Source organism: Erythranthe guttata, chromosome 2 (assembly GCF_056151865.1).
Source record: "Erythranthe guttata isolate IM_541 chromosome 2, IM_541, whole genome shotgun sequence".
NCBI classification, from domain to species: Eukaryota; Viridiplantae; Streptophyta; class Magnoliopsida; order Lamiales; family Phrymaceae; genus Erythranthe; species Erythranthe guttata.
The window spans coordinates 13,715,015-13,787,103 of NC_142534.1; the positions used below are offsets into that span (position 1 = coordinate 13,715,015).

The following is a 72,089-nucleotide window of genomic DNA, read 5'->3' on the forward strand; positions in this document are numbered from 1 at the left end:
ACCCGAACCACCTAGACATTTACCCTATTGGTAAATGCTAGGTACCAACTCTCCTAATGAGGGTTGGTTAATAGTAGTGTTGATATTAATATTAGTATTAGACTATTAGTATTAATCATCGTATTAATATTAAGATTAGTATTAATATTAGTATTATAGTGTTGATTTTAGTATTAATATTAGTATTGGTATTAGTATTATCAATGTTGGTTTTAGTATTAGTATTAGTAGTTGTTGTTAGTGTAATATTAGTGTCAATATTAGGGTGGCATAGGCAATTGTACGCCGCAATGTCTAGAGTTAAAAGTAAATTTGAGATAAAGATATTTATCAATTCAAAATCGGGCGATATAACTAGCTTTACGAGCAATGTTGTGTACAAAAGATTTTCAGCGAATATGAAGGTAAATCACAAACAAGTGTATATTTTGATTTACTAAAACATTTTTTTTGGGTATTATCATGTATGTCAATTGTTCAAAGTTTTCGTTCGTTTTATTTCGTCCAAAATAATTTAAAAAAAAAAATTGATCTAACTTCCTTAATATTATCAATTCCACCCATTATGATCTAACTTCCTTAATATTACACATTGACCCCGGATTTAAACAAATATATCACATTAACCCCCAAAACTTTTTTTTTTTCAGAAAATAATTTTTTTTCTGAAATGTGCAGATTCCGGCCAGATTCCGACGTTGACCCCTGGAGACCGCCGGTCTCCGGCGTTGACTTTTTTTTTTTTTTTGAATTTTTTTTTCTTAGAAGAAAAAAATATTTTAATTAATATTACTGTTTTAGCTACTAAATTACTGTCTCAGACAGTAATATTACTGTTTGGGAAAGTAATATTATGAATATTATTTTTTCCGAACAGTAAAATTATGAATATTATTTTTTCGAACTGTAATATTATTAATATTATTGTCTAAGACAGTTAAATTACTGTTGAAGACAGTAATTTAGCATCTAAGGCAGTACTATTAATTAAAATATATTTTTTTAAGAAAAAAAATGAAAAAAAGCCAATTAACAGTTAAATTACTGTCTCCGACAGTTAAATAACTTCTGCAGACAGTAATTTAGCAAACGAATACAGTAATATTAATTAAAAATATTTTTTTAAGAATAAAAAAGTCAATTAACAGTTAAAGTACTGTCTCCGACAGTTAAATAACTGCTGGAGACAGTAATTTAACAAACGAATACAGTAATATTAATTAAAAATATTTTTTTAAGAATAAAAAAGTCAATTAACAGTTAAAATCACTGTCTCCAACAGTTAAATAACTGCCGGAGACAGTAATTTAGCAAACGAATACAGTAATATTAATTAAAATATTTTTGAAGAAAAAAATAAGTCAATTAACAGCTAAATTACTGTCTCCGGCAGTTATTTAACTGCCGGAGACAGTAATTTAGCAGCCAAGACAGTAATATTAATTAAAAAAAATTTTAAGAAAAAACAAAATTATAAAAAAAAAGAAAAAAAAAAGAAAGAAGTCAACGCCGGAGACCGGCGGTCATCTCCGGAATCTGGCCGGAAAAAAAAATATTTCAGAAAAAAAAAAGTATTTTCCGAAAAAAAAAAATTGGGGGGTTAATGTGATATATTTGTTTAAATCCGGGGTCAATGTGTAATATTAAGGAAGTTAGAGCATAATGGGTGGAATTGATAAGAATTAGGGTTAAAATTGGGGTCAAAATTGAAATTAGGGTTAAAATTGGTTAATTGATGAAATTGGGCTAAATTGGGGTATAAATCATGAAATTGGAGTTAAATTGGGTTTCAATGAATTGGGGGTAATTTTGGTATATATAAAGGGATTTTCCTTATTTGCAAATAACTTTGAATGGGTTGGATTTATGTGAAAGACAAAAAAATTGAATGTCCCTTTTTTAATTAAGTGCCCTTGTCATGAGCCTATTTGCCATTACCCCTTATATATAAGATAGGGCATATTACAAATAAGCCCATCAGTGGGAACTTATTCATAAAGAGATCCAGACAATATTCTCCTTTACCAATAAGTCCACACATGGTCCAGATTTATGTAAATGACTAAAATAACCCCTCTTACTTTAATATGCTCCAATTTCATCCTTAACTTACTTTAACTTCAATTTGACCCCAACTTTCACAAATTATTCAATTTTGACCCAAAACTTTTTTTTTTTCACAAATTTTTTTTTTTTCAAAAACTTTTTTTTCCCGCCGGATTCCGGCGTTGACCGGCGGTCAACGCCGGTCTCCGGCGTTGACTTTTTATTTTTTTTTTTAATTTTTTTTCCTTCCGGATTTTTTTTCCGGATTCCGGCGTTGACCGCCGGTCAACGCCGGTCTCCGGCGTTGACTTTTTAATTTTTTTTTTTTTTTTTTCCTTCCGGATTTTTTTTCCGGATTCCGGCGGTGACCGGCGGTCAACGCCGGTCTCCGGCGTTGACTTTTTAAATTTTTTTTTTTCCGTTTAAACAGCAATATTGCTGTGAATGACAGTAATATTAACTATATTACTGTTAAACACAGTAAAATTAACTAAACTATAGTTTAACACATTGATATTGCTATATTAATCTCTAGCACATTAATATTAACACAACAAAATTCATTATTATTGTATAATAAAGTAATATTACTATGTTGTCCGTTCAACAAATGTAAACAAAATAAAAAAAACCAAAAGAATTAATATTACTGTGAGTGACAGTAATATTACTATAGCAACAGTAATATTACAATAGTAGACAGTAATATTATTACGTTACTCCGTGAATAACTCGAACAAACAAAAAATCCAAACAAAATAATAATATTGATGTGGTTGACAGGAATATTACTATAACAACAGTAATATTACCGTCAACCACAGTAATATTATTGTGTTTACAGTAATATTACAATAATAGACAGTAATATTAATACGTTACTCCGTGAATAACTCAAACAAAACAAACACCCAAAAAAAATAATAATATTGATGTTGTTGACAGTAATATTATTGTGTTTACAATTATTTTACTGTCAACGACAGTAATATAATTACGTTGACTTGTCAACAAATCAAAAAAAAAAAAAAATAATAATAATAAATAAAAAAATATAATATTGCATTAATTTACTGTCAACGGCAGCACAATTACATAAATGTAATGTCAACGGCAGTACAATTACGTTAATTAACTATCATTGACAGTATAATTACGCTAAATTACTGTCAGTGACAGCACAATTACGGTCAACGTGTAGCGGCGGGCATGGAAAAACAAAACAAACCAAACAAAAAAAAAAAACTTAAAAAAACACTAAAGAAAGAGACCGCCGGAAACCGGCGAAAAAATCCGGAAGAAAAGAAAAGAAAAAAAAAAGAAAAAAGCAAAAAAAAAAAAAAAAAAAGTCAACGCCGGAGACCGGCGTTGACCGCCGGTCAACGCCGGAATCCGGCGGCAAAAAAAAGTTTTTGAAAAAAAAAAAAATTTTGGGTCAAAATTTAATAATTTGTGAAATTTGGGGTCAAATTGAGATTAAACTAAGTTAAGGATGAAATTGGAGCATATTAAATTATACTCCAAAAAAAAGTCAAAATTGAATTTTTGTGGTCAAAATTGAACTTTTATGGACAAAATTGATTAATTTGGATTACAATTAAGAATTGGGTATAAATGATTGAGGGTAATATTGGGATATACATGAATGTTTCCTTTAGTTATAATAAATATTAAAGGGATGGGCTTATTGGTGAAAGATATATGTCCCCTATACCTAGAATAATAAACATGCTTGGTTGGAGACTTTTGCATAAAAATCCCTATAAGATATCATCATTATGTAAATATAGAAATGGGCGCCAACTTTTTTCGCAATATTGTTATGTAGATTGATATATATTTTCTTATCCGTTATTGCATAATGATAAAATTTACCAACCCTCATTAGGAGAGTTGGTACCTAGCCTTACCAATAGGGTAAAAGGTCAAGGGTTCGAGTCCCCCCACCCCTACTTCCCCTTGTAATGACTTGAATTACTAAAAAAAATGATAAAATTTAATACTTTCATTAATTGTAATATATAAATATTGGGCATATGGCAAATAGGCCCATGAGAAGGGCACTTAATTAAATGAATTATTTGTCAAAAGCCCCCCTTATACAAGGCTAATTATAATAGGTTCAATTTTTTTTAGAACTTTTTGAGATAAATTCATTTCAGCATTAAATAATAAATAATAATAAATTATCACTATTGTACCCCTAACTTAAAAGTAACGTATGTTTTATGATTGGAAATAAAAAAAATAAAAAAAAAATTGTAATATCTTTTCCTATTATATCGTAACAACCATGGTTCGCCGGAACGGCGTCGGAACGGTCGGAACGGCCGTTCCGGAACGGGAACGGTGCCCTCCGTTCCAGAATCCGTAACCAGAACGGTGTTTGCACCGTAACTCGTCGGAACGCCGAGAAATCGGTGGGATGGGCGAGACGGAGCCACGGAACGGCCCCCACGCGGCCGGAACGGCACCGGAACGGTGCCGGAACAGGAAAAAAGATTTTGAAAAAAAAAAAAAACAAATTTGACTAAAAAAAATAAGGAAAAAAAAAACATAAAAAAATGAATAAATAAATAATATGATGGTGGTGGCCACGTTAGATAGTGAAGATTCCCCTGAATGATCTTTGGCCTCACTCTTCAATTATATCCTACACAATTCCAGTTCGGTATTCTACTTGGTATTAATATTGCTTGTATTTTCATAATATTCGTTGTAATATTTATTTTTGAAATTGTAATAATATTTTGCATATTATTGAATTGCAATATTGTTATTAAAAATATAGTTGAAATATATTGTATTTTTTTAATAATTTAATTAAAATGTGTCCGTTCCGGCCGCGACGCAGCCGCGACATTGCAACGGAATTGGAACGGCAGTGTCCGCGACAATACATTGTTCCGTTCCGGCGAACCATGGTAACAACACATCCTCATATAATCCCACGATTGCGCCTCTTGTCCGCATGGGTGTAGCTCAACTAGTTCCGGAGGTGGTAAGTTGGTGCAAGGTCCTAGGATCGAATCCTAGCAGCCGCAATGTTGGAATTTCAACTGCAATGAGGGTTGGTTCATTGTGGGCACCAGGTCCGGATCTGCTACCTTAACGGACCGTTCAGTTATCATGATTTACATTTCTCCATCAATCCTTGTCGGGCCAAGGGATGGGGTCCCTGGGGGCGAGTGATTTCGCCTTTTGGTGGAACGATTGCGCCCCTTAATTACAGAAAAACCGTTTCAAAGTAATCTGTATTATTTCCACACATTTACTCCTGATCAGATTGCTGGAGCAGAACGCTATAGCCGTCTCTCTGCCACACAACCCTCTTCCCATTAATCGTCACATCCAACAACAACAACTCCACCACCTTCCAGAACATTCTCGAATTCGCCATCAATCGAGCCGCCGGCCACATGAAGAACACCCAAACCTGTATCTCCGCCAATTTCAAAACCCAAGACCTCACCTCGCCGGAGAAGAACTCCCTCAAAGACTGCATGCAGATGCTCGATCAAACCCTGTACGAACTCGAACAAGCCTTAATCCAATTGGGCGGCGGTGCCTCTCCTCCTCCGATAATTGGCTACAATCTCCGCCGATCATACGATAACATCAAAACCCTCTTGAGCGCCAGGGCCGGCCCTGGGGTGGGGCGAGCAGGGCCCACGCCCAGGGCCCAATTTCATAAGGGGCCCAAAATTTTAAATTTTTAATATATGTATTATGTATTTTTATGTGTAAAAATTATTTTATGGTTTTAAAAAATTTAATTTTCTACTTTTATCAAACAAAAATTTACTCTTTTATTCTTTTTTCTTTTTATAAATTTATTTTAAAAATAAATGTGAATTTTTTTTACCCTTTTACTCTTTTTTACCCTCGAACTACTGAATATTTATACTCTCGCCCCGGGCCCCCGATTACGCCGGACCGGCCCTGTTGAGCGCCACCGTGAGGAATGAGAACACCTGCATTAATGGATTCTCTGATTTGGAAGAACTTTATTTGGTCGGTGGGGGTAGAAACCCCCCAAAAGGGCACTCCCAGAAAACACCTTCAGAATCTGCTCACCCCAATTTTACACATGATCAGCAATAATGGATTACGTTTTTTTATTTGTTATGGTTTGAGAGTGTGTGATTAGTGGATTACACTAATTAGACTGACAATTCGTTACCCTTTTCTCTTTTTGGCTCAGGTTCTTGAGCAACATAAGTGATGCCGAGTTTGTTTGTATACATTTGTTAATAGTGGTTTTGGATGAACATATACTGGATTACACTTATGTAACAGTGGATTACACTAATTTAATAGTGGATTACGTTATTTTTAATGTGGATTATGCTTATTTTATAGTAAATTTTACTTCAATTCCATAGTGGTTTTCGATAAATTTATGCTTATTTGACATTAATTTGTTCTATAATTTCAAAGTGATTTTCGATAAATTTAGTGGTTTTCATGTTATATAGTTGGTATACAGAGTGGTTTTCATGTTTATATAGCTGTGTTATACAGAGTGATTTTCATGTTTATATAGAGTGGTTTTTATTTAAAAAATCTCGAAAGTAAATAAAAAAAACCATTTAAAAAAAATTGAAATTAAGAAAAAAGAAAAACCATGAAAAACGAAAATAAAAATAAAAACATTTTTTAAAATTAAAATAAAAGGCATGGAAAAAATAAATAAGAAAAAAAATAATTTAAAATAAAAAACCGGAAATAATAAAAAATAAAAACTAAAATAATTACAAATTTTCTTTTGAATCGAAATAAAGAAAACCATTAAACAAAATAAAAAAGAAAAGGAAAAAATCTGAATTGGTGATAAGGGGAATAATTTTTGGAGAAGATTTAGGTGTAGATTATGGGTATAATGTTTTTTAAATTAAATAATTATACTAATTAATAGTTAGTGGGGGCATATATGGTTTTTCAGGCCCATTGGATTTATCTCAACTATCAATTATAAATAAATGATTTATTAAGAATTAAAATTCCAATGAAAGATGTTTGGCTTATAGCGTTCCCTTAATTAAAAGAGGGACATCCAATTTTTTTGTCTTTTAAATAAATCCAGCTCATTCAAACTTATTTACAAATAAGGAAAATCTTTTTATATATACCAAAATTACCCCAATTCAATGAAACCCAATTCAACTCCAATTCGATGATTTACACCCCAATTTAGACAAATTTCATCAATTAACCAATTTTAACCATAATTTTAATTTTGACCCCAATTTTGACCCGCCACCACCGGAGACCGTCGGTCAGCCGCCGATGACCGCCGATCTCGGATGTTGACTTTTTTTTTTGAAATCTTTTTCCGGTATGTCAACCGCCGTTGACCGCCGGATCTCCAACGTTGACTTTTTTTTTTAATTATAATTTTGTTTTTTCATAAAAAAAATATTTTAATTAATATTAATGTCTTGGCTGCTAAATTACTGTCTCCAACAGTTATTTAACTGTCGGATACAGTAATTTAACTGTTAATTGACTTTTTATTTTGTTCAAAAATATTTTAATTAATATTACTCTCTTGTGCTAAATTACTGTCTCCGACAATTATTTAACTGTCGGAGACAGTAATCTAACTGTTAATTGATTTTTTTTCCAATATTTTAATTAATATTATTGTATTCGTTGCTAAATTAATGTCTCCAGCAGTTATTTAACTGTCGGAGACAATAATTTAACAGTTAATTGACTTTTTTTTTCTGATTTTTTTTTTAATTACTATTACTGTCTTGGCTGCTAAATTACTGTCTCCAGTAGTTATTTAACTGTCGAAGATAGTAATTTAACTGTTAATTGACTTTTTTTTTTGATTTTTTTTTTCTTTAAAAAATTATTTTAATTAATATTAATGTCTTTGCTGCTAAATTAATGTCTCCAACAGTAATTTAACTGTCTCCTACAGTAATATTAATAATATTACTATTCGAGAAAATAATATTCATAATATTATTGTCCCAAACAGTAATATTACTGTCTGAGACAGTAATTTAGTAGCCAAGACAGTAATTTTAATTGAAATATTTTTTTCTATGAAAAAAAAAATTCGAAAAAAAAAGTCAACGCCGGAGACCGGCGGTCAATGGTGGTTGACAGACCGGAAAAAAAATTCAAAAAAAAAGTTTTCAAAAAAAAAGGTCAACACTGGAATCTGGCCAGAAAAAAAATTCAGAAAAAAAATTATTTTCTGAAAAAAAAATATTTTTTCTAAAAATTATTATTTTGGGGGTTAATATGATATATATTTATTTAAATCCGGGGTCAATGTGTAATATTAAGGAAGTTAGAGCATTATTGATGGAATATATAAGAATTATATTATAGACGGTATTTTAGACTAAAAACATGGAGATGAGTTTATTTGAATGACTGTTTTGTTTTTAACTAATGTGCATTTAAGTCTCTTGTAATGAACATTTTTGCCATTCGCCCATAAATATTTACTCATTTGACAAGTTTATTTGATATTCCTAAAAACAATGAAGGGGAACCCCGAAAATGTTTAATGTATATGTTGATCACATTACTTTTTTAGAAACTCGCACCTCATTTGATGTAGTCTTTGTATCTCGAGTCGAAGGGAATATGAAACAAGACTATATATATGGTACTTTGTAATTTATAATTTTTTCCACCCACAAATTAAAAAAAAAAGAAAATGGAGTAACTATTTATTTAAAAAGTTTAACCCTCTTTTCAGATATAATTTGATTATTACATTAAAAAGATTTGGCTGCTATAACAAAAAAAATCTTCACTAAAAAAATATATATATAAATTTATTTTTCAAATTCTTCTCCTACATTATATTTTGATTGTTACAATAAAAAGATTTGACTGCTATAGTAAAAAATATCTTCACTACAAAATAAATATACATTAATTTATTTTTTAAATTCTTCTCCTATAATATATTTTTCCAGTACATTGAAATTCAATTTGGTCACTACATTATATTTTGTCTCACATAAAATTATAAACAAACATAACTTTCACTATCAAATTAAAATGAAATGCAAATAACCAACCCTCAAATCGAATCCAAACATTACCTATGAAATTGATCAGTTAACCACAAATCGGTCAACTATGAACCGAACTGTATTAAATACGGGGAGATTACGACTTACTCTTTCTCGAACCGCAAACCGACTGTTTTGATTCGTGAACCAGAGTATTAACTTTTGTTATCCTATTTAAAAAAAAAGCCCATTTATCTTTATTTAAATTGTTAAAAAAGATAAATCTAGGGGCAAAAAGCCCTTATACCCCTTTGAAAATATCTAGCACCTTTTTCCCTACACAAAATTATATTTGGATGAGCTCAAATTTATGATGCAGATAGAATAGTTGACACATGTTGGATTCTTTTACAAGGTAATGTTTGGAATATTTTCTATTTACTTTTTTGGAAGTTGAGAAAATAAATTTAAAAAATTGATATGTTATGGTCTTATAATGTTATACTTGATAGAAAATATCGGCTGATTTTACACTACAGATTTAACAGTCATACAGATTTGAGCAAAGTAAATAATTATCAACACACGTGTATAGGGAGATGTTATTCGATAACGTTCTCCGAATATTCATCGAACAAACTAATTATTCATATTAACATTTAATTCATCTTTCCAAAAAGCTTTAATTTACTTCACCATTAGCCAAAAACTCTCTAAAAGCAATAATTTTGAATGACAATATATATGTAATATCTCTTCATCCATTAAGTTTAATTTGCAAAACCTAGACAACATACATATATATGTATATATTATCCAATATATATATTGTACACAAAACCACAAACACAAACACAAATACAAAGAAAATGGCTATTACCAATACCAATTTAAGGGTTGTGGCTGCAATAATGATAATTATTGCCATGAAAACTCAATTTACATTTGCTCAATTGGCTCCATCACCAACAACACCTATGAAACAACGTTGTAATGATATGTTCAATTTTGTCAAGACTTGTGCAATATACATGCATAGGTTCTCTCCTTGGTTTCACAAACCTAATGAAAAATGTTGCGAGAATGCTCGAAAAGTCAACATTTCACTCTTTTGCAAGATTTTTCTCATAAGCGAGGTCGAAAACGTATTCAATCCTCATAAAGTGGCCGTTATCGCACGTCACTGCAACAACCCGCTTCCTCGATTTTCAAGATGTGGAAGTAAGTCTCGGTTTTTTTTTTTTTTTCTTATTCCAGATATTCGAGTTGCATTCGACTAAGTTTTGAGATCTTCTAATTCGTTCCTGGTGCAAGTCATGATAAGTCGAACTATGATTAATTTATTTGAATGAACCTATTATAATATTTTTGACAATTTTCATAACATCATTAACATTTAAATTTTGACTTTGTTACATAGATCATTGTTATTAAATTGGATTGAAAAGTAAATTAAGTTATTGCTATTATTTGTACTGAAAGAAGAAAAAACCATGTTGAGTCGAAAATATATAATTCACGACAAATTAATTAAATTCGAATATTGTAAGTTTAGATAAATTCGATCGGTGAACAAATTGACTGAAATAATGTAATAGTATTGCTCTAAAACCAATATTCGAATTTTCTTAATCATATATTAACGCCCAAATTTATTACAATTTTGGAAGATCGGAGATTATAATATTCAATTTACTTGTGAAAATAATTCATTTTCATGGTACACAATTTTGTGTTTGATGACTGATTAATGTTCGTAAATGCAGGTTACTTTGTCCGAAGAATGGAGTTAACAACTCAGAACGACAACTCAGTTAACTTTCGTGCATTTAATATGACAAGTTCAGAAATAGATGCCGATAATAACACCTTCTGTCATTGAATATGTTGTATTTGGGTTTTTATATATGATGTAAACTTGTCATTCCTGGTCGTGTGGAATAACTTCAAAAAAAATTGACCATTTTTTTTTTCTTATTTGTGATTAGTCTTTTGACTTATTTGACATGTTTGATCAATTTTTATCCGTAATAAACAAATTTTTATTTTTATTTATTATTTTTTTAAATAGTTCAATGCACATTCAATTGATTTAACCTATCTTTATCATTTAGGCCCCTTTTGGTTGGAGGGATGGGGTGGGATGGGATTGGGGCTTAATTGGAAAATGACACTGTGTGGATTAGTAAAGTATGGATGGTATCTTGGGTTTGGTTGGTTGGATATGGATCTGTGGGATTGAATCCAAATGAGCCAATCTCAGGAATGGTTGGAAGGATTGGGTGGGATAATTTGGTTAATTACATTACCACCCCTTAGAAGGTATTTTTATTATTAGTTTATACATCTGAAATTTTTAAATTATTGCCAACTGCACTCATTATTTCCTCTCATTTTCCTGTAATTATAAAATCAGCCCTAACATTTTCGGATAATTACATTTCCACCCCTCATAATCCCTTTTTATTATTATATTACCCCAGTATTTTTTACAATATTACTTGTTGCACCCATTCTTTTCCTCCCATTCACTTTTAATTACAAAATCAGTCCTAACATTTTTGTATAATTACATTTTCATTCCTTTCTTAGGCACACACATTCGCTTTCGCATATCGGACATATGGGGATAGCGAATGGGAGGAACTAAAGACTATATTTGCACCTCGTGTCGTCGAACAAAAACCGGGCGATGAGGTGATTGTTTTGTCATCGGACGACGATGAAGCGGCTCCGCCGGTGCCGATTCCAAGCATGGTTGATCTTCGAGGCAACGACAACACTCTTGGTTTCGGTAACCCGATGCCACCAACAACGGTGGTCAATATTTCCTCGGATTCTAGTAGCACACACTTCAATGTGTGGGACTACCTCAATCACTTTTCGGATTCCGAGGGTTCGTTAAACACCGAGGGTAGCACCGCTAATTCGAGAGTTCGGCGTCCGGTTTCGGGCCCATCACCTTTGAAGCCGAAAGATAAATCAATGCCGAGGCCCCGCAATATTGCAAATTTGTTTGGATTGAGTTCGTCCGGGTCAAACCGTCCCTCGAATATGTGTAACGGCAAGGGGCCAATCGACGGGAAAACGATTACTAGGTCATACTTTGACGCATGTGTTGTACTGACTCCATTGATCAATGGAAGTTCAAATTTTCCAATCTCCATTATCTCGGCTAGTTTTTCCTAATATTTTCCGTATTATTATTATTGGTATTTCCCGTATTATTTTCCCACTTCCATGTAGTCGGCAAGATTTTCGGTATTAGTATTTGATTTTCCTGACTTTGTATTTTGGTTTGTAATTTTAATTTTCATGTTTCGTACCCATGGGCGATAATATATATTAATATTGTTTGTTTACATTTTGTTCACACTACTGTTTTTCTTAGTTAATACACATTTATATATTTAACATTGTTTGTTTAAATTTGTTGATACAGATGTTTGTTCATATAGAATTTAAAGTTATAATTGAATAATTGATCACACTATAACCAATGACCGAGCACAACGATACTTTCGCAATTGCATAAACCAATTACTATGAAATAAAAAAAAAACACGAAGACAATAAAACAATTACAACGATGAAAAATACGGTAAACGGAGAATAAAGTCATAAAAATATCAGAAATCACAATGACCAAGCTAGTTGACTCGCTGTCAACCATCTATACGCCCCGAGAACCCGTCGGTCTCGCCGGTATAGTAACCCACGGGCTCAACATCGTTCACACCCTCATACGGCACAATAGCGTATTCATCGTTCACACCCTCAACACCCGGTCGAGTTCCTTCGTCAATTGTGATTGGGTCATCTTTTACGAACCCTTGTTTATCACTAAACTCTATCGTCCCTGCTCCTTTCTCCACAAATACCAACTCAAAAGTGTCGTAGTAGGGAAACCCGTTAGCAGCGAAATAGTTGTGCAATGCATGTTCCGTTTTTTTCTAATTGTGAAAGGGAAAAGTATAGGGTCACACACAATTAAATGATTTGCATATTCATAGAATAAGACAACAAAAATTTTACCGTGCATTTTATGCAATAAAAATAGGTTTACATACTTTGTTCTTAGGACTCGTGACATACGTCCGGTCAACCGATACACGTTCGGTCCTACGGTTGTAGTTGACACCGGGTAGTCCAATGAATTTGACAAATGCATTGAAACGATTTTTTAGTAGGAAGGTCCGACGTTTAACAACGTCATTCGTAAAGGTCTCACCGTAGTGAGTCCGCATTTCGGCGGCGATTTCATCGAGGATAGAGTTAAAGACCGTTGGATCGCTGGCAACTAAATTTCACATTCCAGACCATGCAACCTCTCTCAAACACATTCACAACTAAATTTCACATTCCAGACCCTGTAACGATCTCTCAAACATATGAAACATATAAACCAACTCCTAGAGCAAGCAAAGATGAAATAACTATCGTAAACTATTACAAAAAAAACAACTTAATTGCATTCTTTATATACTGTTTATGCCAAACAATTTATACTGAGTAACACCATATATTATTTCACTAATTGACTTTAATATTAACTAATTCTAATTCACTAATTGGTTATTTTTTTCCAAATAATGGTTATTTTCCAACCAATACTGAGGTAATGTACTATTTTTTCCCAAAAAAAAAAGATACAATATTTTTTTCCAAATAAATGCTACCTTTCTCAATCCTTAATCTGTAATCTAAAAGACGAGCTTAAACCCATTGGAGAACTCACCTTAAATCGTCGTGTAGCAGAACCGGGATAATCGACAGCCAACTGTCAACCTTGTTATGATCTCTGATCCGACGGAAGCTTGAAACTTGAATATACCTGCGAATGTGGAGAGTGAAAGATAAGGTGAGCTGACGGCGGTGTTTAGGGTTAGGTGAAAGATTTTATCTACGAGAAACTACACTACTTTAACCTAAAGATTACCAAGAAACGGACAAGGAAAATGGCAGGCCTCCCCTTGTCTTTTATACTGCAAAAGTAGGTAGAGGCAGCAGAACCCGGCTATGCCTCTTTCATGCAAAGTTGGTGGTGGTCCAGAGGGAAACGGTGTCGTTTCCCTTTATTATTGCTGACTAATAAAAACGTGAAATAAATGAAAAACGCGTCCACGCTTCCTTGAGTTGAACGACGTCGTTTTATTCCTTTGGTAATTTGAATTACCGTTTATTCCGTTACACTTCCCCTCCCTTCAAGCAGCCATGACTCATGGCTGAAACGTGGGGAATTTCCTCCCCATTTCTTCGGCATTCTCCCAAGTGGCTTCCTTTGTAGGTAAATGAGCCCACTTGACTAGCCATTGAACCACTGCCGTATTGTTTTTCTTGATCATCTTTCGATCCAAAACCCCTTCTAGTATCAAGAGAAACTGGTTTTGCTCATCTAGCGGAGGAAGGGCTGCAACTACTCTTGCATGAGCTCCTACATGTTTCTTTAGCTGGGAGACATGGAACACTGGATGAACCTTGGAGTCTGAAGGTAGCTGGAGTTCATAAGCCACAGATCCGACCCTCTTTACTACTGAAAAAGGCCCACAGTACTTAGGAGTTAGCTTCCAAAGGTGGCTTTTCCTCAGACTTCTTTGCTTGTATGGTTTTAGCTTAAGATAAACTAAGTCCCCTTCCTCAAAGGTCCTCTCGCTTCTGTTTTGATCTGCATAAGTTCTCATCCTGTCTTGAGCTTCCTTTAGCAGTCTCTTCAATTGTTGAGTGATCATTTGATGTTGCTCTAGCCATGCTCTCACTCCTTCTGTTTTCTGTATAAGGTGGGGTCCATATCCCATCTGTGGAGCCTTATAGCCATAGAGTGCTTCAAAGGGTGTCATTTGAATGGCTGAATGGTAGGTGGTGTTGTACCACCATTCAACTAAGGGCACCCAAGAACTCCATTTCTTGGGGAGCTGTCCACACATGCACCTCAAGTATGACTCTAAACATTGGTTAACTCTCTCAGTTTGGCCGTCTGTTTGTGGGTGAAAGGCTGTGCTCAACTGTTGCTGGATCCCCAGAGTCTGCATTAACTCCTTCCAAAATTGGCTTGTGAAGATAGGGTCTCTATCTGAAACAATGTAGTTGGGCAACCCATGCAATCTGTAAACCTCTTCTATGAACACTTGGGCTAAAGTGGAGGCTGTCGCTGGCTGAGAAAGAGCTATGAAATGCCCATACTTTGTGAATCTGTCCACCACTACCCATATGGTCTCTTTCCCATGGGATTTAGAAAGCTTAACAATGAAGTCCATAGTGATACAAGTCCAAGCTCCCTCTGGTATAGGAAGAGGTTGTAAAAGGCCTGGGGTTTTGACATTCTCATGCTTGCTCAACTGGCAGATTTGATAGTTCTTGACCCATTCTTTGACTTGATTCCTAAGTCCGGGCCATAGAAATACCCCTTGGACCCTCTGATATGTATTCTGGATCCCAGAGTGCCCCCCCACACTGGACCCATGCATCTGCTCCAATAAGTTATTTCTCACTTCAGTCTGTCCCCCTACAAAAATCCTCCCTTTATATTTGATGATGCCATCAGTATAGTGATAGTATGACACATCAAATGGGCTTAGAGTACACTGAGCAATGATTGCTTGTGATTCCTCATCTCCTTCATAGCTTTGTATCACTTCTTGGATCCATAGTGGTTGAACTACTGTTATCTGGCTCAACTCTAAGTTGCTCTCTCTTCTGGACAATGCATCTGCTGCACTGTTCTCAGTCCCTTTCTTGTATTCTATAGTATAATTGTACCCTAGCAGCTTGGCTAGGTACTTGTGTTGTAAAGGTGTGGAAAGCGTCTGCTCTAGCAAATGTCTCAAGCTTTTCTGGTCAGTTCTAATTACAAAAGTGCCACTGATGAGGTATGCTCTCCATTTCTGAACTGCTAATAATATGGCTAGAAACTCCTTCTCATAAATGGAGAGCCCTAGGCTCTTAACCCCTAGTGCCTTGCTCAAGTAGGCTAGAGGATGGCCTTTTTGCATGAGTACAGCTCCAATCCCATAGTAAGATGCATCTGTTTCCACCACAAATTTTTCCTTGAAGTCTGGTAGCTGTAACACAGGTGTGGTGGTCATAGCTTCTTTGAGCCTTTCAAAGGCTGTTTGAGCTTCCTCATTCCAATGGAATTGCCCCTTTTTGAGTTGTTGTGTTAAGGGCTTGGCTATCTCTCCATAGCTCCTTACAAACTTCCTGTAATAGCCTGTCAATCCCAAGAACCCTCTCAGTGCTTTGACACTGTTTGGAGGAGGCCAATCTCTCACAGTCTCAATCTTACTGGGATCAACCCCCACTCATTCTTCAGTTATTACATGCCCTAAATACTCCACTTGCCTCTGTCCAAAACTGCACTTGGTCATTTTGGCATATAACTGATGCTCCTTGAGGAGTTCTAAAACTCTTTTTACATGGTTTTGGTGAGTCACCAAGTCTGGGCTGTATATCAATATGTCATCAAAGAAAACCAGCACAAACTCTCTGAGATGTTCCCTGAATACATCATTCATCAGTGCTTGAAATGTAGCTGGTGCATTAGTCAAACCAAATGGCATTACAAGGAACTCATAATGACCAGAGGAGGTCACAAAGGCAGTCTTCTCTATATCCTTTTGGCTCATCCTGATTTGATGGTAGCCAGCTCTCAGATCCACCTTGGAAAACAGCTTGGCTCCCCCTAACTCATCTAATAGATCATCAATCAAAGGGATTGGGTAGCTATCTTTGATGGTCATGGAGTTTAATCTCCTGTAGTCTACACAAAACCTCCATGAGCCATCCTTCTTCTTGACCAACAACACAGGTGATGCAAAGGGGTTGTTGCTGGGCTGAATGACTCCAGTGGAGAGCATCTCTTGCACCATGGCTTCTACTTCCTTCCTCTGCATAAATGGGTATCTGTAAGGTTGTGATTTAAATGGTGTAGCATCTTCTTTTAGGGGAATGGAGTGTTCAGCCTGCCTCACTGGGGGAAGTTCATTGGTTTTCTTGAACACTTCAGGAAATCCTTCTATGATTCTTTGTATCTCTTGTGGCACTTCTTCTCTTGATTCTTTCTCTACTGTACTGTTCTGTTAGAGTAGGTGACCAACAAGCCAACCTGTGGCTGTGGTCTTTCGTATTTATTATTGTAATAAACGAACCTTTATTCGTATTAATGATAAAACACATTGGCATTCTATATCTGTGTCCCTTTGTCACAAGCATAGATATAGTCCTTACAGTTATTACAAGTACTAGTAATTGATCGTTAGGATCGTGAGATATTTACTTAAGTATTATAACTGTTAAACGTGTTCCTAGTCGAAGGGTTACGCCACTAATGAGGATATCGGCCTTTCCCATTAAGACTAGCACTTAGTGTATGTGTACTGCATCTCATCAGTAAACGGTATTGTGATATCGGCATGCATAAGTGGGTGCTCGTAAATTGACGAGTTCACTGAACTCCCTCACCCTAGAAATCTCTAAGTGGTTCCCAATAATCGAGTAGAGATATCTATGGTATAGTTGTACACCATTAGTCCTTATGACCTAGACATCACCGTGACTTCACTAGAGGACCAGCTGTATCGTGACCTGTCCCTGAGTTCCACCGAGGACCATCCCAAGGGCCAGTGTTCGTGCAGTCCGAAATCTAGTGGGAGGTCTGTGCATTGTAGTCGGGGATTCGATCGCTAGAATAGTCTTGGATGTCCTGTGTGTTCTGAAAGTTTGTAATCATTCTAAGTCTCTGGCCAGAGCTGACTAAGTGATGATTAGAGAATTCGATTCTCTAAGTCATGCACGTAAGGATTACAACACTTAGAACGATCGCACCGTCATCGAACATATAAAGAGGTCTCGATGAACCAATGTCTCTAGTTCGATCGGGACATATGAATCGAAGGGACCGTACTGTACGTTAACTATATCTGAAGGTTCTTGCAGGCACTTCATTTGTATCTAGGGAATCATGACGCGTAGTTGCTAGACGCCAATCTTGATTCGTTGGGTGGTTAAGGTGAAACGAGTTTCATCTTAATCGTAACTCTAAGGGGACGAGTTTTTACCACAAAGGGTTGTGGGCCCACGGCTAGCTTACACCTGAACCATCGAGGGTCACACTGCTCGTGCACATGAGATCTTTGAATAAACGGTCAGAGATAAAATGGTTTATCTTTGCATGATTGGAAGTCAATATGATTGGGTCCAACATTCGTAATTTGGAATTATGAATGAGAATAAGAAAAGGAAAAGAATAGGCGAAAGTTGTAGTGAACTTTCTAAATCGGGAAGTTTCCAAATTTAGAAAGTGCACTGAACTAGGGTTTCCACTTTTGGAAAGTTGGAAAATGAAAGATGGCACTCGTAATGACGAGGAAAATATAATGAATCCGAATATGTAATTGTTACGATTTTCCGATCATTGAATTGAGAGAGACGAGCAAGTGAAGGAACTAACGAGCTTAAGCTGTTGGGCCCGGTCCAACTTAAGCCCGTTAGGGTTTTATGCAAGGGACTATAAATGCATGATTTATAGGTCTTGCACAAACACACAACGCGTCCAAAACCCTAGCCGCTCCCTCTCTCACGCTCGGCCATCTCCCCTCGGCCACCGCGCCATCGTCGCCGGAAAATCGCCGGAATCGGCTATCCGTTGGCCGATCTCTTTCGGTATTCCTTTCCTTCTTTCTTTTCTTCCGTTATTCTGACTATTACGTGTCTAGTGCCACGTGTTTAGTAGATCGAAGTATACGAGGTGAAATCCAAGAGGAGGAAGATTGAAGAATCGAAGATGCGAGAAGGCAATTCTGAAAAACTGCTCTCGGATTTTCTGCGCTGTCCAGCGAGAAAATTCGCCATAAATCAACCGGTGATCGGATGGACGTGAAATTTTGACAGCAGCTTCACGACTCATAAATCTACCATCGTCCAGAAGGAATTATTCATCCAGTAAATACGCATGGAGATACGGAAGTCGGAGCAAGGCTGTAATTTCAGATCAGCAAACAGATTGGATCAATAGGAGTGGGAAGAGCAGCTAGCCATCTTCTCTGCGCGTGAGATTCACGCACCGCCGTGGCCGTCTCGCCGCTCTTGCCGCTGCACCGCTGCTGCCCCGATTGTACGGATTGGTTTCCGTAGCAATCTCGATTTGCTAAGTGCGCCTACCTCACGCTTCAAGAGGTAATGTTTCGAATCTATTGTCATTCGATTCGGTTACGTTTAAATTAATATATGCATGTTCGTTTTAATAAGAAACTTGTATGACTTTATGTGTCTACATGAAATTGGTTTTATTATTGCGAGCATGATTATTTGATTTAAACGCGAGCATGCTAATTGATTTAATTTCGATTAAGTAATCAAGCATGTTGTTGTTTTAATTTCGCTGGAAGCGCAAAGGTACGCAATTAATTGATTTAATTTGTCGGGCATGTGCTTATGTGCTTTAAAGTCGTTTAAATCGCATAAAATTTTTGTTTTCCGCTGCGTACACGTGCCCGAAACCCAACAGTGGTATCAGAGCTCGTTGCGCAATTAATTGCGTTCGTTTTAATATGCATGTTCGATTTATTAAAGTAGTGTTTGTCGTGTTATGTAATTGGGAGTTTTCGTAAGTTTAAAATATTTTTGAAATATTGTTTAGAATTTTTCCAGCTTTAAAATTGTTTAAAATTGGAAAATCGGATCTGAAATTATTTTAAAATGTCGGTTTTTAAATTGTTCGGATCGAACCGGTCGAACCGACCGGTTCGATGGTTGTGTGCGATTTAGTTGACCGAATCCAAGTGGATTCGGGTCGGTCAGACCGGTTCTCGGTCCGACTGACCCGGCCCACTGATTTGGGTCAGCTGGACCGGACAGAACCGGCCCGATTCGGTCCGAACCGGTCAGACCGGTTGGGCCGAACCGGACCACTGAAAAATAAAAAAAAAAAAAAAAAAAAAAAAATTTTTATTTCAGATTTCTAAAATTAAACTTAAAACAAATTGATTTTAATTTTTGGAAAATTATTTTCAATTAATCCCAATTAGATAATTGGATCGACAATCATCTATTTTAGTAAATAGGTGTTAGATTAATTAAATTGATTTAAATTGTTAAATTGATTTCAATTAATAGAACACATATATAATGTTGATTATATATTCAACTTAATTAGTAGTACCTTAGCATTATTTGAATGATTTATGCTAGTTGAGGTTCTATAATTATTTTGAAAACTCGATAATTAATTAATGTAATTAATTATGAAATTAGGTCGTATGTTCCTCTTAGGACAATATGCGCTTCCATATACCTTTAGAGAACATAGATGTAGGAATCACATAGACCAATCCAAAACCTTCTGATGAGATAAAACTTTTAAATAAAATCCCTCATTCTTAATTCAATTAAGAATCATTTCAAGCTATAAAGAAAAACCCAATCTGTTGAGTTATTTCTTTCCTTCTGCCAACGGTTGGATTATGTGTAGCCCTTTACTATAGTGCAGTAAGCCGTGTTAGCGGGGAGTGCTATGGTAGAGTAAGCTGTAATTCAATTGACATAATGATGAAGGTAGCCATAGAAAAGGGTTATGTTGGATTAACGTGGTCGGCTAGATTAACTAGGGACTGCATTAGTTTGGCATAATCAAGTTCTATGAGCATCTTTGATTGGTAGGTTAGACTTGACACACGACGATTTTGATATTCGCGAGATTAACTTAGGTCATTATCAAGTGTGAGGAAAATTAATTTAGGGTCATATTGTGGATATGATTGATTGTGATCTACCTTTGGGCAAATATAATCGGGCTAGATTAACTACGGGTTATATTTGTCTATTGGACCTAAAGCCCATTAAGAAAAATCAGTTTTCTCGTTTGTCTACTAGAGGGAAGTGGAACTCGATAAAATTAGTGGGAGAACAATTAAATAACATAAGTCCAAACATTTAATTGTAACAATCATTTAACGCGAATCTCTAATAATCCTCTTCTCTATATGTCTCAGATAATTATGTCTAAGAATCCCATAATGTCAATCCTCGACAATAAACTCAATGGCCCTAATTACCTAGATTGGTTGCGTAGTCTTAAGCTTGTGCTAACTGTTGAGGGGCGTCTCTATGTTTTGAACGAGAGACTTCCCGCCACTATACCTGCTACATCGACTGATGCTGAAAAGGAAACTTATGAAGTTTGGAAGAAAGATGACACTCATGCTAGGTGCTATATGATAGCCGCCATGGAGCCCGCGCTTGCGAGGAAATATGAGTCTCACTTGCATGCTTTCGATATAAAGGCTCATCTCAATAGCATGTATAGTGAGAATATTAGGGCATCGAGGTACGCTGCTACAAAGGAGTTGATCACGGCGAGACTGCGCGAAGGGACTTCGGTCCACGAGCACTGTCTCAAAATGATCACTCTCCTTGAAAAGCTAGTGAATCTCGATGTCACCCTCCCGGCCGAGCTCTCGTTGGATTTGATCCTGTTGTCTCTTCCTAGTTCCTATGAATCGTTCATAGTGAACTTTAACATGAACAAACTAGATCCTCCCTTGGATGAGTTAATGAACATGTTGGTCAGTTTCGAGTCCACCATTAAGAAAGAGAAGTTTGTTCTCATTGCTGCTACTTTTGGAAAGAAGAGTTCTTCCCAAAAGAAGATAAAGGAAAGAGTTCCCTTCCCAAACAGCAAGTTCGAAGTTGGTGAAGGTAGTGGGGGCCCCTAAGGCGAAAATCAGCAAAACGTAAGGAGATAGATCAAAACCCCGCACATCTTTGGCACGCTAGATTAGGTCATGTCTCTTTAAGAAGGATGAACGATTTTGTCAGTGAAGGATTGTTCTCTTTGGAGGACGTGAAGTCACTACAAACTTGTGAATCTTGCCTTAAAGGGAAAATGACCAAGTCACCCTACAAAGGGAAAATGGAACGAGCCGAGGGTCTTTTGGATTTGATCCATACAGACGTATGTGGTCCACTAAGTGTTAGTGCGAAGGGTGGATATAACTACTTCGCCACCTTTACCGACGATTATTCTAGGTATGGGTATGTGTACTTGATGAAGTACAAGTCTGAAACATTTGAAAGGTTCAAAGATTTTAGACATGAAGTAGAAAAGCAACTCGGACGAAGTATTAAGAAGCTGCGATCCGATCGTGGTGGAGAGTACTTGAGCATCGAGTTCATTGACTATCTAAAAGAAAATGGGATACAGTCCCAATGGACTCCACCGGGAACTCCTCAACTTAATGGAGTATCCGAACGTCGGAATCGAACTTTATTAGATATGGTTCGATCAATGATGGGGTTCACAAACTTACCGGCATACTTGTGGGGTCATGCACTCCGTACTGCCGCGTATTTGCTGAATAGAGTTAACACCAAAGCAGTTAAATCCACACCTTATGAACTTTGGCATTCCCGGAAACCCAATTACAAACATATTAGGATATGGGGTTGTCTCGCTTATGTGAAGCGATTAGTGGGAGATAAGTTGGATAGTAAATCCGACTTGTGCTATTTTGTGGGGTATCCCGAAGACTCGATGGGATACGAGTTCTACTATGTCAAAGAAGCAAAGACGTTTGTTTCAAGAAATGCCACCTTTTTGGAAAGGGAGTTTCTATCCGATAGAAAGGGCAGCATGATAGAACTTGAAGTAGTTCAAGAACCACAAAGTGAAGTTCAAACGCAAGAACAAGTAATCGAACCAATACAACAAACCACTAATATACCTCCTGAACCTACGGTACGTAGATCCGAAAGAGTTCGGAAAATGCCGGATAGGTTATTCCTCCTCGAAAATGATGAAGATCATGTTGATCTTGGACAAGATCCAAGAACATACAATGAGGCCGTATCGGATGCGGACATGGGACATTGGCTAACTGCCATGAAATCCGAAATGGACTCCATGTACTCCAACAAGGTGTGGACCTTGGTAGATCCACCTAAGGGAATTGTTCCTATAGGCTGCAAGTGGATCTATAAGAACAAAATTGGAGTGGATGGAAAGGTATCGACCTATAAAGCTAGATTGGTAGCGAAAGGTTACACTCAAAGGCAAGGCGTTGACTATGAGGAAATTTTTTCGCCAGTCGCGATGCTGAAGTCCATTAGGATTTTGCTGGCCATAGCTGCGTGGTACGACTACGAGATATGGCAAATGGATGTGAAGACCGCCTTCCTTAATGGAGATATTGAGGAAGAAATTTACATGGCGCAGCCGGAAGGCTTCATATCTCCTGGACGTGAGCAAAAGGTTTGCAAGCTCCAGCGATCCATTTATGGATTGAAGCAAGCATCCCGTAGTTGGAACATTAGGTTCAACTCAACTATCAAAGAGTTTGATTTTGAGAAGAATCCGGAGGAACCTTGTGTATACAAGAAGGTTAGTGGGAGGGCAGTAATATTTCTAGTGCTTTACGTTGATGACATTCTACTCATTGGGAATGACGTAGGAATGTTACAGCAAACGAAAGCATGGTTGTCCACACGTTTCTCAATGAAGGATTTGGGAGAAGCATCTTATGTATTAGGAATACGCATCTATAGAGATAGAGCAAGAAAGATGCTTGGCTTATCCCAAAGCCTGTACATAGACACCGTTATGAAACGGTTTAGCATGGAAGAATCCAAGAAGGGATTCTTGCCAATGTCCCATGGGGTTCGTCTCTCGAAATCTATGTGTCCCCAAACACCTAGTGAAATCGAGGAGATGAAAAGGACGCCCTATGCTTCTGCCATAGGAAGCATAATGTATGGCATGCTATGTACGAGACCCGATATTGCGTATGTTGTGAGTGTCACAAGCAGATATCAGTCTAACCCCGGCCCGGCTCACTGGAAAGCCGTGAAAGATATCCTCAAGTACTTGCGAAGGACTAAGGATATATTTTTGGTCAATGGGGGTGCCGAGTTGAAATTAGAGGGTTTCACTGACTCTCGTTTTCAATCGGACGTGGACGACTCAAAGTCGAATTCTGGATTTATATTCACGCTTAATGGTGGTGCCGTGTGTTGGAAGAGTTCCAAGAAAAGCAAGACGGCCGATTCCACTACCGAAGCGGAATACATTGCAGCGTCCGAAGCTGCAAAAGATGGGACTTGGATAAGGAAGTTCATCCAAGAGTTGGGTGTCATTCCTAATGCTAGTGATCCAGTACCGTTGTACTGTGATAACACCGGAGCCTTGGCGCAAGCTAAGGAGCCGAGATCTCATCAGAAGTTGAAGCATATTCTGAGAAAGTATCATATGATCCGAGAGATCATTGATAAAGGTGAAGTTAAGGTAGAACGAGTCACCTCGGAAGAGAACGTTGCAGACCCCTTCACGAAGCCTTTACCAAGATCGGTCCATGAGAAACATCGAGAGTCGATGGGATTGCGGTTTATGGGTAGTTGGCTTTAGGTCAAGTGGGAGATTGTTAGAGTAGGTGACCAACAAGCCAACCTGTGGCTGTGGTCTTTCGTATTTATTATTGTAATAAACGAACCTTTATTCGTATTAATGATAAAACACATTGGCATTCTATATCTGTGTCCCTTTGTCACAAGCATAGATATAGTCCTTACAGTTATTACAAGTACTAGTAATTGATCGTTAGGATCGTGAGATATTTACTTAAGTATTATAACTGTTAAACGTGTTCCTAGTCGAAGGGTTACGCCACTAATGAGGATATCGGCCTTTCCCATTAAGACTAGCACTTAGTGTATGTGTACTGCATCTCATCAGTAAACGGTATTGTGATATCGGCATGCATAAGTGGGTGCTCGTAAATTGACGAGTTCACTGAACTCCCTCACCCTAGAAATCTCTAAGTGGTTCCCAATAATCGAGTAGAGATATCTATGGTATAGTTGTACACCATTAGTCCTTATGACCTAGACATCACCGTGACTTCACTAGAGGACCAGCTGTATCGTGACCTGTCCCTGAGTTCCACCGAGGACCATCCCAAGGGCCAGTGTTCGTGCAGTCCGAAATCTAGTGGGAGGTCTGTGCATTGTAGTCGGGGATTCGATCGCTAGAATAGTCTTGGATGTCCTGTGTGTTCTGAAAGTTTGTAATCATTCTAAGTCTCTGGCCAGAGCTGACTAAGTGATGATTAGAGAATTCGATTCTCTAAGTCATGCACGTAAGGATTACAACACTTAGAACGATCGCACCGTCATCGAACATATAAAGAGGTCTCGATGAACCAATGTCTCTAGTTCGATCGGGACATATGAATCGAAGGGACCGTACTGTACGTTAACTATATCTGAAGGTTCTTGCAGGCACTTCATTTGTATCTAGGGAATCATGACGCGTAGTTGCTAGACGCCAATCTTGATTCGTTGGGTGGTTAAGGTGAAACGAGTTTCATCTTAATCGTAACTCTAAGGGGACGAGTTTTTACCACAAAGGGTTGTGGGCCCACGGCTAGCTTACACCTGAACCATCGAGGGTCACACTGCTCGTGCACATGAGATCTTTGAATAAACGGTCAGAGATAAAATGGTTTATCTTTGCATGATTGGAAGTCAATATGATTGGGTCCAACATTCGTAATTTGGAATTATGAATGAGAATAAGAAAAGGAAAAGAATAGGCGAAAGTTGTAGTGAACTTTCTAAATCGGGAAGTTTCCAAATTTAGAAAGTGCACTGAACTAGGGTTTCCACTTTTGGAAAGTTGGAAAATGAAAGATGGCACTCGTAATGACGAGGAAAATATAATGAATCCGAATATGTAATTGTTACGATTTTCCGATCATTGAATTGAGAGAGACGAGCAAGTGAAGGAACTAACGAGCTTAAGCTGTTGGGCCCGGTCCAACTTAAGCCCGTTAGGGTTTTATGCAAGGGACTATAAATGCATGATTTATAGGTCTTGCACAAACACACAACGCGTCCAAAACCCTAGCCGCTCCCTCTCTCACGCTCGGCCATCTCCCCTCGGCCACCGCGCCATCGTCGCCGGAAAATCGCCGGAATCGGCTATCCGTTGGCCGATCTCTTTCGGTATTCCTTTCCTTCTTTCTTTTCTTCCGTTATTCTGACTATTACGTGTCTAGTGCCACGTGTTTAGTAGATCGAAGTATACGAGGTGAAATCCAAGAGGAGGAAGATTGAAGAATCGAAGATGCGAGAAGGCAATTCTGAAAAACTGCTCTCGGATTTTCTGCGCTGTCCAGCGAGAAAATTCGCCATAAATCAACCGGTGATCGGATGGACGTGAAATTTTGACAGCAGCTTCACGACTCATAAATCTACCATCGTCCAGAAGGAATTATTCATCCAGTAAATACGCATGGAGATACGGAAGTCGGAGCAAGGCTGTAATTTCAGATCAGCAAACAGATTGGATCAATAGGAGTGGGAAGAGCAGCTAGCCATCTTCTCTGCGCGTGAGATTCACGCACCGCCGTGGCCGTCTCGCCGCTCTTGCCGCTGCACCGCTGCTGCCCCGATTGTACGGATTGGTTTCCGTAGCAATCTCGATTTGCTAAGTGCGCCTACCTCACGCTTCAAGAGGTAATGTTTCGAATCTATTGTCATTCGATTCGGTTACGTTTAAATTAATATATGCATGTTCGTTTTAATAAGAAACTTGTATGACTTTATGTGTCTACATGAAATTGGTTTTATTATTGCGAGCATGATTATTTGATTTAAACGCGAGCATGCTAATTGATTTAATTTCGATTAAGTAATCAAGCATGTTGTTGTTTTAATTTCGCTGGAAGCGCAAAGGTACGCAATTAATTGATTTAATTTGTCGGGCATGTGCTTATGTGCTTTAAAGTCGTTTAAATCGCATAAAATTTTTGTTTTCCGCTGCGTACACGTGCCCGAAACCCAACATGTTCATCACCACAAAACATCCCATGTTCACTTCTTTATTGCTCAACATACTGTGAAGTGCTTCTCCATCAATGAGTTGGAACTCAGGGATTCCTTCATGAGCTTGCAGCACCACCTCTGTGCCCTCATAATTGAGTGTAATGGACTGCACATTGTGATCAAAAGATAGAGGTGCAAATTTCTTCATGAAATCAACTCCTAGCACCAAATCACACCCTCCTAGCTCTAAGAGGGTTACATCAATCTGAAATTGGCATCCCCCCATTGTCCACTGAAACATTGGGCAAAATGAATCACATTCCAACTGCACCTTGCCAGCTACAGTTACCTTAGTTTTTCTTTTGTACACCCTCTCACACTTCAACCTTACTGCAGTTTGAGGATCTAGGAAACTATGTGAAGCCCCAGTGTCCAATAGTATAGTGATGGGTTGATTTCTGTATCTCCCAAGGATCTTGAGGGTAGTTTGAGTGACTTGTCCAGCTATGGCATTGAAGGAGATCTGCATACATTCATCTTCTACCAGTTCATCCACTCCTTCTATGTCTTCCACTACATCTTCTTCCTCAGGTGTAGGTATACATTCAATATAAAACATCCTTTTGCATCTATGTCCAGGTGTATACTTCTCCTCACAGTTATAACACAACCCCTTCTTTCTCCTCTCTTCCAGCTCTGGTCTAGTCAGTTTCTTGCTGGTCATACCCCCTCTCTCTGGTTGATGGATCCTAGGAACTTGTACAGTAGGTTTGAAAGTTCTCAAGTGAGTAGTGGCAGTCTTCACAGTGCTCTTGATCTCCTCCGTGATCTGTACAACATTTCCCTCCTGTAACTTAGCTTGCTGAATGGCTTGAGAGAGTGTCATAGGTCTCATCATTTTCACCATGTTTCTGATATTGTCTTTGAGCCCTTCCACAAAGCATTCTAAGTAATAGTTGTCTGTAAGAAGCCTGTGTTTCTGACTCACAAATGCCTTAAGATGCTCAAATTTCAGCCTGTAATCTTCCATAGTGGTCTCTTGCCTCAACCTGTTGAATTCAGCTGTTAAACTTACTCCTTCTTCCTCCAAGAATCTGTCTAATATCATGCTGGAGAAATTTTCCCACCCTAATCCTTCCATTTGCTCAATATAATCAGTGTACCAATCCTCCACCTTCCCTTCTAAATGCATTGATGCAAAGTGAACCTTCTCTTGTTCACTCAGAGGGTTTAGTGTGAAATACCTATGGCATCTTCTTAGCCAGGTCCTGGGAAATTCCCCATCAAACTTGGGAAACTCCACTCTGTTTGATCTATTCTCACCTCCTCTACAAGGACTGTTGAGATTTCCCACCTCCACACGCATCTGTGGCTGTGTGACTTCTGGAAACCTAAAAGGGTTCTCCGATGAGTTTCCTTGTGCCATTGGGGCCTTCCCGTTGTTTCCATTGACTGCTTTCACTAATTCCCCCACTAGCTTGCTCAAGTCTTCGATTTTCTGATTAGTCTCCACCCTGTTCCTAGCCATTTCTGTGTGTAGATTCGCCTGCATCTCTCCTATCTCAACCTGAATCTTCTTGTTGAAAGCTAGATGCTCATCCAGATAGACTTCAGCATCAGATCTGGTGTTATCTCCGGACCCTGTCCTGACGTGGCTTCTTGTCATCATTCCTAGAGTTTCACCAGAAACGGTGGCTCTAGATACCAATTGTTATGATCTCTGATCCGACGGAAGCTTGAAACTTGAATATACCTGCGAATGTGGAGAGTGAAAGATAAGGTGAGCTGACGGCGGTGTTTAGGGTTAGGTGAAAGATTTTATCTACGAGAAACTACACTACTTTAACCTAAAGATTACCAAGAAACGGACAAGGAAAATGGCAGGCCTCCCCTTGTCTTTTATACTGCAAAAGTAGGTAGAGGCAGCAGAACCCGGCTATGCCTCTTTCATGCAAAGTTGGTGGTGGTCCAGAGGGAAACGGTGTCGTTTCCCTTTATTATTGCTGACTAATAAAAACGTGAAATAAATGAAAAACGCGTCCACGCTTCCTTGAGTTGAACGACGTCGTTTTATTCCTTTGGTAATTTGAATTACCGTTTATTCCGTTACAGTCAACCAGCTGCAACACCGGAATCGTTCGGCCGGAACAGAATCAGCCCGGCCAAACTACGAACTACTTCGAAACCAAAATCGAAAATCACCTGCGAAACGGAAACAAATAAATTTAATTACGAGATGAATGAATGGATAATTAGAACAATAAAAAAAAATCGATACCCATATGAACCCAAACTTCTTCAGCAATACTCGGATGCGTTTGAAGAAATCTGTGAAATCAATCTGTGATGAGTTGATTATCGGAAAAACCAAATAAAAAAAAAAAGAAAAAACTAGTGAAGTATGAAAAATAAGAAATCAATCTGTGATGAGTTGATTATTCTTCAACCGGTTTAGGGGGCCTAAAATACGAAGAAAGAAGCGTGTTAGAGAACCTAGATGAGTTGATTATCGGAAAAATTACCTCGGTGAAAAAACTACCGACCACAGTGGAGAAAAGCAGAACGAAGAACGGCGTGTATTGCTATGTCGGTAAAATTCTAGGGCTAACTCAATAATTTTTGGGGTAATTCCTATATATATGGGGTAGTCTTGTAATTAGAAATAAATATTCAGATCGTAAAGGTAATATACTGAGCTTGATTGGGCTGAGAGTGGATGAGATTACCCAATCTCACCTCCTTTAGCCTGATGGGAGATCCAGGAAATCCAAGATCCGGACCCGGGCCCAAGTGCAATCCAGAACCCAGTTGGGCCGAACCAAAGCTGAGATCCGAGTGGATTAGAGGAACTATCCACCCGGATCAGCCCAACCAAACTGGGCCTTAATCGATTGTTTATCCTTACTTGATATCCTTGCGTTGGAGTTGCCCCATTTAGAAGGTTAAATTTTTTGAGTAGCTAAATCAACTAAAGATTCAAAAGGGTACATGAGATGTTATTGTAGATTTATATGCCTATGAAAATCTGTTAACCTAAGTCGAAACAGTTGGTGTGGGAACAGTATTCAATTACAACTACAATTCTTGTGTTAACACGGTTATAAACTACTGAAAACGAGTAAATAAACAAAAGAATTTAATGTGGTCCAGACACAAATGTGACCTACATCCACGTGGACATGCAAACAAGATTTCACTAGTTCAGATTTACAGTGTACATTAATAGGACTTATTAAAATAATTAAGACTCCCTCTTTAATTATTTATGCCGTTCTTGTACACAACTTGAACTCCGTGTCTCTTCCAACAGCAACTCCACACCGTGTGCCTCGAACTCCCTTCAGGCCTAAACTCCCTTCAAAAATGCGGTTGATCTCCCTTGAGATCTATACAACAGATCTGTGTATGTTGGCACACACAGCAATGGTTGATCTCCCTTGAGATCTATACAACAGATCTGTATATGTTGGCACACACAGCAATGGTACAGTGCAACGATGGCATAGTCCTGCTCCGCATAACGCCTTAGCAAACCTTCGATGCTATGAAGTGGTTTTTCTCCCAAATAATGCGCACGGTTATTTAGAGTCTAGGAGGCTTATATAGCCACGAAAATAAGCTTTAAGACCTAACTTGAACCCCAAGGAAATCTATTTAACTAGGTAATAGAATCTTAGTTGATTTCTACTTCTATTCTAGATAAGTACAAAAGATACCTAACTAGAATAAAATACATGGAAATAAATCTAAGTCCTAATAGAAGTATTATAGAATAAGACTCTAGTAAATTCCAAAATAAACATGGAAAACAAATCTTTGCCAATCTTTTAATTCCAAAAACTTGGCGGATTTCCTTGATCTCCAATAGTCGGAAATCTGGCGCCAACAGTTACACTTAGTGAAAAATATCAGATTGTTATTATGTTCAGATCGATTGTGGGGATCACCCGATATATTTCACTAGGTGTAGCCATGCCCGGTTCTGAGGGTAGACGAGAAAGACGGTCGCCTCGGGCCCCCAATTTTTTATGATTTTTAGGGACCCCCGGTTTTAGAAAAATAGTCCTTATACATTAGTATTTATTGATAATATATATATATATATATATATATATATATATATATATATATATATATATATATATATATATATATATATATATATATATATATATATATATATATATATATATATATATATATATATATATATATATATATATATATATAAGTACATATATTCAGAACTAGATAAAAAAGATACAATGGTACTAGAAAAAATGTTTCTCTCTCTAGAAAAAACGCTCTGCCTTCTCTCTAGAAAGTTGTGTCTTTCCTACGAAGATTTTGATCGATTTTAGCCATTCATATATTCGTTTTTCATTTCATTCATTCTGGTTAGTTGATCATCGTTTCTTATTGTCATTTTAGTTCAATTATCCATCGGTTTTGAGGTTTTCGTGCTCTTTGCATATAATTTTCTCAAAATTTGGTAGTGTTCTTTGTTTTTTTCGTGTTTGTGTTTGGGTCAGCCGTATTCTTGTGTTTTTGTGTCGTTTTTTGGTTGTTTCTCCTTCATTTCATTCGGTTTTAGGGCTGCTTTCATTCCTTGTAATCTCAGCCTCGTTTTTGCTTCCATTCTTGGGCGTTTTTTGCTCGTTTTGCTTCTTTAATTTCAGTTTAAGTGGAGGTTTGTTTCGTCCTCATTTTGTTTCGTGTCTTGTCATCGGTTTTTCGTGTCTCCGTCATATCTCCGCCTTCTCTCGGTGGAGATCTTCGAGTGGGTAGCTGCTGCTTGTGCCCCGCATGAATCTAGACTCTCATCTTGTCTTGGTTCTTCCTTTAATTAGTGCAGCAAATCAAGATCATTCTAAATCAGGACCTTCCTTTTCGGACGTGGTAATTATGGAAGATTTCACCAATCAATCTTCCTTGATTGTGGAAGCTGAATCTTCTACACAAGGCAAGGTCGCCACAATTCAAATTTCACCAACCACTTTTCCCGCCCGTTCCACCTCACCCCTTGACTTGGCTAGAACTCCTCACCTCAGCCAACCACAATTCGCCAAGTTTACACCACTTGCCAAATCACCATCCTATAAGGATTTTTCTAGCCTCAAACTACCGGTCCCTAAGCCCATCTCAGCCCCTAACTCTCCTAAGAAAGGCCTATCTTCCACTCTAAAACCGGCTCACGATAATATTACTCAAATTCGAGCCCAAAACCCTAATACGGACCACCTAAACCCCAATCTTGTGGCCCAAGCTGGTTTTATGTCCAATTCAAACACTAAAAATGATATTTCTATCCCTATTTCTAAATTGGACAATCATAATCCGAATTCCCAATTCCAAACCCAAAATCCCCAATTAAAAAACCCCAATCCAGAAATTGAAGCCCCTAATCCCGAAATTCAAACCCCAAAATTCCAATTCCCAACCAAATCCTTTGCTGCTGCTGTACACGGTGATCTCAGACCTCCAATTGCTTCTTCTAAGGTTGATCGTCGTCGTCACTTGCTCCACCGAGAAGATATCGCTCCAATTGGGACAATTAAAGTGATAGATGGCAAGAATGTGCTCTATTTCTCGAAAGAGGAGGTTGATAAGATGCTTGAGCCGTTAAAGTACACCTTGATTGGTAAGTTTTCTCATGGGATACCTCACTACAAAGTTATGGAGAAGTTTATTTACGATTTAAAGCCCCGCGGTTCCTTTGAGTTGCATAAATTGAATTATCGGCATGTGTTGATTCAATTCTCGGTATTAGATGATTATTCTTTGCTTTTGAGAAGATCGATATGCTATATTGATGGGCTGCCCATGCGTGTTTTTAAATATACTCCGGGCTTTAATTTGAAAAACGAAACTTCTATAGCGCCGGTCTGGGTTAATGTGCCGGGAGTTCCTCCTTATATGTACAACCGGGAAGCTATATTCTTCCTTGCTTCTTCTATTGGAAATCCACTTGAGTTTGATGATTTTACAGCCGATCGAAAGAAGCTATCTGTTGCTCGATTTTGCGTCGAAATTGATCTCTTGAAACCGAGGGTTGAACAAATTCCGGTGATGACTGGCTATGATGATATTGAGATGATTTCCTTGCCGGTAAACTACGAGAACGTCCCAAAATTCTGCACGTTTTGTTCTCACCTGGGTCACTCGGTTGAAAATTGTTATATGAATGGAAATGCTAAAAAACCGGATTTTCCACCACCGCCACAAGGGATTCCCAAACCCACAGCCCCACCAAAGGAAAAACAAGTTTGGCGACGAGTTGAAAAGAGGAAAAATGTTGTTGTTGAAAACATGGATATTCCTAAAACATCGGGGACAAAATCAACTGAAAATCCTAGTTTTTCTCAAGCTATTGTGCGGACTACTGCCGATAATATTAGTGAAGGAGATTTTGAGCATTACAACCCCTTTGAATTGTTGGAGAGTGGGGTTCAAGAGGATATAGAGGCTGCTCATATTCAACCGGATGTTGCTTCCAAACATGTTCCAAAATCTTCGAAAAAGGGCCGAAAAAATACTTCTAACATCAAACAACCGATGAGTCCAGACCCTATAGATACTATTGCCGATGATCAAGCAGCTGATTTAGATGATATGGAGGCCTTATCCATGTCCAAAAAAAATCAGCATGTGTCTCCCTCCAAAAAGAACAGAAATCAAGCTTCTAGCTCCCGAACCGCAAAGGGGGCAGCCCTCTCAACTAGGGATGGCAATGGGGCGGGTATGGGGCGGGTTTTGCAATCCCCATCCCCGCCCCGCTATGAAAATCCCCATCCCCATCCCCGTAAAAAATCCCCACGGGTATTAAAAGAATCCCCATACCCGCCCCATAAAATCCCCACGGGTATCGGGGCGGGTAAAAATCCCCGTCTATTTTTTTTTTTTTTAAATAAATAAATATGCAATTTAATGATTTATTTCAACAAATAAATCAATATTTAATTATAATACTAATATTTAATTATATAATGGAAACCTAAAAATCCCCATTTTAACTAATATTTAATATATTCCTACTATTTAATTATTTATATTTAATATAATAATTAAAAAATATATATTATATATATAAATAATGCGGGGCGGGTACGGGGACGGGTACGGGGCGGGTCTACGGGACGGGTATAGGCAAACCCATCCCCGTACCCGTACCCGGTCAAAAAAAAATTTCAATCCCCATACCCGCCCCATTTTTTTTCGGGGCGGGTAATACCCGAAAATTTCGGGGCGGGGCGGGGCGGGGGTCCGTCGGGGCGGGTCAAATTGCCATCCCTACTCTCAACCCCCTCTCTATCACCTTCAGCCACTTCGGTGGCCAAGGATGTTCCCCTTAATCATGGGGTACACGGACGAGAGGAGTCAGGACTTTCGGCGGGTACGGATCCGATTACACCTACGTCGGCTGCCTTATTTTGCGAACACTATGTGACCAAGGTCCGGCCCACGGCCGATCAAAATTTGGCCGGCACGCATCCTTTCAATCACCTTGCCATGATCCCTTATGAGCCCGTGAGCCCAGCCACGAGCATACGCCCAGCTGATCACGCTACTCCGGGCTCTATCACTGATGAACCTTCGGCCTCGTGGCGATCGAGCCTAATTGATGCTGAGCGTTGGCGTTTGCAGAATGCCGAACGCTGGCATGCGGAGGAGGCCCACCTTATTGGTAACTCATTCTTTGTCACATCTCGGAAATCTTCAGATGGGTCGCATTCCCCCTCTTCTTGATGTCGGGTAAATTCTTGGTTTGGAATGCAAGGGGGGTAAAAAATAAGGCGACCCAATCCCACTTGCGCTTTATTTGTCGCCAACATAGAGTTAATTTATTGGTTATTTCTGAACCTATGACTGAGTTTGTGCATGATTACTATTGCCGTCGCTTGGGTTTCGTTGCTGGTTTGTCTAATTGTGCGGGGAAGATCTGGATTTTTTGGGATCACAATTTTCGAGTCGAGTTGCTTAGGGATGAGGTACAATTATTGCATGTCAGATGCATATCTGGTTTATTTGGTGCTCCTTTTGTATTTACTGCGGTCTATGCTAGATGCTCTCGTTCCGAGCGCCGTGTTTTGTGGAATTCGTTCCGCGACATTTTTGAGACGATTGGTGACACTCCTTGGATTTCTGGGGGTGACTTCAACTCAATCTTACTTGAGTCAGAACGGAATAGATCGGTTTCGGATAGAAGACTAGATATGGCTGAGTTTGGTGCTATGGTTTCGGATTGTGAACTTTCGGATGCCGGGTTCTCTGGGGCTAGTTCTTGCTATACTTGGGAGAGCCCTTCAGGTCTTTTGGAGCGTTTGGACATGATTCTATATAACTCTGCTTGGCTAGATTTACTGCCTATTACGCAGGTTACCCACCTCTCACGGACCTGGTCGGATCATGCTCCTCTTTTGGTTTCATCGGCTGCTTCTTCGTCTAGGCCTCCTGCTTCATTCCGGTTTCAGCATATGTGGATCCGCCACGCTACGTTTCGTCAGATTGTGGAACAGGTTTGGGATTTTCCGTGTGCTCAGACGGGGATGCATCGATTACATACGAAGTTGAGACGATTGAAACAGAAGCTTCAGTGGTGGAATTGGAATGTTTTCGGGGACGTGTTCAAGAATAAAGAGAGGGCCGAGGCAGCTGTTCTAGAGGCCGAGCACATATATGACTTGGATCGATCCCCCGAGAATCGTGCAAATTTGAAAAAGGCCACTGCTGAACTTACTCTCATGCTCAATATTGAGGAGGACTTTTGGAAGCAGAAGGCAGCTTGTAGATGGGCGACTGATGGAGAGAGAAACTCTAAGTTTTTCCACTCGTTAGTCAAGAAAAAGCGATGTGTCAATCGAATCCACTCTATCTCTCATGGTGATTTGGTTCTCACATCAGCTCAGGAGATCAAGGATTCGGGCGTTGATTTCTTTAGCAAGCTTCTTACCGATGATATGCCTAGTTTGCTTCCGGTTGATGAGTCCCTATTTTCCGCTCCTCAAAGGGACTTTTCTTCAGTCTCTACTCGTCCGTCAGTTGAGGAGATCAAAGATGCGGTGTTTGGGATTTGTCGAGATAGTGCTTCGGGTCCTGATGGGTATTCTTCGCTATTTTATCAGCATTGTTGGGACTTGATTCAGTGTGATGTTTGTGAAGCGGTTTGGGATTTCTTCGAGGGTGGATCTATGCCTGCGAGCTTCACCGCTACCACCTTGGTTCTTATTCCAAAGGTGGACTTTCCGACGGCTTGGACAGATTTCCGCCCGATTAGCTTGTGCAACGTGACCAATAAAATTATCACCAAGGTACTTACGAACAGACTGGCACCTCACTTGCCCCACATTATTTCTCCTTCTCAGAGTGGGTTTGTTCAGGGTCGCCTCATTAGTGATAATATTTTATTAGCACAAGAGATGGTCCACTCGATATCAGTTCGTTGTCGAAATCCGAATCTTATTTTGAAGCTGGATATGGCAAAGGCTTATGATATGGTTCAGTGGCGGTTCTTATTTCGTGTACTCGAGCTGATGGGTTTCTCGGCGAACTTGGTTGATATTATTCGGCGATGTGTTTCGTCGTGCCAGTTCTCTTTACTAATCAACGGGGAGCTGGCGGGGTATTTCACTTCGTCTCGTGGTCTAAGGCAGGGAGATCCGCTCTCGCCGACTCTTTTTGTACTTGCGGCTGAGTATTTTTCGAGAGGTCTCGATGCACTATACAGCCGTTGCCCAAGCATGTTTTATTCTACAAGGGGAGGCATTCCTATATCCCATTTGGCCTATGCGGATGATGTGATGATATTTACCTCGTGCCATAATTTTGGACTGAAGAAGCTGCGGGATTTTCTCGATCATTACTGTCGGACTTCGGGTCAGTTGATTAGTGTGCACAAGAGCACTTTCACAGTTGATAGGGCATGTTCTGATGGTCATCTTCGCACTATTTCTCGGATTCTCAGTTATCCGAGAAAGGATCTTCCTATCATTTATCTTGGAGCACCACTATACAAAGGGAGGGACCGGGGCAGTTTGTTTCACACTTTTCTTGATCGCATGCAAGCCAGGATTTCGGGATGGGCTCGGACCGCTTTGGCTTTCGGGGGCCGTCTTGCCTTGATCCGGAGTACGCTTTCGACTATGGCTTTGCATCTTGTTCAGGTTATTCAACCTCCGCAGTACATTATTCAGCAGATTGAACAGTGCATGGCCCGATTTCTCTGGGGATCTTATGGTAATCAGCGCCGGCCTCATTGGGTTGCTTGGGAGACGATTTGTCGGCCAGTTGGTGAGGGTGGCTTGGGGTTGAGGCGTTTGACGGATGTGATTGACGCCTTCACTTACAAGCTCTGGTTCCGATTCCGTGCCCAGGATTCTCTTTGGGCCCGTTTTCTCCGAAACAAGTATTGTCGGAATCGGTTCCCAGGTTCATCCGTTGTGTCTTCACTCTATAGCACGGTGTGGAAGCGCATGTGCCGTGTCCGAGAGCGTGTTCAAGCTCAAATATTTTGGCGGATTGGTCCAGGTCATGTTTATTTCTGGCACGACCACTGGTTTGGCGATGGTCCCCTTTCGGGCATTATTGATGGTGGTCGGCTAACGTCAGTTCGTGTGGAGTATTATTTGGTTAACGGTCAGTGGGATCGAAACAAGCTAGCTGAGGATATTCCTTTTGAGTGGATCGATAGGATTTGCTCGGTCCCAATCTCTGGTGCTTCGGGTGATTTGCCCATTTGGAGAGCTTCTTCGGATGGCAAGTTTTCCTTGACCTCGGCTTGGGCCTTGATACGACAGCAGCATACCCCTACCCCTCTTCTTCGTATATTTTGGGGATCTTGTCTTACTCCTACAATTTCTATCTTTCTTTGGCGTCTCCTTCTTCAGCGTCTTCCAGTGGATACCAAACTTCAGTCTCGAGGCACCTCTCTTGCCTCGAGGTGCTATTGTTGTCCAGATCCATCTATTCCTGTGTCGAGTCTTGTATCTCAGTCTGTCGAGTCTCTTTCTGTTGAGTCGATTGATCATATCTTCGTGGAGAGCCCGACGGCTAAGAGGGTATGGCATCATTTTTTCTATCTTTTTGGCTATACACCTGCACACACTACGCACATACCCCAGATTTTACTTTATTGGCAGCACTTCACTTCGCACACACTCACACACCACACACACATCACGACCATTGTGCCTTGCTTGATCTTGTGGTACTTATGGATTGCAAGAAATGACAGCAAGCACAAGGATATCACGGTTCGCGCTTCTTCCATCATTTACAGGGTCATCCAGCACATCAGGATTCTTCACCAAACCAACATACTTTCGGCGGACAGCTGGACAGGCATTCCCCACGTGGCTGAGTCTCTTGGCCTATATTACCGAGTCAGAACACCAACTCTCACACCTCATCAAGTTGTTTGGCTTCCACCGGATCCGGGTTGGGTGAAGCTAAACACAGACGGAGCACGTAGAGCATCCACCCAGATTGCAGCTATTGGCGGGATTATCAGAGGTTCGGACGCTGAGGCCATAGTTGCATTTCACGAGAGGATCTCTGCCCCGAGCAGTATTGCGGCCGAGCTTGCTGCCCTTGCCTCGGGGCTGCGATTTGTTATTCAGAGGCAATTCACTAGAGTTTGGATCGAGCTTGACGCAGAAGTCGCTGTTCGACTTCTTTCGCACACGGACCAAGGTCATTGGAGTCTTCAGAGTTCTCTCACGGCGATCCGGAACTCTCTTTCTACTTTGGAGTACAGGATTACACATATCTACCGGGAGGGCAATAAAGTAGCTGATGCATTAGCTAACTTGGGGTGTCAGACCGATTTGGCTCGTACCTTCACAACAGCAGAACTTCCCCGACCTATTCAGCAGATGATTCGGATGGACCAGCTTGGATATCCATCCTTTCGACGACAGTCTCGCACATAGGTGCCATGCATTCCACGTTTTTATATTATTGGCAATTTAGGAATTTTCGTGAACTTTACATGTTAGGAAGGGTTGGGGTGATTATGGATTGTTTGGGTCTATCAAGACTAGACTGTTTGCCGAATGGTGCCACACATTTCGCAGTCGTTATACCTGTTTCGCCCATTTTTGGCGAAAGTGTAAGTGGCCTCGGCTGTTGTGGTGAGGCGAACGGTCTACCTTGGTCTTCCCCGACCTTCTATGATCATTCCCACCCCGTCCTTTTTATTATTTGGGCCACCTGTTTTGCCCGTTTTCTTAACCTTTTGTTAGTTACCTATTGTCTTTTGTTTGTCAATTGCTATTATTAGCCATATGTTGGGCAGTAGCAATTTGAGCGAAACTCTATGTACTTCTTAAATTTTGTTTTATAAACAGGTAGGGGGTCAAGCCTAACCCCCCACCCTCATCGGGTGTCGTTCTCTTAAAAAAAAAAAAAAAAAAAGTACATATATTCAGAAAAGTGAAATAAAGAAGAACTATGATGAAAATTCGTCAAGTCTTTATCTTCGATTCTCCGTTATCTCGTTCTTCTTGTTCTAAGATTGCATAAAAAAAGTCCACATTTTCGTAATTGAGGTTATCTTATATATGTGTAATTAAGACTTTGATATATAGGAGTCCTTGTGCAATTAAAATTCCTATAATGCACAGTCGAGGAACTTCGGACGGCTGTTCCGAAATTTAGTTCGTTTTCTTAGACGGCCATTTCAACCTTCTATTAGATTCTTTTTCGTTTCGTTTCGTTCCAAAATTTAGTTCATTTTTCAGACGAACATCTCAACCTTCTATTAAATTCTTTTTCGTTTCTGGACGACCGTCAGAGAATCAGCCGTAATCTCCAGACAGCCGTCTCAGTTCTATTTTTGGTTTGCGGTTGGTTGTATTCCCTTCTTGCCCGTTCTTTACCGTTCCATCCTCTAGACACTCGATTCTTCAATTTATACATAAAATACAATAACCAAGTCATTAAGCATCATTCAATCAACAACACCTCTAAAAAAAATCGGGGGCGATGCCCCGTACCCCGAAGTTTTTTAACCTACTTTGTTATATTACTTCGAACAAAAAAAAAAAAAAAAAAAAAAAAAAATGTTGCCCTTGCTAGGGCTCCTATTTCAAAGATCTACATAGTTCGCCTTAGGCCCCCGAATCCCTAGGAACGGGCTTGGATGTAGCATCTACAAAACTAACTCAAAAGAGCCATGTAATTAATAAGTAGTAACGCAATTATTCTTGAATAAGTTAGGTAGTGAAATAAAATATATATTTCCGCATTAGCAATATTTCTTTTCAATACTTGAATAATAAGATTATGTGATCTTATAACTTTTTTTTGTTAAATTTACAAAAGCTCCAACTTAAATTTATAATATATCACGATACATTATTAAATTCATACAATTCTGAAGTAAATATTAATATTAAATAGTACATTTAACTAACAGCTTAACCTTTTAACTGAGATTGCTAAATGAAAGGTAACAAAAGTATCGCACAAGAGGTGCGCTTTGGGAAATAAATCATTTGATCAACAACAACAAGTACTCATTTTTTTCATTTATTATCTCTTAAATATTACTTTTTTATTTTTAAAATCCTAAACTAAAATTAACTCTTAGCTTGCACGTGAGAAGCTAGCTAGGGATATATAATAAATAGTTAGATAATTAATTAATAGGAAAACTTTCAATTTAAAAAATACCATATTGGTACGAGAAAGTTGGTAACATTGGCCGACCATTTGCAGTCAAATACATTATATACTATAAAATTGGTATAGACTATAGTATAATATATATATATATATATATATATATATATATATATATATATATATATATATATATATATATATATATATATATATATATATATATATATATATATATATATATATATATATATATATATATATATATATATATATATAGTATTGTGAATTCTAAGTAAAATGTATTGGTTTGAAATTCAAGTTTGTCCATCGTGGTGACGTGGTCCAGTTAACCAAACTTGAAGCTTTGAACTGGTCTTTTATTCTCGATTTCATTAAGGATATTATTTCTTATTTTCTGCATGAATATATATAGTATTAGCACTTTAGGTGTTCAATTACAAAAATAAATAACTAAATATATATATATTAGCACTTTTGGCTTTGTTTTCCCCGATGAATGTGTAGTAGGTAAATAACGCAATTTGGATCATCTTATTCTAGAATAATATTATATTTTTTATTTACTTATTTTGTCAATACACGTTGTCAATGTACAATACACAATTGTAATTGTACAATAAATGATCGATTGTGGGATGACCTAGCGGTTGGAACAAACATGTTTCAATTGAACCAGGTTCGAATCATTTTACCAACGGTCGATATGTCGAGCTTGTCACTAATTAGTTAGCCTTGTGTTGTTTACGTCTCTAGGCTAGATTTATCCAATGGCAAATTATCTAAACAAAACTTGAATTTATTTAAATAAGAAAAACTGAGAACAAGTTAAGAGTGATTCGTGAAATATATATTTTGACCTAAAAGAAGCAACAATTAAGATAAATTTGACTTTTATTATTTCAAAAATGGAGCTATCTTCTTTTTTCTTTTTCTTTTTTTAATTTCTCTTCTTTTTTCTTTTTTCTTTTTTCTTTTTTTACTTCTCTCTCTCTTCTGATTTCTCTTCTTTTCTCTTTTTTTTATTCAGATTTATGTGACCAATTTTGAACAGATAGTCTTCTTCCTACACTAATAGAAAATTTGCTTATTACTACGAATTTTTTTGCTACGCTAAAAAACCGTAATAAAAAGATACTTTTTACTACGGAACAATTTTGAAGTCATAGCTAGTAAATACTAGGATTTACCGTAGCAAAGCTTTTGTCACGTCCGTATATACTACGGGGCAAATTCGCAGCAAATCCATAGCAAAAGCCTTTCTAGTACGAATTTGATACATTTTACTACGGTTAATGGTCGTAGTAAAAGACAATTTTTCTACTAGTACTAATTCATCTATAAGGTGAATACTAATACGATCCCAATCTACACACATTTAAAGTAAACCTTAAAAGTCAAAACAACGACAATATATAATTTGCCTTTTAAAATAGATATATGCCTTTCGCATCATAACTTGTTTTTCAAGATAAATTCTGCATTTCAAGATTGCGAGTGAGTTCGAGTCAATAATATTCCAGCTTTATTTAAAACTAACCAATCTAACGAGTCAATACTAACCGTATACTTCTACGCAATTACATACAAAACAAAAAAAAAATCACAAATTAATATATAAAGCTACATAATTAAAATGAACTAAAACATCTTCTTCTCTGATGTAGCTTATTCCTTAATTAAAATAAAAGGAATTGATCCCACCCACATTGATTCAAGGGCAAATTACGGTCGCCACCTGAGTTATGGTCAAATTACGAAAATCCTCCTCCAGTTTGAATAATTACAGTCACCCCCTCTTACAAAAATACCCCTCAAAAGGTAAATTAAGGGATGTTAAATCGATAAAACCGAACCAAAATTTCGGTTCGCCAACATTTCTTACCGTTTACTGAACCAAATATACGATTTGGTTCGGTAAATAACTAAATTATATATATTTTATGTAAAAATATTTAAAAGAAGGAGAGTGGTTGTAATTATCCAAATAAAATGGGTTTTTTCGTAATTTAACCATACTTCAGGGGTGGCCGTAATTTGCCCTTGATTTAATAATAAAAAGCTCTTAAGATCTTCAGCATAATCACATTTGAAGGTATATGATCTTTTATCGACTTAATTACTTTCAAGTATATTAACATGCGACATCATCTGACTTAAGGTCTAGTATACTTAGATCAACGCAAGCCTAGTATACTTAGATCAACGCAACCAAATTTCGTTTGTATTTAAACCCGTATTCCTAAACAATTCTCCAACTACTAATTTAATTTCAAGCGATCCTGCGTCACTCTCGATTAATGTTTTCTCACGATTATTTATGAACGACATAGGTGTTTTACACTACCAATAGAAAAATGAAAAGGAAACTAAACTTGTTTTTTTTTTCTTCTAAGTGATTTTAATTTTAATGAGAACTTCAAGTGGGGTTAGGAAATTATTCGTATAAAATAAAGTAGTTTTATATTTCTAACAATAAATTTCTTACAAACTAATTTATTCGTACAACTCATTGTACTCGCCCAATAATTTATTGAAATCTAATCTCACCACTACAAATTAAATAGAGAGAAAATATAAAAATAAAAAATGGAAGTAGCCCCCAAAGATGGCCAAGTTGATGAAACATGAAATGTGTGTTGTTCCCCCAACTTGATATTTTTTTTTAGTCACGAAGGAATACGCAGCCAACTGTATAGGTGCACTGAGTGAATCTACACTCTCATATAATAACATTAAAACTATAAGAGAGACGTAAACTACACTAGGGTTAGGCATGTGTGACAAGTTTGATCTAGCAACCGTTGGCAAGGGGATTAAACTTCGATCAGTTAACACAAGCATATTTGCTCAAACCGCTAAGTTATTCCTTACGAGACCCCAACTCAATTTTCGATTCCTATGTCAATACTCTAATTTCTTTTTGACTTGCCAAGTATTGTCCCTCTTACGTATGGTTTGAGTGCTATTGCACGAGAAAATGAAGTAATAGCTTAAGTACATTGACTATTATACCCCTCCGTATTTATGCACTGTACTAATGGCTGAATTAAATTAAACCAAAGTATTTCAATACACAATTTGTAATTGTTGTCTGTCAATAGTTTGTTTGAGCTTGATTTGTCAAGATAACGAACCAGGTTTTAACACATATTTTCGTTCATAAGTTTTGAAGATCGGATCGAGCTTGATAAAGAAACAAAAATGATAAAACATGCACAAAAACTAAAAGTTACTTGAAACTCGATTCGTACTCGGTTCGATTAAAACTCATTCGAATTCGACTCTATTAGTTATCAAACTAAAGCCACTCGATAAAAGATCTACACAATGTTGAACAATCAATGCGTTTGATGGGGATAAGTTTGGCAAGTTTGGCCCAAATTCACCATATTGAGCTTATTAAAATAGTATAAGGATAAAATGTATGGGTCGAAAGAGATTTATTGGGCCCACCGACCCGATACATGTCAAAGACAATGCCTCTTTAGAAGCTCGCAGTAGCTCGCCAACCCATCCGAACATGCTAGAAATAAATCAACAGAGTAGGTGGCGAGCTGAACGAGAGCATTTAGAAGCAGAAGATTCGGAGATACTTTGCCTAAATCGATAAGGAAAGTATGTAAATTAGTAGTAGTAATGGAGCAATCAATGTTAATCTCGACATCATTAAGGCGAGTTAAACTAGGAAGCGATTAGAGAGATATTCTTATATAAAGTCTCATAACAAGTCCGATTAAGGAAACGATTTAATATCAATAAGAATACGTTTATACTCTTCTCTAAACTATCTCTCATATTTATTATTTTTCGTTCATCATCTCACCACTGTCGGTCCAAGATCCGACGCCTGGTGCCCTTTCCGACGATTTAAAAAGAGTAAGGTTTGGAGAGAGGTATTGAGGATGTGGATTCCACATCATCATCATTCAACTCGATTTAATGCATTTACACCCTTAAATACTAAGAGATTAAATTCTAAGCGGATCAGCCGATATTTAATAAATCACGCGGATTATAATTAGGATTAGAGGGATTACGGGTTCTGCTGGGGTTTTTTTTTTTTTTTTTACAATTATTAGAATGGTAATTATATTTTTATTTAAACTATCCACGTGTCAATCATCCTATGGCATCCGATTTTCCTATTAAAACGGGTAGTCCGGTCTAAATTTGTACCCAAATACTAAATACGCCAATCTTGATTGGTCAATGTGCGAAAGCCAAAAAGTTAACCAAAGTTAACATTTTATAATTCATTTACTTTATGTTAATTTTTAATTCATGTTTTATCATGCTTTCCAGCAAAGAGAAGAATTAGAAAGAGACGATGGGGTCCCCAAAATACCAATTTCATGAATTTGGTAGTCTTGCTCCTCACAAAGTAGCCGTTACACCACCCCCCACCCCACCCCCAACTTCCCCTTTCCCTCTTAAATCCTTTTCTTTTCCGTGAATTTAATTCTACTTCTTTTATCAAAACCCCATTCCAACTCCGCTCCTCTCTTCTTTTGCTTAATACTATATTATTAATTATTAATTATTAATTATTATACATACACATATATATACACCCAACATATTTATACATATATATAGTATACGTATAGGTGGGGAGCTATTTATCAGTTGTTTGTTTGCTCTTTCCGGAAATTTCCCCAACGTCTCTTTTTTCCATATATATACACACACACAATTCTCCATCTTCTTCTCTTATATATTAATTACATCAAATTCTTTTGAAGCCTGTAATTCTCCCCAAACAGTATCAATAATAAAATTAAATAAATAAAAAAATAAAAAAAATATGCTTCGCTCCATAAACCATCCCGTTAGAGATGCCACCCTGTCAACCCCATTGTTATCCGCCGTCTCACCGCCGAGCACCACCACCACCAGTGACTCCGACGAAAGCAGCAGCAGCGCCGACAATTCCTTCAGATACGACTACCAAGACCTCAATTTCAACACTCCACCGCCGCCGCGGCCGCCGCCGCTGCCGGCGGCGGTTTCCTGCTCCTCCTACAAATCGCTGGCGGTTCTCTCCGGCCACGTCAGCTCCGTCTCGTGCCTGGCATTGTGCGGCGAGTTCATCCTCAGCGCGTCGCAGGGAAAGGACATAATCGTGTGGCAGCAGCCGGATCTACGGCAGTTCACCAAATTCGGCCACGGCGACGGCTCCGTGAAATCCGTCGTCACCGCCGGGAACAAGGTCTTCACCGCCCACCAGGACAGCAGAATCCGCGCCTGGAAAGTTTCTAGAAGCTCCGAGAACGTGTTCAAGCTGATCGACACGCTCCCAACCAAAAAGGACTATTTGGGGAAATTCATGAAGCAGAGCAACTACGTCCAGACGCGCCGCCACCACAAGCTCCTCTGGATCGAACACGCCGACAGCATCTCCTGCCTCGCCGTCTCCAACGGATTGATCTACTCCGGCTCCTGGGACAAAACCCTAAAAGTATGGCGAATCTCCGATTTCAAGTGCTTGGAGTCAATTAAAGCGCACGACGACGCAATCAACGGCCTCGCCGCAATTAACGGAATCGTCTACTCCGCCTCCGCCGACGGCAGAATCAAAGCCTGGGGAAGAAGAAGAACAACAACAGACGGCGGCGACAACAACAACAGCAAAATCACCCATTCGCTCAAGGGAATTCTGCAAGGGCACAAGGACATTTCAATTAACTCGGTGGTGGTGAATCAGAACGGGAGTTCGGTGTACGGCGGCGCCTCCGACGGGTATATAATGGGGTGGGCGGCGGACGAGGGTTTCGAGAGCTGGAAATTGGTGTGTGAGGCGAAGGCGCACGCGACGGCGGTGCTGTGTGTGTGTTTGGTGGGGGAGTTTGTGTGCAGTGGGTCGGCGGATAAGAGTATCTGTGTGTGGAGGAGGGATTTAATTGACGGTGGGCTGAGTAGGTACATGGTGGTGAAAGGGCATGAAGGGCCGGTGAAGTGTTTGCAGGCTTCGCCGGAGAGAGTTGGCGGTGGGTTTATGCTGTATAGTGGGAGTCTGGATAAGAGTATCCGAGTTTGGTGGATTCCTAATCATTCGGTAGAGGATAGTGCAGTCAGTACTGAGAAGAGATTGAAGTTTTAGTTTTGTTTTGATTGATTGATTGATTGATTGAGTATTGGATTTTGGGGTTTTTTTTTCTGTTTTTTTTTTTTGGTTTTTTTTTTTTTTTCAATTTGTAGGTATATATATTTGGGTTTTATACTATGATTTTTTTCATAGGATAGGATGAAAAAAAGAGTTGATGTTTGAATGAATTCTTTTGTATTCTTTTGTCATAGAAATTTCATATACAAATGAGTTATTGGGGTTGGATTTTGAAGTGAATAAATGTCGATTCGATTTCAAACATGATTTCGATCAATATACAGGTCGAATTTGGCAAAATTCAAAATTTGGAATTTATATTTATGTAAGTTGGTTTTTCTAATCTAATTTAAATCACCAAGATTGGAGATCGGGTGAGAAATATATCCACAATCGATGAACGCTGCCCCCATAATTCTGATGTTTTGAGTTATCTAAAATTCAAAATATAACTCATTAATGCATAAGTTTGTCACCCAACATCCGATCAATTTGATTCAAGTTGGGTTAGAAAGTTATTTCATATGACCATAATTTTCATATTGTGAATTCTGCCAAAATCATAACAGAAAAGGGTGTAAATCACGTTCGAATCAAAAAATATAAAAAACGACATTCTAACATTTTGAAAGAAAAAAAACAATTTTGTTTTGGTTTCTAATTTAATTCATCAATCAATGTTTACACACTTTTCTCATTTTCTATTCTTTGCTTCTTCCGATGATTTACTAAAAACTGAAAAATTATCTACTCTTCACCCACACACACCCACATGGATGTGTGTGTTTTTGTGTGTATCAATGTAATGTTTAAAGGTTTCGATGTTTTCAAATTTATATAATGTCCTTTGGTAGATTGTTTTGCATGAAGATAAGGAATCGAGAAAATTACAGTTTATGTCCCTCAAGTTTACATCGATATCATATTTGGTTCATCTATGTTCCAAACAAACAGATATAACCGCTCATGTTTCAGTAATTTAACATTTTTAGTTATCTGCGTTAATTTTCTGTAAGTACTAACGGGATCAATTCTCTTAATTGACAGCCAAAATGGTAAACTGATGAAAATGACCAAAAAGTCAAATTGTTGAAATACGAGGGACCGAATATGATTTTTGTAAACATATGGGACCAAATGTGAAATCGGTGCAAACTTAAGGGTCCAAAACCATAATTGTCCTACTGCTCCTCAATAATAGGGTGTCTTTTGTTTTTGTTTCACTCATATATATGAGCAAACTGGTTAGTTTTGTCCTCTGTACCAGCCGGTGTTTATTTAAATATATTCAAGGAATTTCTTGGACACATACATATATACATATTATATATATAATAAAAATACAAGATTTAGATTATAGAATTAATGTTGAAATTTATCATAAGATAAGACATTTGATTGGATAAGCAATAATGTTAAAATGAATATATAAAATAAGATGCATTAGTCCAAAATGCACGTTCAGAAGCTGGTGTTGTCGACACTGAATTATAAAATAATTAAATTAATGTAATTCAACTTTGACAGGAGAAAATTAAACTAACTGTACTGGTAAATAAAGTGCAGTCAAGCTATTCAACATTCTAAAACTTATAAACAGAATTATTGTTATTATTTTATTTTTTAATTTTTTATTCTAGTGAGAGAAGCAAAGAATGTTGTATGTTGTTGTATGCATTGCATTACTTCTAAACAAATCTTCATTCTTACATTGGACCTCATAAAGTTTCAGACATATATATATATATGGGGCTCTTTGATATAACCCCCTCAATACTTCTTTTAATAGAGAGAGACCCAAACTATTTTACACCATTTGAGAAAAACCCATTCCTAATTTTACCCACCTATTTTTCCAATTATATCCTTTTTTTTCTTGCCACCTCATGAGCACTATGCGCGCCCCCCGCCCATCAGCCTTTCCCTTTTTTTTTCCTTTCTTTTTTTCTTTTTTAATAACTATTATTTTATTATTATTTTTTTCCATTTTTTTTTAATATCTATTTTTCGTTTTTTTAACTTTTTTTTTTCTGTCAGGTATATTAATCGACTATGAGATATTAAGATAGTCGATTTAAAATCTAACTTTTAAAAATAACAAATCGCAACTATAAAAAATGCAAAATCAACTATATTTTACAAAAACAAAAAATATACAAATATTACAATTAATATATACAATTGGAATCTAAACACAAAATCCAAAAAAAAAAAAAAAAATTTGGAGTTGATTAAACTTTAATCGACTATAGGACGTAGTCGATTAAGCCTTAATTGACTATTGAACATAGTCGATTAAGCCTGCAAGAATTTTTATGCCCGCGCCATCGTCCGTTTAATATACTCAAAATCCTATATATGCCACCCATCGTCACCACACCACACCATTACCATCCACAACCATTAATATCATTCGCCTCGCCACGTCCCATTCCAACATCGACCACCTCTCCGCCGCCGAATCAGCACATCTGAGTGTAATTAGTATTGTTGTCCATATACGGAAACTACATAACAAAAACAAAAGGAGCAATTGCATACTGTTGGCACAACTAAATACATAATGAAAAACTACTGCAAAATATCTCAAATAAATATAACAATAATCGTAATATAACAATAATAATAAACTAAATCTACTTTATTACTAACTAAGAACAGATCTATCAATATACATAATGCACAACAATAATCAATGTTATAGAGCATAACAGCTCAAATCGGAAAAATGAAAAAATCAACTACCAAAATTCAGAAATGAATCAAAAATTTGAAATCGAGTTACCTTAATTGACTATCAAAACCGTAAATTAACACTTTAATCGACTACTAGAGCATAGTCGATTAACTTAATCGACTACCAAAATACGTAGTCGATTAAGGGTTCAGCCTGCGCGAATTTCTCTACCCGCGCCATCCTCCGTCCGATCTACCAAAAAAACATAAATCTACCTCCCCATCGTCACCACACCGCCGTCGTCTTTACAATTTCTACACAAAATTAAATTGCCCATTTCTTATTTGAGTTTCTCTGACTCCAACCATGTTTACAGTTTGCCAAGGATTAGTGAAATGTCGGTGAAATGAAAACTACAGAGATACAATCACACCTTATTATCTCGGTTGAAAGTGCAAAGTTCAACTAATCATTCTCCGCTTACATCTGCTAATTAAAAAATTAACAAGTAATTAAGCCGATAACACATATTGCGCAAAGTTAGATTAAAACTGATAATTGGTGAAAAAACTTGAACGCACGAAGTAAATAGACAACAACAATTACCTGAAAATTGGGCAGCTAGGGTTTCCCGATAGGAGATTTTGAGATGGTGGCGACGTTGCAGATGTGCTGTCAGGCAGTTGCCATATGTTTTGGAAAATGGAATTAATGGGACGAGTTGTGGCGGTAGAAGGATAGTTTTGGGATTATAAGAATAATATTTAGGTGGAATATTAGAGAGGGGGTTTTCTCTAATTATTTTGAGGAGGGGGTGTTTCCTTAACTCATTTTCCTAGGTGAGGGGGTTATTGCTAATTATCCCTATATATATATATAATCATCCTCAAGTAAGGAATAAGCTTTTGAGGAAGCAACCTAAAAGGAGATATGGCTTATATATATATATATATAAATATATATATATATATATATATATATATATATATATATATATATATATATATATATATATATAGGGTAATTTACAATCATCCCCTGAGGAATGGTCAATTTACGAAAAAACCCCTCTTGTTTGGATAATTACATCTACCCCTCAACTATGATTTTTTCTTACACCTCCACCCTTATGGTGTCAAATTCAACACAATCATCTATATTTAGTGGAATGTGCTCTATTTGTACTCGTTTTGTGAAAAAATACAGTTTCTGATGCACCACAATCTGATATATATACAAGTCAAAAAACACGTATTATGATCATCTTGCTTTAAAATGTAGAGTTCGAATGAGATAAAACGGGTACAAAAGTGATAATATTCCATAAAATTTCGAAGATTCCAGTAAATTTAAAACCGCAAGGATGGACGTGTAAGAAAATTTATAGTTAAACGGTGATTGTAATTACCCAAACAGGAGGGGGGCTTTCGTAATTTAACCATACATCAGGAATGGTCGTAATTTACCCAAAGTTTTTATGTTTGATCATCCACTTGACATGCCACTATACATTTATGTCTTATACAAGAAATATCTGTATTACTATAATATATTTATCCGTTTATTGGTCTAAAGAATTATTAAGAGGTAATTAGGTCATTTCGACTTTTGAAGTATTATAGTATATTTCCGAGTGCACTCTTAGTACCGTTGAATTATACATGCTACACCTGGTGCAGTACACCTCACTCACACATACCCATATGGATGTGTGCATTTTTGCGTGTATCTGATGTACTTCACTCGGTCAATTTTGCCCCTACAATGATGGAAAAGAGATTCACTCGGTATTTAACATATCGAAGTTGAATCGTATTTCTTGGTCATGACATATAGAAAAGGGTAAATTACAATCACTCCCCAATGTATGGTTAAATTACAAAAAATCCCTCATGTTTGGATAATTACAATCACCCCCTCAACTATAAATTTTTTTACACGTCCACCCTTGCGGTTTCAAATTTAGTGGAATTTTCGAGATTATATTGATTATTATCACTTTTATACCCGCTTTATCCTATCCGAACTCCACATTTTGAAGAAAAACGATCATAATATGTGTTTTTAAGTTTGTATATATCAGATTGTGGTGCATCGGAAACTGTATTTTTACACAAAACGAGTACAAACTAGAGCACATTTTACGAAATCTAGATGATTATGTTGAATTTGACACCATAATGGTGGTGTAAGAAAAAATCATAGTTGAGGAGGTAGATGTAATTATCCAAACAATAGGGTTTTTTTTGTAAATTGACCATACCTCAGGGATGGTTGTAATTTACCCTATAAAAAACAAGATTTGGATTATAGAATGTAGAGATTCAACATAAGATTATACATTTAATTAATTATATTGGATAACAATTTTCAGATGAATCATAAAATAAAATATGTTAGTCCAAAAAGCACGTTGCGAAAAAACCCAGAAAGAAACACTAAATAAAAGAGAATAAAATGCAATTCAACTTTGACAGGAGAGAAGGAACTAACTGTATTGATAAAGAAAGTGCAGCCAAGTAGGGGCAGAACCGGAATTTTTCGATCAGCGACCAAGAAGCGGAGAGGGTTAATCAAAATCTAAGATAGTTAAATTTAAAAGGCAGAAATAATAATTTTATTTTAAGTGGGCCAATACATAAGCATTTGTAAATAAATAAATAAAATCAAATATATAATAGTAATATATCAACCCAATTATTGTGTGTATCCAACATCTATAAAATATCAATACATAATAATAGTAGTAATTCTATTTTATATAAAACAAAGAGATATATTATGAGTCTACTAACAATAATGGAGATATTAGTCTTGATTTCCTAAGCAAAATTAAAATAAATTCACACCTTTACAAATGATATTAAATCATTAATTAATAGGACCCCTTCTTCAATATTTATTATAAAAAGTCAACAAATTACATAACTCAACCATTGCACTAAAAAAAATATATTTGAAATTGCTCTTTGTTTCATTTTCATACTCTCTTTAATTTATTCAACATCACAACAAATGCACTAAAAATAAAATAAATTGGAATCGCTCTTTGTTGAAAAAGGATCAACATGCATGTTTCAAAGGATACAAATTAAAGTTGCATTAACAGAATATATATATTTAATTTATTTTATGTATGGTCCCTCCATTTTAATCTTTTCTTGAAAGAAACCCAACATATATTAATATGCAATTCTGAAGTGGCAAATAAAAAGAGAGAACAAAAGTTATAATTAGCTGATGTTATGTTTACCAAAGAAAGAAAAAGAATAAAAGTGATATCTTTAATTTTCCCGGGAAAGTTAAAGATTAATTGCCAAGATTTTTCTCATTTATTTTGTAATTAACTTTGCAAAAGCATGATTTTATTGTTACAATCATACACTCTTTTTTTTTTTTTTTTTTTAATTTAATAAAATACAGGCATCCATGCAGACTTGACATGGAAGGCACTACATTTATATATGTCTTAATATACAAGAAATGTCTGGTGCTAATATAGAGAAAATATACATGTATATTCATGCAAATAGTATCGGAGTCAGGAATTTAAGTTCGGGGCCGAATGCATTAAAAAAACTTTAGGAGGTGGGACCGGCATTAATGCTATATATTATATACGATTTTTTTTCTACATAAAATAAGGTAAATTACAATCACCCTGATTAAGGTCAAATTACGAAAGTTCCTTGAAAATATAAAATTGATACTCATATACATTACTTTATTTTAAAAATATTATTTATTAGAACCTAATATGCGCCAATGTGTAATAAAGTAATGTTTATGTTTTCAAGGTTAATGCAAAGATCTAAATGTTTTCCTTAAATGCTATTCATAGAACAAGTTTTACCGGCTTGCAGTGCGACTTTATTTCATTTATAATTTTCAAAGAAAAAAACCACAATTCTCTCAAACACTTTTCCAACCATGTTTCGTGCATGAGCATTTCGTATTTCCTAACACGAAATGGATAGAAGCATTTCGTGCAAAGAAGCACGAAATAGTATTTTTTTTTACGATGCACGAAACTATTATATTTTATGTTTTTTATGTATTTCACTTAAATTTACACGAAATTCAAGCTTGATTTTCGTGTAAATTTACATGAAATACAAGCTTGAATTTCGTGAAAATTTACGTGAAACCACTATTTTTTTTATTACTTCATTTTTAACACTCAAATAAATACAATAAAATACAACAAACTTAAAATGAAATTCAAATACTAAGTAGACTGAAATTCAAATTAAAATAAACATATATTTCGTAAACTACGGATCAAACTTTAATCGTGAGATTCTTGTTCTTGTTCCTGCATAAAAAATCGTATTAAATAACTTAATTTTTTAAGGAAAATTCACGTTATTTAATACGATTTTTTTTATGCAGGAACAAGAACAAGAATCTCACAATTTGATTCATATGATTTAGGATTTGATTTGCTATAAAAACATATATTTTAAGAATTAAACTAAAATTATGCTAAAATCATAGGTTTTGATTACAAATACCAGTTAAATACGATCATTCCTCATAATAACATGATACATTCACATTTTATCACATTTTATCATGTACTTTCCTCTTCTTTTAAAAAACTAGAATTGAAGTAGTAATTTTTATTGTAGTACTACTACTACTACTACTACTACTACTACTACTACTACTACTAATAATAATAATAATAATAATAATAATAATAATAATAATAATAATAATAATAATAATAATAATAATAATAATAATAATAATAATAATAATAATAATAATAATAATAATAATAATAATAATAATAATAATAATAATAATAATAATAATAATAATAATAATAATAATAATAATAATAATAATAATAATAATAATAATAATAATAATAATAATAATAATAATAATAATAATAATAATAATAATAATAATAATAATAATGATGATGATATATGATTACTAACTTTGATGTATATTTGGTGTGAACCACGCTTGGAGTTGGTTTCAACAAAATCATGTTCGCATGGTGAATATTCCACCATCGTAGGAACTCGTACTCCAGTCTGGCTTGACGATCACCATCGTCACATCTTTTAGACTTTTCATCATATACGTATGATAACACTAACTCACAAAATATAGTCAAAATATAACTAGCATATAATATATTTGAAGATTAATTTTTCATATTGTAATATGAAAGATTGTATGAATTGAAATTTAAAATATTTTTTTTTTTCTTCTTCCTCGAACTCATCTACTCCAACAATGGCGGAACTTAAGAGGGGCCGGGGGGCTGTTGCCCCCCCCCCAAGATTTTTTTTTTTTTTTTATGTATTTTGGCATTGTATTTTTTGAATATTACTTTTGGCCCCCCTGAAGTTTTTGTAAATATGTGTCTTAATCCTTAACTTTTTTGTTTCTTCTCTACAATCTTATATAAATTATACTTGTATATATCATATTTAATATAAAAATATTTAATAAAATGGTTAAAATTTGTATTATTTTATATAACATTTATGAATATTTACTTATTTTGGAATTTTTTTATCGGTGTCTCATAAAAATAATATGAGACGATGTCATTAATCTCCAAAATATTTAAGTGCAATACATTAAGATTTTTTTGTCACGCTTAAATTATGATAAAACTATAATATATATGCTATTTTAATTAAAAAATTATCATATAAACTTGTTTTTGCTATGTCTGGTGAACTTAAAAAAAAATTCGGGGCGCCGCCCCGAACCCCGAAATTTTAGTTAGCCCCCCCCCCCTACATTTTGATCTTGGTTCCGCCCCTGTACTCCAAGATATCTCCAGCCGTGCCTAGTTGGATACGATGGGAACCGAAGTTCCCCACACAGTCCTATTTGCACCTCGCAAATAATACTCAGTTGTGCGTAGTTGGATACAATGGGAACCGGAGTTCCCCACGCGACCCAAGGCCTATTTGCACCTCGCAAATAATATTGCCTTGAAGAAAAATTGTGAACTCCTCCCGAAATACTACCATAAAGTCCTTGTACGCCTTTAACATGTTCAATAAAAACAACATCAGGTAACATATTTTCCATGTATATAAAATAAAATGAATAATAAAATAAAATTTAGTGTAAATATACCTGGACATGTGTCCTCCCTCGAAGAACATACTCCTTGCTACCCGTATTAAATGTGCTTAGAATTTTTTCTCCGGTCTTGATCTGTAAAGTTATCCTGAATAATCTTAAATGTTATATCACACATATCTTAAATCTTAAATTATCATTGATATATTCATGATTTATGACATACTTTTATCTTTTTAAGATAAATTAAGGTGTCATTTCATTTTTCTTTGTCCAGAGTAATTGTTGAGCTAATCAATCTCATTTCATCTATGCACATCACTATTACTTTTTAGTTGACATTTGTATTTTAGCGATGTTATATTAATTTTTCAATATTTATAATTTTGAAAGTTTAGCATGAACCTTGACCTGTTAATTTATAATTTTTTTTTTGAATTTTCCTTTTTTTAAATTTTTTTTCGATATGCTTATTGTACTGAAAATGACTACATGTAACTACAGTCGACTATAGCCATTCATAGTAATATTATTTATTTTATATATATACATCGATATGTAAACGCACGAATACCATCATCGATTATATAAAAAACATAATCTACACCAACGATAGAATTTAAAATTTTAAAATATTTATATCATAAATTAACTCGTAACCAATAAATACATATCGAGAAATATACAATCACATGCATATGTTACTGGATATAACTATGGTAATGTACAGTAATGTTGGCAGCCCATGGCCGACTATAGCTCGAAATACGGATGTCAAATTCGCCAAAATTCGTCTACAAACTTCGACCAAAATTTGTGACACCTTCAAGGAGAAGATCAATGGCTTCCAATAAGTTGCAATTGCAAAATCAAACAAAAAAAGGTATTTAGTTATGTCCAAACATAAAATCAACAAAAAATTAAGAGAGATATAGACAGAGATGCTATGGCTGCTAATGCTACAAAATTTTAAACCAAACAGCCAATGACTCCTCACACCAAGTGCCTCATGCCGAAAACCTAGCCACCGCCAACCACCAAGGTTCTGCGTGAGCAACGAGAAAAAATACAAAAATAATTTTGATAATTAAGATTGAACAACTCCGACGAGAGGAATCCAACGGTTGGAAAACAAATTACCCCTTCGAGATGGCACGGTAAAACAATTGAAGAAACAAATTCAGAGCTTCTAACTCTATGTAATCACCACCAAAATAAAGATCTCGGCGAGAGGAATCAAAAGTTGTTAAACCATCAAATTTCGACCACCGGAGAGAAAGTTATGACTCCAAGAAGAAACATCTTCAATTGGAGACCTATGGGCCGAAAATTCGGATCTGAGAGCTGAAGAGAAAGAGTGAGACGGCTGTGAGTTCGTTAGGATTTAAAATTGATTCTATAAGGGTAGTTTCGGCTGTTCAAGTCGTCCAAGGGATATGTAAAATTTCGAAAAAAGTGAGTAGATATGCACAAGGATGTAATCTCCTTGGTATTTAGTTCAAAATATCCCATTTGAATGGAGGCCATCAATTAATCCCTTAGAGTGCGTTTAGATGGAGAAATTTGGAGGGGGATTTGATTTAGGGAAGGGATTTGAAATGACTCCAATTTGTAGTTATTTGAAATTCACCTCCATTGCTCAAAAAACAACTAAAAATGAGGGGTGTGGATTTGAAATTCATCCTCAAATCCATCAATCCAAACAAGTCCAAGGGATTTGTTATTGTGGATTTGAAATCCCTCCTCCAAATCTCTTCATCCAAATGCACCCTTAAATTAATCTCACGGGGAGGGGTGCTACTACTTTAATAAAAGGTAAATTACAAACACCCCTCTGAGGTATGGCCAATTTACGAAAAAATCTCTTTTGTTTGGATAATTACATCTACCCCCACAACTGTGATTTTTTCTTGCATCTCTACCCTTATGGTGTCAAATTCAACCTAATCATCTAGATTTCGTGGACTTTGGTTTTATGTAAAAATACAGTTTCTGATGCACCACAATCTGATATATACAAGCCAAAAAACACATATTATGATCATCTTGCTTCAAAATGTGGAGATCGAATTGGATAAAACGGGTACAAAAGTGATTCCATATAATCTCGATGATTCCACTAAATTTGAAACCGTAAGGGTGGACGTGTAAGAAGATTTATAGTTGATGGGGTGGTTGTAATTACCCAAACAAGAGGGGGGGTTTTGTAATTTAACCACTCCCCTAAGGTATGATAAAATTACGAAAACCCCTCTCCTGTTTGGGTAATTACAACAATCCCCTTAACTATAATTTTTTGTACAAGTCCACCTTTGCGGTTTCAAATTTAGTGGAATCTTCTTGATTATATGAAATATTATCACTTTTGTACCCATTTTATCCCATTCGAGCTTCACATTTTGAAGCAAGATGATCATAAGATGTGTTTTTTTTGGCTTGTATATATATGAGATTGTGGTGCATCAGAAACCGTATTTTTACACAAAATGAGTACAAATTAGAGCACATTTCATGGAATCTAGATGATTATGTTGAATTTGACACCATAAGTGTGGAGATGTAATAAGATTCATAGTTGAGGGATAGATGTAATTATCCAAACAAGAGGGGTTTTTCGTAATTTGACCATACATCAGGGATCGTTGTAATTTACCCAAAAATCTTTATGTTTTTTAATCTATTTTTATATATTAATTAATTGGGTAGATAACACTCAACCCCCTTGTAGTTTGGACGTTTTGCACATGACTCCCTTATGGTATGAAATTATGCACATAAGTCCCTTGTGATTTTGACATTTTGCACATGACCCCCTTATGGTATGAAATCGGGTACATAATTCCCTTGTGATTTTAACATTTTGCACATGACTCCCTTATGGTATGAAATTAGGCACATAACCCCCTTGAATAGAAAATTAAAAAAGACTAAATTGCCCCTAAAGTTTAGCCAAATCGCAACCATACCAACTGTTCGTTGGTTACTCTATCAAGTTAAAATTTCTTGTTTTAATTTAAATAACTATTCTAAAATGAAAAGTTTAATGTACTTTTTTGTAAAAGGAGAAATATAATATATTATTATGTTTTTTTTTTAATTTAACAACACAAAAGGTATATACTACGTACTAGTTATTGTACGATTGATAATTTATTCAATTTTAGAAACCAATTTGAAAATTTCATATGCTACAAATCAAATATAAAATGATTAAACTCGATATAAAATTATGAAAATCTCATATGCTACGAATCAAATATAAAATTATGAACTATCAATTTCTTTGTTCAATTATAATTCGATAAAATAATTCTACATATTTCAAAGATTTAATATTATTTGATGAAGCTAGAATATAGCTCACCGGAGTAATATAGAAAACGAGCTGGGAGAGCAAAGCTGATCGGTAGCTATTCAACTCGATGATCCTGAGGTCCCTACAAAATAAGCACACGTGAACTAAGCCGGGGGTTGATCCGGCGGAAACCCCTCCGACGCTCAAGTCAGATGTACGGATCGTAGAGATAGTAGAGAGAATAAAACTCGTGGTTGATTTTCAATAAATAGAACCTACCTTTACAAATGAGTAAAATACCTATTTATATCTCGGTGATTGGATTGGGCTTACTTTGTTGGGCCCAAGCCTTACTTTGAAGGTATTTGGGCTTTCGTGTAATGGGCCTAATTAGTAGATATATTTGAGGGCCCATTGGGCCGGCCCATTTAGGTATATCATTAAGCCCCCCAACTCTCGATTCGAGACGGGGACTTGTGTAGAGGGGTCCGGGTCGTGTCGAGAGTTAATTGCGTCGTGGATTGAATAGTTTCCGTTGGCGGTGAATTTATTTCTTGATTTAAATAAGGGATAATTGTATTTATTTGGCAGCGAGTTATATATTTAAGGATTTTAAATATTATACCAGGGCCAGATAAATAGACTCCTTTTGCGGTGGAAAAATTTAAATTTCATCTCCTGCGTAATAAATATGGGTATGTACTTTTAACTCTAGGTATTCTTCTGTGCTATTTTTCTCTTGAAAACTTTTTTGCTGTAGAGTAGAAATTTTTTGTTTCTTGATTTTTTCTCTGGGAAAATTATTACTCATGTCGAATCCGGGTAAGTCGAAATCCTTGCGAATTAAACTTCGAGATCCGGTAGAAGGGGGGGAGAAAACTTTTAGTTCCGTGGGCATGGAACGCGAAACGTTTGTAATACCGTGTGCAAAAATCGGATCTGCAGTAGTAGGTGCACGGACTATGGGGAAGGGGTGTAAAGTAGGTGGCTCGGAGAGCGGAGTCGGCTCGAGCCGTGTAGCCGGGCAGCAAAATCAGTGGAGGGGCGCGCGCTTCAATGTACAGTCGGAGCCGAGTGAAGCCGCGGAGCCGACGGCTTGCACTCGGACCGAGGAGAGGAGGGAGAGAGAGAGCAGGCCACGTAGGCCTGCTGCTGTCCATGGCGCATCGGGTTTGGGGTGACGCGCGCGCGGGAGTGGGCCGTGTCCCGACGCGCGCGTGCGGGTTGGTGAAGGGGGCAGTGGTGACGCGCGCGCGCTGCCCAATGGAGGGGCGCGTACGCGCGCGTCGGAGGAGAGTGGTGGTGTTGGTGACGCGCGCGGGCTGCCCTCTGAGGGCGCGCGTCCGCGCGCGTCGCTGGGAAGTGTTGTGGCGCGTGAGCGCGAGTCGGAAGGGGGGCTGAACGCGCGTGAGAGCGCGTCATCTGAGGGGACGCGCGCGCGTGAGGGCGCGTCCGGAGCTATTTTTCGGGGCGGTTTTTTCGATCAAGTCGGGCAACATGAGGAGCAAATTGAAGTCGAAGATAGTGTGAATGTTCGGAGTGCCGAGAGGCGAGAAATCATTGAATCTTGGAGTGACGATGTAGAAGCGAGTATTCACGTTAGTGAGCAAGTGGATGGAGTTGTGGCTAGTAGGCGTTATTCTCGACGTCAAATTGTGGATTTTGGGAGCGATAGTGACGATTCTAACCACGCCCCTTTGGCGAGTGATCATGCTGTGTCAAGTAGTGGAGTTGAGCCGACGGATGAGGATGATGAGGAAGATGATATTCCACCAGATGATGTTGAGGTCGACACGAGGAGGCAAAAGAAAAATAAGCCAATTAATTTGGACTTAGTTGATTTTGATAGTGTGTTGACGGAAGAGCATTTGCACATTATTCGTCGTTTATCTGGAGCGCCAAGAAATGTCGAGTTGGTGTTGCCTCAGAAGGGCGACCGTTTGTATTCACCACCCGATGGATTTCACACGGTGTTTTTGGCTTACTTGACGTGTACATCTCAGATTACACCGCATCCGACCTTGTTGAAGGTTTGTGAGGAATTCAAGATAGGGTACAGTCAGTTAACTCCGACTGCAGTTCTTATGTTCGAGGCGTTTCACCATAGGGTGTCCCTAGTGGGTTTGCCTATGACCGTGAGTTTGTTCAAGGCGTTATTTACGTTACATCGGCCCAATCAGATGCCTTTCTTTTGTTTTCATCCTCGCGTTCCTTACCAATTCGTGAAGAGTGTGAAGTTATCTTTGGGGAAATGGAAGACCCATTTTTTTTATGTGAGGGCTCCCACTTTTGACGTTCCCGTAGTTTGGAATCCTACGTGCGAGAGTTTCACGATAACTGCGAATATGGCGAAAATGATTGAAGAGTCGGGATTGTGTGATGTGGAATTTGACCCGAGGGTTTTGGTACCAAAGGCGAAGGGTCAGCACCGTATATCTTTTTGTTGCCTTGGCTTGTGTGTGTTTTTATTTATTAGTTAATTTTTTTTTTTTTTTTTTTTTTTTTTTTTTTTTTTTTTTTGTGATGTATACCTCATGTCTCTTATGTGTTCGTTATTTTTTTTTTTTTTTGCAGATGGGGGTATCACCTTTGCGGAACTTCGAGCTAAGGCAAATGGGCCGTCGAATAAGGCATCGAAGAAGGTTCCCTCTACATTGGGAGGCTCTTCAAGTGGTTTGCCTCGTGAGGAGGTTCATGTAGAAATTCCTCGAGTAGTCGCAGATGACCGTAGCAATGCTGGTGAAGTGGAGAGGCGTCCATCGACGAGGGATCGTGGCAAGGGAAAGAGAGTGGATACCGAGTACGTGGCTGTGCCTAAGCGTCCACGGGTAGACCCAGAGGAGACCTATGCTTTCCATGGTGGAGGAGGGAAGCAGCTGTTTACTTATGGCGTCAACCGCGATGGTAAGGAGTCGTACTGGGATGTGTCGGACTATGATTTGCCGATGTTGAGTACCGAGGGATTCGTTCGGGAGTATGACCGTGCTCGGATGTCTGGTAAGGGTCCTTCTCACATGCTAGAGTTAGCTGGTGGGGACATATGTCGGGTGAGTACTTGTCTACTTAAAACAATTTGTTATGTTTTATTCCCTCTTGACTTGCGAAAAATATTGCTACATATATATATATATATATATATATATATATATATATATATATATATATATATATATATATATATATATATATATATATTTTTTTTTTTTTTTTTTTTTACATAGTTGGTGGCGACTTGGAGATATCTCATGGAGCACGGTAGGAACGTGGAAGCTAGGAAGGAAGAGGAGCGGGCTCGAATTCACGCCCGTGAGGACGATCTTCTAAGCCAGTTGGAAGTAGCGCGGTCCGATCTTGCTCAACGCTCGAAAGATCTTGCTCGGAGGACAGAGGAGCTTGCGCAGAAGACAGAGGAGCTCGAGGTTCTCCGAGGTGATGCGAAGTCGTATAAGGATGATGTTCACAAGTTGAACGAATGCTACGACCAGCTCAAGGAGAAATACGAAATCGAGAAGACGACGGGGAAGAGGTTCCTCACAACATCAGGCGGTGCGGCTTATAAAGATTCCATTGTGGAGGAGACCAAGGCTAATTTCCGAGGTAGTGATGAGTGTGTCGCTATGATTGAGGAGCATGCATTGGCTGTGGTATACAAGCCATTAGTGCGTGCTTGTCGCAAATATCTGCGCGATGCGGGTGGTATCAGCGAGGAAGTGATTCGTGGGATGGAAGCTGGCATATCCGATGAAGAGGAGGATGAGGTAGATGTCAATGTGACGGGCACAGAGCTCGTGGATGACATGGTTGCGGATGACTCCACTGTGGGTACGTCTTCCGCTCGCGGTAGGGGAGTTAGATTTATTTGCTAGAGTAGTTAACTTCCCCCCCCCCCCCCCCTTTTTTTTTATTTTTGCTATGGATTTCTTAGTTTGTTTTTATCGCTGATGTAGTTGGGTATGTCCACTACTATTTTATTTGAATTTCTTCCTCGTTTGACTCTGAAGTTTTATATTTCGATTTATTTATTTTGACATTGTCAAGAATTAATGCGTTGCTTCTATGTGTTTACATTAGCATTATACGCGATGTACTTGAGGAGGGGATCAATCTCCCAAGGTTTTTGTTAGGGGTCGTGCCCTTTGTTTGGACCACTTGGGTCTATAATATTTTTGTCCGTGGCCACGTTTTAAAAGTAGCACCTCGTGAAACAGCTAAAGGGACCTAGATAATCCAGCTGGCCAGGCTATACGGATTATCTAAATCTCTCTAAGTGTTTGTAGGGTGGTATTTACTTGAACTCATGGTAAGAGGTAATTTGTATAGACGTAAAGGCGTAGTTTGTAAAGCGAAAAGTATTATTTATTCAACGATAGCAACGGGAAATTGTTACATGCCTATGTGAGGCGAATGTAAGTAAATGACTAATGCGATAGGCCTACGTGAGGCGAAGGTAAATAAGTACTGGTGGAGCGAGAAAAAAAAAATATTTGACTTGATAAAAATTGTTCTAAGTGATTGTACTACGCTTGTACTTCTTCTTCCACGTCTTGCTTGTACTCGTTCGTTTTGCTGTGCTGATGGTAAAATGAATTCCTTTGGCTTCTCTATGCCTGTTAAATATAATTGAGAAAAAGAATTTTGTCTAAGCATTTGTATTGAAGACTTGGTAATTGAAGCTGAGGGGATGTGCATTGCCGATCTACGTACCGTACTACGGGGATGTTTTTTCTTCCTCGCACTTTGAGTTATGACATCAACTCTTGAGTTGCTGCGAGTTACTATGCGATCATGCCTGCTAGTGGAATTATTTTTTCACGTTAGTAGGAGTAAATAAGATCATCCGTGTGGTGAATGCTAGTGGAAGTATAGTTACCCTTAGCGATGTGGTATGGAGTGTTCTCGCTCTTTGGGCCGCTGATTGAGTAATATGCATCCCCTCGTAATTGGCTCTCAATCTGTAATAAGATGTTGGGATGTGATGATGAATTGCTGGTGAAAATAAATTTACTAGCCCCCCAGTTTAGGTAGGATGTTAACGTACCTAGTTATGTAGTAGAAAATTTCTAACCATGTTGAAACAGCGTACAAGACGAGTTACGTGGAAGGTCGCGGAGCCTGCAGATGTGATAATTTGTAAGTAACTTTCATATAGAAGGGGTATGGATGGTGACCTCAACTAATCTGAAGTAATGCAGTTGTATACCTTAGGCGTAGAACCGTTTGAGGTTCCCTATATTCCATGTTCTGGGTATAGGGTGTCCATCAATGTTCTCTAGGCGATATGCTCCAGTGTTGACCACTTTTGTGATTTTATATGGTCCTTCCCACTTTGGGGTCGAGCTTCCCGATGGGGTGAGAGGCTTCAGCTTTCCGGAGGACTAAATCCCCAACTTGAAAGGAGCGGGGACGGACCTTTGAGTTATATGCCTTGGCCATGCGTGATTTGTACATCTGTTGCCGGATGTATGCGATCTCTCGTAGCTCATCTACAAGGTCTAGGCTTCCTTTCATAGCTTTTTCATTGGCTGCTGGATCATAGTTGGTGATTCTCCAAAATGGTTCACCTATTTCAACGGGTGCTATAGCTTCTGTTCCGAAAGCTAGATTGAAAGGCGACTCTCCGGTTGCCGCTCGTGGGGTTGTGCGATAAGCCCATAGTGCGTTAGGCAATTCGTCCACCCACTTCCCTTTGGCACTTCCAAGCCTTGTCTTAAGGTGTTGGAGTATGGTGCGATTCGTGACCTCCGTCTGGCCATTAGCCTGTGGATTGGCTACGGATGTGAAGAACTGTTTGATGTCTAAACCAAGGCACCAATTCTTCACTTTGTCACCGCAAAATTGTGTTCCATTATCTGAGATAATGGGACGTGGGATTCCAAAGCGACACACGATGTTTTTCAATAGGAATTGGATGGCTTCTTCTTCTCGGATGCGCGCTAAGGGTTCAGCTTCCACCCATTTGGTGAAGTAGTCCACTGCTACAATGAGGTATTTGCGTCCTCCTGTGGCGGGCGGGAATGGTCCAACTAAATCCATCCCCCATTGGGCGAAAGGGATGGGGCTGTCAATTGGTTGCATTAACGCCGCTGGCAGGTGAGTGATATTTGCATGCTCTTGGCAGGGCTTACACGTCCGGACTAACTTCTTCGCGTCTTCATGCATCGTTGGCCAATAGTAGCCTTGCCTCAGTAGTTTGAGAGCTAAAGTTCTCCCGCTTAAATGATTTCCGCAGATGCCTTCGTGTACTTCTCTAAGTACGTAATCCGCTGTGGTCGGGTCGAGGCACTTGAGGTAAGGGAATGAGAACCCTCGTTTGTATAACTCTTCTCCCACTATGACGAAGCGAGCGGCTCTCGTTTTTAACTTTCGTGCTTCGGTGGAATCCGCTGGAAGTTCTCCCTTCTTGAGATACTTCAGGATTGGAGTAAACCAGCATGGTTCATCCTCCTCGGTGTACTGTACTTCAGTGGGTGAAGTTATCTCTGGCTGAGGTGAGGTGAGGAGCGTCACCTTCCGACTTCCGATGCTAGCCATAGAGCTTCCAAGCCTAGCTAATTTGTCAGCATGGACGTTATTGGAGCGAGGTACTTGTCTTATCTCGTAGCTCTCGAATTTAGATAAGAGAGTGTGCGCGAGAGCTAAGTATTTGGCCATGGTGTCTTCTTTGGCCTCGTACACTCCGAGTACTTGGTTAACGACGAGCTGAGAGTCGCTTTGGATTAGGAGCTTGCGCGCTCCGGCTGCTAGGGCGAGGCGGATTCCCGCTATCAATGCTTCGTATTCAGCAACGTTGTTTGAGGCTGTGAATTCGAATCGTTGAGCGTATTCAAACTCATCTCCATCAGGAATCGTTAGTACGATACCCGCTCCCCCTCCTGTGGTAGTGGAAGATCCGTCGACGTTGACAGACCAAGTAGGTATAGAAGTGCTTTCTTGTATGGAAGTCATTTCGACTAGAAAATCTGCCAATACTTGCGCTTTGATAGCTGGGCGGGGTTTAAATTCCACTCCATATTCACTTAGCTCTATTGCCCATTTTGCTAATCGTCCGGATGTTTCGGGACTTCTTAGTATTTGTTTCAGAGGGTAATTGGTGAGAACCACCACCTGATGTGACTGGAAGTAAGGTCGAAGCTTCCGAGCAGCGTTGATGAGGGCGAGAGCGAGTTTCTCCATGTTGGTGTAGCGTTGTTCGGCTCCTTGGAGGGCGCGACTTATGTAGTATATGGGTTGGTGGCCCTTTTCTCCATCTCGGATGAGGACTGCGCTGACGGCATTATCTGAGGTAGCTAAGTACAGTAGGAGGGTGTCTCCGGGCTGAGGTTTTGTGAGCAAGGGTGGGGATGCTAAATACGACTTCAGCTCAACGAATGCCTTTTGACATGCCTCATCCCACTCGAACTTTTTTCCTCCCCTTAAAATTTTGAAAAAGGGGAGAGCCTTGTCCGCTGATCTTGAAATGAATCTGTTCAGGGATGCCAAACAGCCGTTGAGCTGTTGAACTTTCTTGATCGATGTTGGTGGAGCCATGGAGGTGATTGCTTCGATTTTCGCGGGATTAGCTTCAATTCCCCGCTGTGAAATCATATAACCCAAAAATTTGCCTCCCCGAACTCCGAATGAACATTTGAGGGGGTTGAGCTTCATCTTATATTTTCGTAGGGTGGCGAAACACTGATCTAGATCAGCTAGGTGGTCCGAGACCTTAACACTTTTGACGAGCATGTCGTCGATGTACACCTCCATATTTTTACCGATCTGATCTGCGAACATTTTGTTCACTAGACGCTGGTAGGTGGCTCCTGCGTTTCTTAACCCGAAGGGCATGACTTGATAGCAGTAGATGCCTTGGTCAGTTATGAAACTAGCCCTCTCTTGATCTTCTGGCGCAAGTAAGATCTGGTTATACCCTTGGTATGCATCGAGGAAGCTGAGGAGTTCGCACCCTGAGGTCGAATCGATGAGCTGATCGATTCTGGGTAGAGGGAATGGGTCCTTAGGACAAGCTTTGTTGAGGTCAGTGAAGTCTACGCATAGTCTCCACTTGCCACCCGGCTTTGGAACGAGTACTACGTTCGACAGCCATTCAGGATACTGGACTGGTCGTATGTGGCCCGCTTCAAGGAGTTTTGCCACTTCCGCTTTGATATGCTTGTTGCGCTCAGGACCAAATGTCCGTTTCCTCTGTTTGACTGGCTTCATCCTCTTGTCGACGTTAAGCCGATGTAGGGCTACCTGAGGGGGAATGCCCGACAAATCTTGGGCTTTCCATGCGAACACATCTCCATTGTGTCGCAGGAAGTTGATTAGCTGCTGCTCTGTCTCAGGATCTAAATCGGATCCGATGCGTAGGAGTTTTGAATTATCTCCAGGTGTGAGCTCTGTGAGCTTAAGCTCTTCGACAGCCGCTAGCTTGATGCTATCATCTGGTACACTGATGAGGATTTCTTTATTGTCCTCAATGATCGCATTGACCCACTTCCGGTTGTCGGATTTTTGGGTATCGTCTCCCTTTCCGGGTGGTTTAGGCTTCTTTGAGGGTTCTCGTAGGGCCCTTGCATAGCACTCTCGAGCGAGACGTCTATCTCCAAGTACTTCCCCCATTCCATAGGGAGTAGGGAACTTCCACTTCTGATGATAGGAGGAAGGCACTGACTTGAATGTGTGGATGGCTGGCCTCCCCAGAATGATGTTGTAGGGTGATGGCCTGTCGACGATGAGGAACTTGATTAGTTTCGTGATTCGACAGGGGTCTTCCCCTAAAGAGACGGGCAGCTCTACTTCTCCCATGGATAAAATGCCTTCTCATGTGAATCCTTTCAGGGGTGTGGAGACGGGATTAAATCGGGCATTATCTATGCCTAACTGCTTAAAAGCATAGAGGTACATGATGTCAGCTGAGCTTCCACCGTCCACTAATATTTTCTTGACCAAGAAGTTGGCCACCGTTGTTGTTACTACCAATGCATCGACATGGTCTTCATCTGGACCTTCGAGGTCGGAGGAGTTGAAGACTATGCTGGGATCAGGTCTTCGTATTTGATATATGCGTTCGGATGGAGAAGCGCGTTCTTGATTCATGCGCGCTGATCGAGCGAGTGTGCGTCTTGCATTTTGTGAATCGCCCCCCGCCGGTCCTCCGGAGATAAAGGAGATGATTCCCCGGGTGGGATGGTTATCATTGTTATCTAGGTCACGTCGGTGACCTCCATCCTCTCGCCTTTGCTGTTGATCTCGATTATTATCTCGACGTGGAGGATCATCACGGCGCTTATTTCGAGGCTTATCAATCTATTCGCCTAAATGACCTTGTTTGATCAGCCTCTCGATCGCCATTTTGAGTTGTGCACATTCCTCCGTAGTATGCCCTCTGTCCTTGTGGAATCGACAATAACGATCCGACTTTTCTCGCTTTGCGTTTGGCTGCATAGGACGTGGAGGTTCTGCTAAACCTTTTTGTTCTATCACGTGAAGGATTTCCGTGAGGCGAGTGTTTAGCGGAGTGAACCTATTGTAGGAGGAAGAGGGTTGGCCTTGAGGTGGAAGTGGTGGACGTCGATCATCGCGCCTCCTATTGTCTTGACGGTCATCTTCCCTTTTCCTTTTAGGAGGAGCATGGGTAGAGGCTTCCTCTATCCGGACGTATTTTTCGGCTCGATTCAGTAACTCCTCTAAGTTGCCTGGGGGTCTTCCGGCAATAGATTCCTTGAATCTGCCCGGCTTTAAGTTCTGTTGCATAATCCCGGAGAGCATGTCTTGCCCCACACTGGGGACTTCATGGACGGCTTCTACGAACCGTTTGATGTAGTTGCGGAGCGTTTCGTTATCTCTCTGTACTACTGAGAAGAGATGAGCTGGGGTTTTGGCATATTGTTTGTTGATAGCGAATTGGTTGGTGAACCGGGTTGACAGTCGAGCGAAGGTGTCAATCGACCCTATGGGTAGAGAGTTGAACCAATTCATCGCCCTCTTGGAGAGAGTGGTACGGAACATTTTGCACATAGCAGCATCCGTCGGGCCATATAAATCCGCCATGGCACTGAATTTCTCTATATGTTCCTGTGGGTCGGTGGTCCCTTCAAATTGAGGTAACCCCGAGATCTTCACTCCTTGAGGTAATACCTCGTTGAGAATGTCTATGGTGAAAGGACTGCGTCTTGTTGGGAGAGGCATTCTTTCACCCATTTGATTATTTGGTTGGGGGAAAAGATTTTGGCGAGACATTCTGCTGTTTACCTCGCCTTCTCCCTCATTAAAGAGAGGGACTCTCTGTGGTGACACATTCCCCCTTGGGGGTGAGCGCTGACGCTGCTGTCTGGGTTGTGCCCCTCGGTGGTTGGTAGATAACTGCACTCGGGATCGTGGATCCGAGGTAGAGGAGGAGACACTTATTTGATTCGGTATTGGCTGTGGGGCCACGGGTGGCGCTACAGGTGGAGCTGGCGCTGGTATCGCATTGGGAGCGTTTGCTCCCATCGTGGCGATATATTGAGTTACGGCCTCCGTGGCGGCGCGAGTAGAAGCTTCCGCTATCATACGTTGGAGCGCGTCCTCGGTTATCTGAACCGTTCGAGGAGCAGGGAGTGGTGGATCGGCGAGTGGTGGGTCCCGAGGGGGGATCACCTGAACCTCGCGAGGTGGATCTGCAGCACGTGGAGGAAGTGGCTCCGCGGCGCGTGGAGGAGGTGGTATGCCAGATCCTCCACGGACGGGAAGGTTATTAGCCGTGTCATTTTCTCTCCGAGCTGACGCCTCAGGAGGATCTTGTTGGCTACGTGATCTGGTTTGCATCGTTCCCACAGACGGCGCCAAAATGATGAAGCTAGAATATAGCTCACCGGAGTAATATAGAAAACGAGCTGGGAGAGCAAAGCTGATCAGTAGCTATTCAACTCGATGATCCTGAGGTCCCTACAAAATAAGCACACGTGAACTAAGCCGGGGGTTGATCCGGCGGAAACCCCTCCGACGCTAAGTCAGATGTACGGATCGTAGAGATAGTAGAGAGAATAAAACTCGTGGTTGATTTTCAATAAATAGAACCTACCTTTACAAATGAGTAAAATACATATTTATATCTCGGTGATTGGATTGGGCTTACTTTGTTGGGCCCAAGCCTTACTTTGAAGGTATTTGGTTTTCGTGTAATGGGCCTAATTAGTAGATATATTTGAGGGCCCATTGGGCCGGCCCATTTAGATATATCATTAATATTAATTATGATTATTATTTACTATTTTCTATATAATATATTATATTATAGTTGTTATCGAATTTTATTTTTTTAAGAAACAAAATCTTTATTCTTTAGAGATAATTAAGTCTTTTCCAGTTTTACTATTAAAGGTGAGTATGTGATTAATTTATACCATAAAAATGTCATGTGCAAAACGTCAGAACCAAAGGGAGTTATGTGTCTAATTTCATACCATAAGGGGGTCATATCCAAAATTGACCAATCAAAGGGGGTTAAGTGTTATTTACCCTAACTAATTTAAAGAAATACCCCACGCACCGCCCCTTTATTCCCAATTCAACCTTCCCCTTTCCACGAGTAACCGCCGTCTCCCGCCGTGACTCACCACGCGCCACCGTCTCCCCTCAATGTCTCGATTGAATTGATTGCGGTTGGCCGTCTCTACACGCCGCCGTCTCTTCGACACCCTCCACCGTCAGCCTTATGCACTCCACATCTTCCCCAAAATAACTGCAGTGAAAATTCTAGCCGGCCAAACTCGATAATTCTTCTGATTTATACTAAGTTTTTTTTTTTTTTTTTGCTGTTGAATTGCCTCAATTCACTAGCCCCAAGGTTTCTCTGGACAAATTTAGCTGCGAAAAGAATTGTGTTTCTGGTCAAGGTAAACCCTCTATAAAATTTTATTTCCCTTTTTAGCATTTTTGTTAGGGTTTCAGTCAGTGATTACTTTAGCCCAGGTAAATTTAAGTTGCTTCTGCTATTTTTCGTTTGATTAATCACTTTAAAAAAGATATATATTTTTTTGTTATAAATTATTAGATAAAAACTGCTAATTGATGTGATGCTTAATAGATTTAACCAGGAAACTTGTAATGGAGTACATATTGAAATATCTTACTAATTATCGAAATGTCTGTAGACTGTAATAAAACTAAAACATCGGACTTTTATTTTTTGCGAATATTATACAGTATTGATTTCAAAAGAATGAATTTGAATGTGGTCATGTTGTCTGGGATTTCACGTGGAGAGTTTTACTACCACTGTGTTGACTGCACATTGATAATCATATAGAAGCAATAATTCAATTAATGTGGGATATTTAAATTCTCGATGGGAGGGAAGTATTGGGTTGATTTTCATGGTGCCCTAATTTTGGTTGGAGTTCTAATAAAGATGAACATTTTGCTGTATTATCAATAAGAAACCTAATTACGGTGTGTCTGTAAGTGCTAATCTAAACTTTCCACTGTATCCAAGTTGTTAAATATAAGTTGTAACTCAACCTATCCCAAGTATGTTACGAAACTGAATCCCGAACCCCGAAACCCGAAAATCTGAAAACCCGACACCCGAAACGTCATATTATGTCAATAGTTGAAGGCAACTTGTATGAAACTGCTTAGTCTTGGTTCTGCAACTTAAATGGTATCTTACTTCTCTCGTATTTGATTCTTGTATATGAGTGTTAAGATTAAATACGTCATTCTTTTATATGGTTATTCATTTAGTTTAGTTTTATTGCAGGATGACGAATAGAGGAAGAGGAAGAGGAAGAGGAAGGGGTTCCAAGGGTAGGGGAAATGAGCTTGGTGGTCCAAGAAGTAATTTAGTCCTCGATGATGAATTGGATGACCATACGGACATTTATCCGGAAAATATGAAAACTCCATCGAGTGTGAAACCGCTGGCTGCTTTGCTACCAGAATCAAATAAGAGTACACAAAATGATTTAGAACTTCAATACGAGGAAGGGTCAACAAATAGTGGTTACGACTCTCCGTACTCTGCGGAACCTAAGAAGAGGAGGCGTTCGTCTAGACCAAATAGATCAACCAGCCGAGGCAATAATGTGCCGAACGACCCTAGTGAGAGAATATGGATACAACCAGAAGGGAATGGGTGAATTTTCTTGACCCTTCTTTTATTGCTTATATGAATATATCTTATGTGATTTTCTCATTATTTGATTTATTACTTGCTTTTGTTGCTGCTCTTTGCACTGGGTGAACACTTGGTTACGATTTGTTATTCTGCAAGCGTTTTTGTGACAGTCCGCACACGCTTTTTTCCTTACATCCATCTCTTGTTGTATTTCCTATTGTGAATGCACTTATGACTTTCTCCCGTCCCCTTTTTCCCTTCCTTTTATTACATCTACTTGGACAAGCTAGACATTTTTGTTTATGTGACTTTTCCATCCCGTTTTCTTGTGCTTTTCTTGTCATCTGTAAGGGGTTTTAAATGGCTCGTATAGGATCCAA

At 38.4% G+C, this 72,089-nt stretch overlaps 3 protein-coding genes and 3 long non-coding RNA genes across 7 annotated transcripts in view; 3 read left to right on the top strand and 3 right to left on the bottom strand.

Moving 5' to 3' along the window:
• The first annotated feature begins 9,883 nt into the window (after window positions 1-9,883).
• On the top strand, window positions 9,884-11,088 carry LOC148772393 (uncharacterized). The gene is made up of 2 exons (XR_016030095.1): window positions 9,884-10,256; window positions 10,802-11,088. It is a non-coding gene; the product is annotated as an uncharacterized LOC148772393 (long non-coding RNA).
• A 1,392-nt stretch (window positions 11,089-12,480) lies between these two features.
• On the bottom strand, window positions 12,481-29,447 carry LOC105974837 (uncharacterized). The gene is made up of 3 exons (XR_016029158.1): window positions 29,125-29,447; window positions 28,964-29,048; window positions 12,481-13,823 (listed from the first exon to the last, which is right to left on the bottom strand). It is a non-coding gene; the product is annotated as an uncharacterized LOC105974837 (long non-coding RNA).
• A 15,662-nt stretch (window positions 29,448-45,109) lies between these two features.
• LOC105957014 (Transducin/WD40 repeat-like superfamily protein) lies at window positions 45,110-46,629 on the top strand. Its single transcript, XM_012980924.2, has one exon. It carries the CDS (start codon window positions 45,295-45,297, stop codon window positions 46,588-46,590), a length of 1,296 nt encoding a protein of 431 aa, XP_012836378.2. The 5' UTR covers window positions 45,110-45,294; the 3' UTR covers window positions 46,591-46,629.
• Window positions 46,630-48,711: 2,082 nt separating this feature from the next.
• LOC148772394 (uncharacterized) lies at window positions 48,712-50,130 on the bottom strand. 2 transcript variants are annotated; one of them, XR_016029163.1, is made up of 3 exons: window positions 49,877-50,130; window positions 49,379-49,584; window positions 48,712-49,100 (listed from the first exon to the last, which is right to left on the bottom strand). It is a non-coding gene; the product is annotated as an uncharacterized LOC148772394 (long non-coding RNA). The 2 variants fall into 2 exon arrangements; XR_016029162.1 differs by having other exon boundaries at window positions 49,379-49,756.
• Window positions 50,131-67,916: 17,786 nt separating this feature from the next.
• Window positions 67,917-68,588, bottom strand: LOC148772395 (uncharacterized). The gene has a single exon (XM_088815029.1). The coding sequence runs from the start codon at window positions 68,586-68,588 to the stop codon at window positions 67,917-67,919; it is 672 nt and encodes a 223-aa protein (XP_088671155.1).
• A 1,438-nt stretch (window positions 68,589-70,026) lies between these two features.
• The window catches only part of LOC105957032 (uncharacterized), a 4,504-nt gene continuing 2,441 nt past the window's right edge, over window positions 70,027-72,089 (top strand). Inside the window, exons 1-2 of the mRNA XM_012980942.2 lie at window positions 70,027-70,486; window positions 71,353-71,727. Of these exons, the coding sequence (XP_012836396.2) occupies window positions 71,354-71,727 (374 nt within the window). The 5' untranslated portion in view covers window positions 70,027-70,486; window position 71,353. The remainder of the gene's footprint in view (window positions 70,487-71,352; window positions 71,728-72,089) is intronic.

Bases quoted from the DNA above. Each gene is read 5' to 3' on its own strand.
- LOC148772395 (XM_088815029.1), bottom strand. From the start codon at position 68,588: ATGAATTGGTTCAACTCTCTACCCATAGGGTCGATTGACACCTTCGCT.
- LOC105957014 (XM_012980924.2), top strand. From the start codon at position 45,295: ATGCTTCGCTCCATAAACCATCCCGTTAGAGATGCCACCCTGTCAACC.